The sequence below is a fragment of the Ochlerotatus camptorhynchus genome, unplaced genomic scaffold (assembly GCF_037179485.1).
Source record: "Ochlerotatus camptorhynchus isolate MF236.1 unplaced genomic scaffold, CSIRO-AGI_Acam_v1.1 ptg000363l, whole genome shotgun sequence".
In the NCBI taxonomy this organism is placed as follows: domain Eukaryota; kingdom Metazoa; phylum Arthropoda; class Insecta; order Diptera; family Culicidae; genus Ochlerotatus; species Ochlerotatus camptorhynchus.
Window position 1 is genome coordinate 767127 of NW_027040851.1, and position 69826 is coordinate 836952.

Here is a 69826-nt window from a genome sequence, read left to right on the forward strand (position 1 = left end):
GGTAATGTTTTAGGGACGATGTTTTACAGTGAGAAATATTCAATGAGTTATGTCTGTTTGTCTGTGATATGATTCTTTAAATAAAGTATGCAATTTAAACTTGATTGATTCGTGGTTTTATTTCTAATATTGTTCCGTATAAATAATTTAAAATTCAAAAATAGAGCTTTTTAAAACATGCGTAAATTTTACTCCATTCCGGAGTTTATTTTGACTATAAAAAACACGATTTACTCATTTATTGGGTAGTCCCAGTTTCCCTCGAAAATGCGTACTCTCGTGCGCACTTTTTAGTAATTATTGAGGTTTTTGCGGTTACCGTGTAATGAGCTACTCTCATCGGCCGTGCTTCGCTTTGAATATAACGCGTGTCACAAAATCACTAACGTCCCAAGTCTCTGACCATTAAATTTTATTTGCTTCATCGAATACAAAAATCATACATTTTGCTACTATTTCTAAACAAGGAAAGTTTTTCTTAATTTTACTGTTCAAAAGTATGTTTGACGAAGAAAATATCAGTGTTTTTCGAGATGAAGAAGCAGTTAAAGAAAAACAAAAAGTGAACCGTGCGAAATTACCTCGCAAAGCGAGAAATTTCAGGTATAATAAAGTCCTAATTGCCAGCATTCCCTGGCCAGATCCTAAAAATGTAATCTCCGTTCCTCCTCAGCAAGGAGCAGCTTCAACTGGCCCTACGAAAGAAGAAAGAGTGCAATTCAAAGGCTCAGAAAATTGTCGAAACCTTACTTGAACCCGTTGACGATGTTGATAAATTTCTACTGATGGTAGGCATCGCAATTGTGTTGCAAATATCAATGATTGAATAAATTGTCTATTTTTCAGCTAAAAGACATAAACCAGTGCCACTTTGAAGATGTTGTGCAAGAAAGAGCCATCCAGAAGATATGTGGCTATCCGCTATGCCAAAACGTGCTGAGCAAGTAAGTTGAATTTTGTCGTGGCTTACACTATGAAAATTAACATCTTCGCATTCCATTACAGCGTTCCTCAACAAAAGTATGTCATCTCACTATCGAACAAAAAGGTCTACGACATCACCGAGCGGAAGAACTTTTGCAGTGGTGATTGCTTCAAAGCTTCCAACTTTATCAAAGAACAGATGCTTACGAGTCCACTGTGGCTACGAGCCCAAGAAGATATTCCAGAATTCAAACTACTAAACAGCACCCCGCAGACCGTCCAGGTCCAGAAAGTTACTAAGATTGAAATAACTCAGCATCCAACAGTCGTTGGAATTGACGTTGATAAGCTTCAAATTGTTGAAAGGACATACAGTGAGCATAGCCTGGAATCGTCCAAAGGCAGCCAAAGTAGTGCGAATATATACGAAGGAAGTGAAATCAATCTTAGCATCAAGGAAATGGAAACCGAAGAAACACCTAGTGTGGATAGCGTAAAAGATTCACTGACTGAATGTTTGGGTAAAATGTCCTTAAAGGATAAATAATGAAATGACATTAATGGTCCTACATTAAAACGTACATATTTATAAAGAACTGCTGTTTCCATTCTGAAAAGATATTTTTGCTGAAAAATGATGACTGGGTTAACTAGAGATATTAAATCTAAAGGTAAATTATTCTTATTAGTTCGTCATTATAAATATAGGTTTCATTTATTTTGTCATATAGAAGGTTTCGTGATGTAAGAAATATGGAACACTTCTACGCCTATTCAACTCGTGACAATTCTAAGGTTCATTTCTTCACTTAATATAGTGCACTATAACGCTTACCAGAGTGCGCTGCGCATGTTCGAAAGAAAACCTCATCGGATACGGTGACAAGTCAATCCACGTATGACGTCACTCATCAAAACATTCGGCATTTAGTGAATGTGCAACATACGAAGTCAATGGTTGGATTTATAAAATATCTATTTAAATATCGAGAATTTAATAATATTTCAAGGTATATTTATCTTTTTGTTAGCAGGCCAACTTGATAGCTTGTTAAATAACAATAGTATATTTTGATAATTAAGATATACAAGAGTGGAGTATTCTTTTTGATGTTCTTGCCAACAAAACAAACATAGCATACAAGGTAAGTGCAAACATTTTCTGTTAATAATTATGAACATTATATTATGTGGTTAATGTAATTGAATCAGGTCCTCGATATTTACTCTGATCTGCGACGTTCGTACTAGAATACAATTTAAGACTACTACTAAACTGACTGTTCTTTTGATTACTTCCACAATGACTTGACTAATAAAGAATCAACAGCATATTACCTACACTTATATTCTCGTTTACGTTTGAACCGAAAACGTTCGCAAACGAGAATACCTATGGGTGATATTATATTAACAATATGGACCACTCTCCCTTTTTTGGGAGCGTTTGTCGGCCAATAAATGCGCCTTTGCGTCAGAAAACGCAACTAATGTATTTAATCTGAAAACATTACGAGAGATGCTTCAAAGCTACAACAGAGGTTTAAAACAAAAAAAGTTCAAACAATTCAAGCTGAACATTGCATTAGGTCCTAAGTAACATTGATCGATTCTCTTCGTCGACTTTCTCTTTCGCCTGTTCTCTCTCCAGTGACATTTTCATCCTGCTGGAAATTTCAGCTCATGTTTCCCGTCCACAAAAAAGGAAGGAAACGCGCTGTGCAATGGATAAAGGGCCACACACATTAGATCCGTTTGCGTTACGTTGACGTAAATTTGACAGTCATACAATAGATTTAGCTGTCACTTTGCCGCAACGCGTCCGATCCGGATCTAATGTGCGTGGGCCTTAACTATCGAGGAATTACATCGTTAAGTGCCGTTTCGAAGCTATTCGAGCCAGTGATTATGGAACCGTTGCTGTCCCATTGCAAGCAGTATTTGAGTGCTGATCAACATGGGTTTACTGTCGGCCGCTCTAAAACTTCGTCGGTGCTAAAACCAACAATCTGCTGTGTCTCACATCGTATATAACCGAAAGCATGTCGGATCGGGTTCAAACGGACGTTATTTATTCACACCGCAGCATTCGACAAGTTGAACCATGCTATTGCGGTTGCTAAACTCGGCAGGCTCGGTGTATGCGGTAATCTTCTGTGTTGGTTTCGATCATATCTTACCGGTCGCCAACTAAAAGTTCCCATAGGAGATAGCAAATCAGCTAGCTTTTTCGCCGACTTGCATCTGGTCATCGAAGCTCCTCGGTTATCTTATGCAGATGACCTCAAAATCATCCTACGAATCAGCTGAATGTATTCGCTAGTTGGTGACAAGGGCGTAGCCAAGTTTCGAGCTATGGAGGGACGAAAAAAAATTACTATGGACAATTTGGCCGAATACCATTTCACCGAAAATCTTTGTGCTACTGAGTTTAGGGGGAGGGGGAGTGGATCAAGCCTCCCACCCCGCGCCCGCTATGGCTACGTCTATGATTGGTGCAGTTTAAACATAATGGTATTGAACCCAGCCAAAAGCTACGCTATTACGTTTTCACGAAAACAACAACCGATAATATTTAGCTATGACTTGCTTGGCTCGACAATCGAACGCGTGAATCAGGTGAAAGACTTGGGTGTGATCTTGGATTCACAGCTATCATTCAAGCAACACATTGCATATGTTGTCGATAAGGCGTCAAGTACTTTAGGGTTCATTTTTAGGATAGCTAAAAACTTCACCGATATCTACTGTCTAAAATCTCTCTATTGTTCGCTTGTTCGATCGACGCTTGAGTATTGTTCAGCGGTTTGGAACCCAAACTACAACAACGGTGCCGAGAGAATTGAATCTGTTCAACGTCGCTTTCTTCATTTTGCGTTGCGTAGATTGCCTTGGAATGATCCGTTTCGATTACCCAGTTACAAAAGCCGTTGTCAACTTATCGACCTAGAACTTCTCCGGACTAGAAGTGACACAAGCAGAGTCCTAACCGTGGCTGATATCCTGCAGTGAAGGACAAGGCTATCCTTAGGCAAATTGACCTGAATGTTCAACCCCTTGCTTCATTCTCATTTTAACGTGAACGGTCCGGGCAGAGGAACTGAAATCCATCCAACCTACGGTGTTCAAGCAAATTCAACCCATCCAAAATAAACGTGTGCAAAAACGAAGGTGTAACCTGATTGCTAGTGGACGAAATTTCCTCCAGGTGTGTTAAATGTTCCCCAACATAATCAAAACCAGAACTCTAACGGGCGAGAGTTCAATCTCATCCTACAAACAACATCCTCGAATCAGTTCATCTGATCAACTCAGAAGTACACGGCGAATGAGAACGACCCACATTTGAGTTTAGTTCACTCATAATCGCCAAAAGTGCAGGAACTCAGCGATGAGTAAATTTGCCTCATGTTTTCCCAGGTTTTTCCAGGATTTTCCAGGGAAAAATTCCCGAATTTAAGAAAAGTAAAGATTTGATTCACTCAGTCTTTTGGTACTACTCCGAGACTGAATAATTTTTTTGTCAATTTCCTCATTTTCCGGCAGATTTTTTAGGTTTTCCACAGGAAACCATGGGACAAATTTTACTCATCGCTGAGTTCCTGCACTTTTGGCGATTATGAGTGAACTAAACTCAAATTTGGGTTGTTCTCATTCGCCGTGTACATGACCTCGAAGAAGACATCAGCCAAGCCTATCTTGTCGCAAATTATGATGTATCCTACCACCACGCAATTACACACGTTTAAGCTTACCAAGTTCACGATCACGACCAAATGTAGTTGTGGTACCTTGTGCAATGTACTACTAATGAAAACCAATGGCCAATGTACCACTAATGAAAACCATCAATCAGTGTCAACATTTCAAAGGGGCGTAATTGCTGCTATAAACAATGGCTTTAGTCGTCAATTTTTGGCGAATAAAAGCTCTGCCGCCGTTAATTGCTTCTTTTGGAACCCCTGGTACTTTTTCTCTAACGCTTCGTATTTCATTGCTTGCTTCACTTGAAATGTCCTTCCGTAGATCGTCCTTGGTTGGTTCTGACATGTTTTCGCCTTTTCCGGGTTTTTCTGGTTTTTCGAGGGAGATAAATCCGTACTAATTTCCGGTCCTGGCTTGATGTTCACTCCTTCCTCGCTGGTTGGTGTGGTGCCACTGTCTGCCAAAATATCTAATAGCAATAACCTGTGCTGTGGGGCTGTGGCTGTGATACTTCCTTCAACGAAAACAAATTGTCTTGCATTGCCATGGTCATCAGGGAGGAAGCTCACGTCTAAAGTCGCTGGTTCAACAAGCACTCGGAATGAGCGCTCCGTACAACATTGAATCAATGTAGAGATTAGTATGAGATGGTGTTATATGCAAAATGCGAAAATAGAATGAAAGAAATACGAAAGGGATTAGTTTTAAGAAGTGATAGTTTCATCGGATTTCCCAACTAACCATACTCAAGCAAAGTAAGTATATTCAAAGCTATATTTCGACTATATGGTTACTTAGGTACTCATATGGCCGTCAGTATGGTGAAGTATTTCTGAAAGTGATGCGTTTTAGGTATTTATCAATGTTTTGATTTTATCCTAACGTTACCTCAATATAATATCACAGACAAACAGACACAACACATTGAACACTTCTCATTGAAAACATCGTCGCTAAAACACTACCACCATTTGTCGTATACACTGTGATGGGCAATATACTCAACAGATGGCTGTAGTACAAGCTGTAGTGTATAAACGTCAAACGCAAGGGAATTGATTATGCGCACCATATGTGACGGTACTACCATAGAGGTAACTCTAAGACCAGAAGTTCCCGAAGAAACGTGCTCAACTTTTTGGGTCACCTCTGGTACTATCTTCAGTCCCAAGCTAATCGATGCACCCCTCGAAACATAGGAAAATCCACGAACCCCTCATTTTATCATTTTATGAATTCCTGGGGTACGCTTATAGATGTACTTGGGAGCAATAGGCTAGTCAAGTAGTGAGCCAATTTAAAATTGTTAGTTTCCGCCGGTTGGTACTAAAGGGCGAACACGAAATTATTGCGACACCGAAAATGTCATGCCAATTTTCTTATAATGTTTAGAATCAAACCAAAATTTTAGGGTAGTTTTATACATATATTTACTTCAAAAATCAAAAGAAAAGTTAATCGATGGAGCCTTGAGTGTAAAATTGAACGCATTTTCGCTTGATGCCCTCCATCAAAGCCTTTACAGTGTCATCCGGTACCAGTTTCTCAGTTTTTTTTTCCATTTTCTTAGCATGTCCTTCTCGTCTTTGACTGTCTTCTTGCTTCCCGCTTCATTATTGCCCAGTATTGCTCCACTGGGCGCAGCTCCGGACAGTTTGGCGGATTCATGTCCTTTAGAACAAAAAGGACAGAATTGGCCTCATACCACTCCAGGACACTTAGAATAGTGGCATGATGCCAAATCTGGACAAAATAGCGGAGCTTCGTCGTGCTGCTGCAAGAACGGCAAAAGGCGCTTCTCGAGGCACTCAGATTTGTAGATCTCGCCATTTACTGTGCCCTTTGTCACGAAAGGCTCACTCCTCAGTCCGCAAGAGCAGATGGCCTGCCAAATGAGGCGAACTTCGACATTTTCTTCTTCTTAAATTTGTCGTCCACATCGAACTTACTCTTGCCGGTGAAAAACTCCAACCCCGGAATTTGCTTAAAATCGGCTTTTATATACGTTTCGTCGTCCATCACACAGCAGCCATATTTTGTCAGCATCTTCTCGTAGAGCTTCCGTGCCCGAGTTTTAACCGTCGATTGTTGCCGCTCATCGCGGTTTGGGAAGTTCTGTTTCTTGTATGTATGTAGTCCAGCTCTCTTCTTTACATTCTGGACGTAGCTCTGCGACATGCCGATCTTTTTAGCCAAATCACGGCTTGAGACGTTGGGATTTGCTTTAATCATCCGCTTCACCTTTCCCTCCGTCTTTTTGTTCTCCGCCCGCATAAGCGCGAACCATAAATTGACCTTACCGATAATGGTTATAAATTGTTTATAATCCCTGCTAAACTTCAACTGAAATGGTTATGGAACTTTACATGAACGTTTAATGATAAAGTTTTAACCTTAAGTATTATAGTTTTTTGGAAGTGGACCTTACAAATAATGGGTTGTTAAGAACCATTACCATTCCAAATTCTTGTTTTCTCCATACATTTTCGGAAAGAAAACTTTACTAAAACCTTTTAACTTATGGTTTAAGAACATTAATGGTAATGGTTATGGTAACCAGTAAGGTCCATGAATGGTTTTGTAACATCGATCAACTTTATGTGGAATATATCGCGAATTGGTTGCCTGTAAATTACTGATTACCAATTCATGATATATTTCACGTAAAGTTGAGCGATAATACAAAACCATTAATGGACCTTACTGACTACCATAACCATAACCATTAATGTTCTCAAACCATAAGTAAAAACGTTCTAATATAGTTCTCTTTCCGAAAATGTATGGAGAAAACAAGAATTTGGAATGGTAATGGTTCTTAACAACCCATTATTTGTAAGGTCCGCTTCCAAAAAACCATAACACATAAGGTTAAAACTTTATCACACAAACGTTCATGTAAGGTTCCATAACCATTTCAGTTGAAGTTTAGCAGGGATTATAAACAATTTATAACCATTATCGGTAAGGTCATGTGATGGTTCGCGTTTATGCGGGCGGTCCCGGTTTTCTTCCAGCTCCTTTGCCGTGATCCAACGTCAACCGCTCCTGGAACCGCTTCAACACTCTGGAGACGGTTGAATGGTGAATGTTCAACATTTTTCCCAACTGCCGGTGCGACAGGTCAGGAAATTCCAGGTGTTTGGAAAGAATTTGTTCTCTCAACTCGCGTTGGTTCACCTCCATTTTCGTTGAATCGAAAAACACGACTTCGAGTTTGACAGCATGTACACAATACACATCAATGAGAAAAAGTGTGCAAAATTTGGTTGATTTTTACCCAATGGTAAAAAAGTTATGCCCTGTTGAATGTGTCGCAATAATTTCGTGTTCGCCCTTTACCATCTAAGAAACATTTATATTAACCGTTAAAAGCGATTTCGATGGACATTTTAAGAGTGTTGTATCTGCTTGTCTGTGATAAATCTTCACTATCGCTTCGCTGCTTCGGGTAATCCGCGAAAGTACTTGCCTTTTTCTCAGGCACATTTGATATAACTGCAATCACTCTATCATACTCGAAATGTGCCAGGATCAAATTGAGACAACGACGCCCTATACGCTCTTTGACCAAAGCGCGGGGTGATGTCACCCCCTCCTTCCCAGTGTAGGCAACCGTCCATAAAAAGTTTTGGACATTTGTATGGATCGTAGACACTCGCCATTAAATGTTGATGGACCAATTTATAAAAAAGTGATGAGTAGATACTAAAAATCTTCGATTTTTTGATTGCATGCATCAATAATGCACATCCGCAACTCGACACATTGACATATTTAGGACCGTCACCGTCACCAGCATCAGTAGATTCCATATTTCCATGTGTGAAAACACATAATCTCTAACTATAAGATGCGAACCATAATGTTTATGGCAGCACACATATAAATACAATGTGTCACGCATATACGTGTTCGAACGGCGCTGGGGTGTAGTGGTAAGCGTGATTACCTCTCACCCCAGCAGGCCTGGGTTCAATCCCAGTCGGCGCCGCCGGGATGTTCTGAGGCATAACATCTGTGATCACGCCTTCCTTCGGATGGGAAGTAAAGCCGTTTGTCCCCGGTTCATGAGTTGATGAGTCGATAGGTAGGGTCCAGGTGTGGGAGCTGCCTTCCTTGGCACGTCGGTAGCATTGGTGCTCAGCACGGAAACCAAGATCGACGGAAAAAAACAAACCAAAGGAAAAAAAATATACGTGTTAAGGGCTATATTATAGTAGGTGAGGGGTTTATTATGATGTTTATGTTTACGCATATAAAAATATTGTTTTGAATATCTTATAAACAGTATGTGCACTATCCAAATATAGTTTAAGTTTAAAATGTTATAAGTGTGGGGTGCGACACATTTAAATCTCAATTTAAAATCGTCACAAAATATCACAATAGCGAATCTATCTACGAAAAATCTTTGTCCATTTACACGCATCGCTCTCGACCTTTTTTGCAGAAATCTACAAAATCTTCCTTCTATCAAATAAGTGTGCTCGCATCTCACAACAACAAAGCAAAAAAAAACCTGCATCTTAGATAGAGTCGCTCCCTTCGAGAAATGTTTCTTCTACCAGCTTACGTCGTCAATTTGCAGGAGTGCCCTTATATTTTTATTAATCGGCGGTTGAAGTCTTTGTTTACAAAACAGTTTCGCCCTGATAAAATGATGGCACCACAGACAAACAGACAAACACATTGAATATTTCTCGCTGTAAAACATCGTCACTAAAACATTACCGCCCTCTGTTGAGTACACTATGGTGGGTAGTACGCAAAATAGATGGCGGTAGTGTGTAAACGTCAAACGCAAGGAAATTGACTATGCGCGCCACAAGTGGCGGTACTACCAACTACGATACTTTTAATTCTACCGTTAAATGCGTGTACGATGAACAACTTGCGAGTGTTATGTCTGTTTGTCTGTGATGGCACCGATTTTTTAATCTCGTAGCCAAAGCAAAACTCGATCGCTTACTTCAAACGTAGAAACAAAACTAAGTAGGGGAAATGACGGCTTCGGCTTGACAGACTATTTTCGGCAACCCAAATTGAAACACTATTTTCACTGGATTTTCTTACGAAAACACTTCGCTGAATGCATGCAAACGATTCTTTATGCTTTCAGCTTCAATTTGACTATATTTTTACCACTGAGAAAAAGCAATCTAGCAGGGTTTTCTTGAAATGAAACACACGCACTACAAATTGTAGCTGATTTCGAGTTGCCGATAATAGAACAGCAGATTTACATGCAGTTCAAATGGAACAGTTGCCGAAGAAAAACTGGTTGCCGACAATACTCGCTCTCACTAGAGAAGATTGGAGCTTTGTAAAAGCGTTTTAAAACAGTTTTTGACAATTCTTTCGACTGAAATTGTTAGAGCAGCTGAAAGCAAAAGATTGTAAACAAACCAATACTGCATATGTGTGCGTTCCATAGAGAAAAAGGCTATAGAAAGAAGGTCGCTGCTTAGGTTGCCGAGAATACGTAAATTCCCCTAATTAACTAGATTTTTTCGTCGACATATATTTTTTCCATCGAGATAGGGAGGAATGTCGAGATATAGTACATCGAGAAATAGAGAGTTGACTGTATATGCATTTAGATTCACATCTCTGTTCACATCCGAAGTCCCTCATTTTAAGCATACTAAACACAAAAAATACTTCTAAACCCTACCTTATCCAGAGAAAAGGCGGGAAATCCTGTTGGAGGCGGGGCTTCCGAAGCATTTTTTTTTTTGTCTTTTTTGGTCCAGGTGTGGGAACTGCCTCCCTGGCATCGGTAGCATTGGTGCTCAGCACGGAAAACAAGATCGACGGAAAAAAAATTTAAATCAAAAACAAGTGTACCCTTAAGGGGAAGCTCACCGCTCCGAAAAAAATAATTACGTTTTGATTTTTCTAAAAATATTGGAAAAAGATATCAAAATTTTAAGAAAATCACATATTTTTTTATTTTTTAAAGAAAATTCACGTGCAAAAACATTTTTTATAAGTCTTTATGGCATAAAGTTTGACTCAAAAAACCACAAAACATCGACTTTTCGGTTTTGCTGAGAGTCCAATTTTTTTTTCATGATGAGATGGAAAAAAAAAATTACATGTAATTTTTGACAAAAATCTAAGGAACAAACTGATTTTCTTTGATTTTTGATATTTTTTCCCAATATTTTTAAAGAAATAAAAATGTACCGAAAATATTTTTTTATTTTCGGGCCGGTAAGCTTCCCCTTAATAGCTACGTTACATTTACATATTTTAACCAAATTTATGTTTTGGCCCAATGTAACCCCAAATAAAGTTTTACATTGGTCTATTTTTTATTTAATTTTAGTAAAATGATATATCAATTTCAATCGACCGTTTCCATGGCAGTCGTTTATCATTGATGAATATATTCACATGCTTAAAATTGTTTTCCTACACCCAACCGAGGGATGTAAGATTCGCTTACAATTATGTGGGATTCATCATCAGAGGATGTTAGTGGAGACCGCATGAACAGAGGATGCGATATACCTAGCTGCGGTCCAATGCAAGAAAATTGGAGACCGAAAAATGTAGAGTGTATTAGTGAGGTAAATTAGTTATGTCGAAAAAAAAAGGAATCCGATTGCCGACTGGACTCGAACCAAGAACGCTTCAATTATCAGACCTGTGCTTTCTCCACTGCTCTCTCCATGCTCCTGAATATGGATAGCCTAAAAGCAAACATGAAGCGCTCATTTTCTCGCATACTCGACTTCGTATGCTTTTTCTGCTGGAGAGATTCGAGGCAAGTGTGTGCGTCGTTCTACAATATTCTACAATGTGCGTCGTTCTACAAGCTTACTGGTATAGTCGAAAGCGTAGATAGAACACGAAATGAAAAAGACAAAAAACCATTACATCGCCTGTAAGGTCAACTTCTAACATTCGCTGCGATGTTCATGAACAGAGGATGATAGGAAACGGAACTAACATTCATTGTAATAGATTTTTGGTTTGCGTGTAGCTAAAATGTGAATATTGTAAGGTAGGGAACGAAAAATGTCGGTTTTTTGGCCCAATGTCTCCCCCACTTACGGTATTTTTCAGTGTTGCAACATAATTTTCATTACTTTCATTACAACTTTAAAATTAATTAATTACATTAAATACTTTCGCTTGCACTGTAAATCCAACGCATCGGTCCTGTACTCATCTAACATCACTGGAAGTGCTTAAAAAACACTCAGTGGAAGGCATGCGCAAAATTTGATTTCAGTTGAGACGTAATAGCCAAGAATATAGAAAATTATTGAACCACCTTTGCAATATGATATGAGGGTAGTGAATTTATGAATCACTATCAAACGTATTCTCCGTTACAATTGTCGCAATTCAGCATTTATACAATGCAACAATTTGCAAAGTAGGTCAACCATTTAATGCTGACCAAAGATAGTAATTTTACTTTTGTTATTCATGAATGATATAATCTGAGTCACACCACTATAAGGTGATACGTGTAAAAAGGGAACCGGCCGGTTTCTGCAATCACCGGTTCCTCACGTGTTTTATATTGCATATAGCGCGATTCATTGCGTCACTAGTGCAACCACTATATCTAATACTTTCTATACTACAACTACTCAAGTCATCTGTATTTGCATAGGCACTGGTTCTACACCGGTACCGGCTAGTTAAAATCTCAGACTTGACCTACACAATCTCCATTTTTATTGCGCCGAACGAAAATGCATAAATTGCAGGGATGCAACAATGTAGTGGCTATCCCGATTGCAAGATTCCTGCTATTCAACGTGATCGGACCAGTTAGGCTTATTTACATAAATTTAGCGTCAAACTTTTCCATCACCGGCCGGCCGGCATACGCATCTAAAAAAACAAATAACAAAAATATTGATCACGCCGGTGCCAGCTGATATTTGACTTCTGTAGAGAAAATTATTATCCATTATTGTTCGTTAAGCATCGAGTGTATTACCAGAGGACCGTTTAAATTTAGCCTAACTGCTCCAACACATGAGTTCGTTAAGCGCATGCATGATCTTTGTACCCGTTCCGACATATGATATTTCCATGCGTGTGGGTATGCGAATGGTAGGGTGGTAACTTAAATAAGTTCGTAGTATACTATACATTACGTAATACAGTCACTTTCATTGAAAGTCACTGGAAGAATTGACTCTCTCAATTAAACCTTCGTGAAAAACTCATTCATTGTTTTGTCAATGACCTGGTCACAAAAATTGTAATTTTGTGCAATCTCTTTCAAATTATTGTTATCTACACGGAGACGAAAAACTACCCAAAATTAAGTACTTTTCCCTCAATTCTGGGGTTCAGCCCAATAACCCAAATTTGAGTAAATCGCATATAGTAGTTTCCATTTAAAACCAGCAAAAAAATTACCAACTCTTAAGTATATTCTACCCAAAATTAAGTTTAATTCACGTAAATTTGAGAATATGCAATTTACTCAAAAGTAACTTATTGGGCTGAACTATATCGTTGGGTCGAATCTCTCGTTCCTTTTTTGACAACAATAACGAGTGCAAGTGAGAGGCTGAAGTCAATATTAAGTAAAAAGAACTCATATTTTGGGTAGTATTTTTTCTCCGTGTAGGCAGTTACGAACGTAGATGCCAGTTTATTTTGACAGCTCCATGGATTTATTTTGCGTCAAATATTTGTTGTTCATACTCAACCGGGAAATGTAAATTTATATTAAAGATTTACAAAAAAACCCTGCAGACTTTGTAATGATTCGCCGCAGTAACAGAATCTGTAATGTGGTCGTTGGAATATTTTATACATAATTATGTAATTATTATGTTAGCTTATTCGTCGAACAAAAACTATTTCCCCTTTCTACGTTTTCTACGAAAATATTAATTCTAGAAAAACTTGCTTGTACGCTACAGTCCATTGTAAGAACTGACACTACATGTGTTGTAAGAAAACATGCAGAGGATGTAAAGGCCGGCGCACAATGCATACGTTTTTGGGTTTTTTGACAGATAATGCATGGACTAAGTGTTAAAAAACCTGAAAACGTATCCATTGTGCGCCGGCCTTAAGAAATCCACCCTTCCATTTGATGATCATGCCATTTGTTTTGCGTGCCTGTACCTATCATTAAAGAACCACTCTAGCGAATACGTCCGCTGTTTTAATGATCGTTCGTAGACATTGGTTTGTCTGTGCAGATTACGCAGAAGGAATCGATCTACCTACTGACATGTTCGTTCCCAAACTGTCACTCTTTTGTCCGGTCATACTTTTTGGTGATCATACTGGCCTGTTTTATCTGTGACTTCGACATGGTCACGTACCGTACAGAATGTCTTATTTGATAAGTTCTACGTGTTAAATTCATAATAATGAAACACTGTGTCTTTCAGAAATACAAAATACCTTCTAATTAACGAATAATTACGTCGCATTCATATGATCTAAATATGTTCAACTTTTTTTTCAAGATTATACTGATTCCTATTTCAATTTGCTCAATACTATTCCTTTGTGTCGCAGCACACCTACAACGAGAACGTCGCATACAAAGGCACCTTTAACAACCAACGGATTGCATATTACCATCATCAACGGCAGATAGAGCCAACAGTTTGGATAAATTCCCTGAAACTTGCCTCGTTCCTCAGTCATTGTTTAGCACTCGACAGTTGCGGAAGCCACTCGCAGAAGATAAGCACAAATTGTGAATGAAAATAAACAAACATTAAGTTACATAGCATCAGCGAAAATCCAACTAGGAGTTGTTACAACCGCTACCAAGCAAAACAAAGTGAAGCGAAACAAAGAGTTCACACTTCAACGCCACTAATAGTGAAAGTAAGCTTGAAGAACGGGAATACTGAAAGAGTGTTAAATTATCCTGCGGTTAGCGGAAATGGCGCATCAAGTGCAGCAGGTTTTCAAAACGGCCCTCAAGGTCACGGGCCCCACAAGGTCGATGTCGATGGGATCGATAGATGGTAAGTAAAGAGTTGATTCAATTGAAACACCGTTCCAGCATGAAGTCATGATGTACATAGCTTTCCTGGCACGAAGTTTTTTATTTAATTAAATAGCAATGTTAGGGTGTCTTTCTACGACACTACACGCCTGTCCCGTTGCCGAAAAGCGTGCTTGTTCAGTGCACACCACGCACGGTGCATCCTTGGGGTTCTGTCAGTAAAACGTATATTGCGCCCTAAACTTCGAGAGTATAACAGTTTTCGGTAAAGTTGTAAATCGATCAATTTTGAACAGATTCGCCACAGACTGCAACTGGTTAGAGTGTTTCTTAATCAATGGGTCACAAGCTGCAGCTAGATGGGTCAACAAGTTTTAAGAAATTTGGATTTATTTTGGTGTTAGCAAATGTTTTTTGAAAGTTTGATATTGCGAAATTTTTCTTCATTTAGACTCGAGTGATGTTGCAGATGTAGCAAATGTTTTTTGAAAGTTTAATAAAAATTTCTTTTATTATTTACTTTCCAAATATTTTTTTAATTAATAATACACAAGAAGAATAAAACTTAAACAGTCCGCAGGGGCATGACCATGTTGGATTTAATAATTATGAACAAATGAAATCATAAAGAAACAAATTTATGTACTATTTTTACTTTCTTTAACACCAAAACTTAAAATTTAAATAATTCAACCAACATTTGTAGTGAAACCCCCTATCGTCATTTTCTCACAAATAGTGATTCATCCATGCATGTTTTGAGATTTGCCTTACTTTTTTCTTTAATTTGACTATGTATTGTGATTGTGATTGTGTAGAATGCTTTTTGGCTTCGTACATGCTATACCATCACTACATCACTACATTTACCAACAGGTTAAATAAGTTCTGTGTAATCCGCGAATGTGAAACAGGTTGAGCCAGTATAACCAAGACCCCATCCAACATGAGCGAATTAGCAGCCGTAAGGGAAGATACAAGGGAGGGGGTTTGTGTGGATTAATAGATAGCTGGAACTTAAGGTGGTTAATTCGCATAAGTAAAATTTAGGTAAAATTAGTTAGAAATTACCTGATTGTCTTTACCGTGCTGGTTTTGTTGTTGGTGCTCTTGATGACGCCGCCATGAATAGGTTTGACGAGTCCAAAAAAAATCCCAGTACGATTAGGGAATCCTTCGAATTCCGATAGGTAAAGGTGCTGCTATCGTCTGATACTGTTCCATCTACATTTTGTTGTTTCTTTTGTTGTTCTAAAAATATACAAATAGAATCGCCAATCGGTCCCAAAAATCCCAAAACAAGTTTAGAATCTGTGTGGTCATGCTTTCCAAAAGATTGAAGACCTATAATAATAACGCATATATAATTAAAAAGGATCAAAATAAAGAGACGATTATCCGAGTCCGAGATCTTGAAACAAAAAAACAGCTAGGTAAACGTATTCCAAAACCTAAAAATTTCCCATAAACCTGACTTGAAAAAAAATATCGGAATCTTCAATTTTGTTTTCTATATTAAATGTTTGGTCAGAACCTATGCCCATGTTTTTCTGTTTATTTTTTCAAAGTTCTAGAATTATATAGTTGAAGATGCTAATTTCAAATAACAGATTAAACTAAAGTGGTAATTTTTATACGATAGATGAGGAGATGAAAGTATAGAATTGATAGTTCCGTTTAGAGTACGGCAGTGTGAAAATTGCATATAGAAGTAGAAAGCGAGCTAGACAACTTTTAGGAAGGTACAAATCAGTTTTATCATCTCTCTTTACCAAACTCCCCCTTTGGAGAGGGATGGTGAGGGGTATGCTCCCATCCAGAGTTAGTAGCAGCCCCTACTCTACCCGTGTCCCCTCGAGATCGTCAAGTCGACGATGACAGGAGCACATACCGTGGTAGAGGTAACAATAGCTGCAATTTCAAAACTTACGACTGGATGCCTTCCTTCAGATAACAACTGGAGTGCGGTAAAAATCGGTAGAACTGTTTCAAACACATCGGTGGTACATGAGTGGTTCGGTGATCATCTCTTTTTGCCAGTGGTAGTGGGGGGGGGGGGACACTCCTCACCATCCCTCTCCAAAGGGGGAGTTTGGTAAAGAGAGATGATAAAACTGATTTGTACCTTCCTAAAAGTTGTCTAGCTCGCTTTCTACTTCTATATGCAATTTTCACACTGCCGTACTCTAAACGGAACTATCAATTCTATACTTTCATCTCTTCCTCTATCGTATAAAAATTACCACTTTAGTCTGTTATTTGAAATTAGCATCTTCAACTATGTAAATCGTTGACTTAACGCAGAAGTAATACTAAACATATAGTCAAAGTCTAGAATTATGTTACTAACATGAGATTTACAAAAAATCCAAGTTCAAAAATCTTAAATGTTTCTCGTTCTTGTAGATCTCGAAAAGGTCGAAGTTCCAAAATTCCTAACGTTCATAGTTAATAATGCTTTTGTAAGTCCAAATACACGAAGAAACAAATTATGTACCGGAATTTCTAATATTTATTGAAAAGGGATACGCTAGAATATCGTTATCAGTGATTAAATAAAGCATTTCCGAAAACATGACGCTGCAAAGTCACTAGGCCATTGGGGTGAGATATTTGATTTTTATCTATTTACATTCAATTTTTATTACTGATTTATCAGAGCATTGACGAATAGAGTTTTCATCCTCCCACTAACACAAATCTTTCCTTCCTGTGACATCTATGAAGGTAGTATAGGTTCCCTGCACCTTCTTAATCGGGGAAATACAAGTAACACGTCAAAAACTCGACGATTTTCGGAAACAACGCAAACGTTTGGGGTTTTTTTTTGCATTAAACTGCTTAAATCTTCCTCTACATTTGAGATTTTTTTCATTGGTCTGTGACCTCTGTGGCTCCTTGGGGTCACATCGGAAGGAGGTCACCTCCGGTGGGGATTGGTAATTGGTGGGCGTTCTAGAGACCTGAAAAATTGACAAAACTTACTTTTATCAATTGGACCTTATTCAGAAAAGATTTTTGTTCTATGTGAACCTCTAAAACCCAAAAAAAACGATTTAAACGATTTAAAAATTTAGAAAAAAATATATGAAAAAAAAGTTGATCTATTTTCTTTAAGATGCGCCAGGTCAAGTCATTTGGATGAGAACTTTTTGAGTGATCTTTCCCGCCAATTTAGAAAACACCGTTTCGAGAAAAACGCGTTTAAAGTTTTGGGTTGTGTTAAAACATGATTTCTGGAACTTACGGTTAATCGGCGATACGGGGGCCATAGATCACTCCTTCCTCGTGCTCGTCGCAATTTTTGAATTTTTTTAAAGTAAAATATAAAAAACCGATAAAATTTTTTTTTGCTTGTATTTTCCCCCTTAGATGTTGGATTACCTTTCACTCCCTTTCACTGTGATTGTAAGGATGTGGCCAGGTGTATAATGCGATGCTTGTTATGTAGATTTTATTTTTGTGTGGGGGAAAATCACTAATCACAAGTGTTTTTTTTTTCTGCGTGAACATAAGATATTTTCTACAAAACATATTAGTTGACCGTTAGATAGCCACCCACAATTTGTACTATCGAATATGCAATGCTATTTCTAATGTTTTCCCTAATCCACATAGAATTTTGAAATGGGGATTTTATTTTAATAATCTTACATATTTGGACCATAGGGTCTCAGAATTTCATAAAATGATGCCTACCTTCATGCCCCAGCAGGCCTGGGTTCAATCCCAGTCGGCGCCGCCGGGATGTTCTGAGGCATAACATCTCTGATCACACCTTCCTTTAGAAGGGAAGTAAAGCCGTTGGTTCCCTGGTTCATTAGTTGATGGGTCGATAGGTAGGGTCCAGGTGTTGGAGATGCCTCCCTGTCGTTGGTAGCATTGGTGCTCAGCACGGAAAACAAATCAAGAAAAAAAGTCTTCGTGCCAGGAACCTATTAGTTAACACATGATCATTCTGTAAACCAAATCGTATGAAGTGGTTCGCTAATTTCCACAATCTGTTTTTATTTCCGCAGCTAACCTATCGCCAAAGCGCACCCAAAGCTTCCATGTATCCGCCCAGCGTGACTATCCAGCGGCCGCAGCACTACCCCTGCCGGCAAACATAGATCCAGCGGAAACTACGCGTTTCTCGCCGCAACGTACCCGAGATATCAACTCAACTGCCATTCTGACGCACCAGTCTTCCTACGTGGCAAACCACATCGACGTCACTGTGGACAACTCCTCAAATGCAGATCCACATGTTCAATCGTATGATTGTCGCGGTACGGTCAGTCTAAATTCCGCTATGCAAAGCAACGTACCGAGCCCATTCGGAGGAATGCACAAGTTTACCCATCTGAACATGCCCGGCGGTGGTTGGGCTCAGGAGGGCAAATTCCTAGCACAAGATTTGCATTCGTCTCACTACATCAACCTGCGCAAGGAAGTGCGTTCGGACTGGTCCAACTATGAGGACAGGCCTCAGAAAGGTAGTACATTAGGCTTGCTTGAACGCACTAACTTATTATTGCCCCAGCAAAGTGTAGCATTTAGTAATTACGGTAACATTAGGAAGTTTTCATTGAACCACACTGCATTGGCAAAAGAAATTCCAAAAGATACTAAACAAACGACTGAGGAACTGGCATCAACAGCGACAGGCGAATCACCAGCAACTCCCATGACTCGTAAAGAACAACTCAAAAAGGCAGTTAAGGAGTACGGATCCACCGTGATTGTTTTTCACGTTGGAATCAGTCTCGTTTCCTTAGGTGCTTGCTATCTTTTGGTTTCTAGGTTTGTAACTGACAACGTGTATCTATTATGGGTGTCGTGGTGGTAGCCGTCGTAGTGATCATTGTTTAACGCAAAACATAACTGACAATATTGAAATCATTTTTTGTTTATTTCATCTATTATTTCAGCGGAATAGACATGGTAGCCTTATTGGAGCGCTTCGGATGGGGTGACTCAGCATTAGCTAGCAAGGCAGGCACTGGAGCTAGCACGTTTGTGATCGCATATGCAATCCATAAAGTATTTGCACCGGTTAGAATTAGCATAACTCTAGGCGCCACGCCGTTTATTGTGCGGGTGCTACGGAAGAGATTCGGCAATAAGTAGGCTATTTGTTGCTTATCGACTAGTTTTTAGAACGATTTCACGGCAATATTTTCAATAAGATCATATCCAAAAGCGTGTAAATATGTGAACACCTATATATTTGCACACTTTTAGTTGCTTGTTTTTTTTTATCAATTTCCAATTTTCCGCAAAAATATTCGACATATCCAATTTCCGTAGCACCTTAAGTTCTCCTTAAATATTGTGTTTAGAGTAGAAAAAAACGATTGCATCAAACATAAATTTGTAATGTTTATGTTATCTTTAAAGGCACTTTCACATAAAAAATTAATAATGTAATAATGTTAAGTTAAATCTTTAGAATAATGAGAATATTTTGAATAAAATTAAAAATAATTTTAAAATACAAACATGTTTTATGTACCTACTCCGTTCTAGTTGTTTATTTAATATACTACACGTCAAATTGAACATTCAAGAAATTTCGAGAAAAATACGACGAAAATAGATCCATTATTCGACGTACGAGCACAAAGGACTGTAAATTCTGTTCTCTTACAATTAATTATATGATTTGAGTAGTAGCTATACTGAAGATCCGAGAGATGTCGCCCCTTCAGTGGTAGGAAAATCATTTTTGTAGTATGGATAATATCAGAAAATCCACGATTTGTGACTAAACATGCTTTCACAGAAGGAAACAATTAAACAATTGTTTACCTTATCACCATAGTCGTATACTCGTGCAACTTTTGTGCATCTAAAACTGCCCATAATGACGATAATGAATAAAAACTGAAAATTTTCATACATTTCCAAATGGTTTCCTACCATTCCCATACATTAGAAAGTGACTGGCCCTCTGGATGTGGATGATGTCAAAAACAACAAAACATGATTAATTGGTGAATCAAACCAAAGCCAAAACTGGTCATGCGAAACCTAGTTTTAAGATCCGCAATTACAAAAATTAATGTACTAAAAAATGTCATGCAATTTGACAGATATCAAAACGTCATTGATGAATTTAAGTGACGGTCGACCAGCAGATGTGAAAAATGATAATGAAGTTTTGCCACAGAGAACAGACGTTGAGGCTCGAACAAAATTTCTCTAAAAACTTGTGTAAAGATTCCTATTCGACTTAAGCGCCACTAACGGCGACTTCCCCACTTGAAAACCCTCTTTGACAACATGATGGCGCTGGCGTTGCAAAACTTACACTAGACACTAAGTGCCGGTAGTGCCAAGTGGCAATTTTCAACAGATAATTTATCGATACTAGCGCCAAATTGGTCGAAAGTGATAAATTTATAGAGGACATCAGGAGATGCTAGCGCTGCGTAACGGCGACGTTCCCACTTAACTTTACACAAGTTTCTGACCGAGCTTGGACGTATGTTCTCTATGGTTTTATCTTTGCTTAAATTCGTCAATGACCTTTCACCGACTTATTGCCATCTGTGAGTCAATCGTCACTTTGATTCTTTAATATGCTGTTGCTGATGACAAGGTGCTATTGTTTGAAAATTGAATTTCAGACTCGACATTCTCCAATTTTCAACTTTGCAAAATTATCTGTTATGGTCAATTATTCACATTTTGAGCTAAAATCCGGCCATTCTTGTCAGTCATTTCTCAGTTCTCACCCTGGTAGGCAAATTATTTGCCCATCAGCACTTAAACTGGGTGCCTATCTGTTAACGCATCATGCTCGATCGTACAGCATACCACTAGTAGGCTCAATTTTTAAGACTGTTTCACTAGTTTCAGATGCATAACATAGGGATAGAAGGAGATGGCAAGGGAAAAAGTAGATTTTTGTACTTCCACCGTAGCAGAAAATTTGTAAATATATGAAAAGGATCCTCTTTTTGGATATTATTTTCGCCTATCCCTTGTGTTGTCGCCAGGATAGAAAGACCGATACTCATGAGAACTCCCATCTGAAGTCTCCACTCCTCGTTTTTAAGAGAGGAACCAGCCCAAGGGTGAAAGTCTCTCTAATAAAGCAAAAAACATCATATTGTTCCGATGCGTTCAATCATAAGCTACAGCACAAAGCCTGTTGCGCTGTAAAATTGTAACGGTGCAAAATTCGAAATCCAGGCAGATTTTTTTTTCAGGTGGTAGTGATACCAAAGGCTTGTGAAATGTTCAATAAAAGTAACGCATGTAGTAGGTATCGAAAGTAACCAATCTCATAACAAGTGTTACATATTATCTTCCTCATCATAGTTTTGCTCGTCTTCGAAATCCGCTTCGTCCTCGAGCATCTCCACAACTTCATAGTTCGTCTCGCTCTCCTCCGGTAAGACTTTGATCATGTATTCCGTTTCCTTTATGTGTGTCCCATGCTTCTCGTGGGTTGCCAAATGCTTCTTCAGGTAAGTTGACTGAACGAACGTCCGGTCACAAATGTGACACGTGTAGGGCCGTTCTCCCGTGTGGATGCGTTCGTGCAGCGTAAGTTGTCGCTTCCGGATAAACGTCATATCACAGTGAGGACACTTGTGCGGACGCACCTTGGTATGTGCGGCCATTTCATGTCGGTTCCGGTCAGTCGAGTGGCTATATCGATTAGTACAGTATCGACACTCGAACGGTTTCTCCCCTGTATGACTTCGGATGTGAAGCGTTAGAGACTGTTTCGTTTTATATTTCCCTGAACAATGCGGACAGTCCCATATGCTTTCCGAGTGGCAACGCTTGTGGACCTGTAAACAGAAAGTTCGTAAATAAAGAACTCCATTTTGATTCAGGCAGCATATCACTTACTCTCAAATTACCCTTCCGAAGAAACGATTTTGAACAAACATCGCACACATACGGTCGCTCTTCATTGTGGCACACTTTGTGCACCCGTAAGGCCCGCTCGTCGAAAAACGCCTTGTCGCATATATCACACTGGTATTCTTTTATTCCGGTGTGCATCTTTTCGTGATTGATTAATGCCGACAAATAAAGGAAGCTTGCACCACATGTCGAACATACGTTCTGAGTTTCGGTCTTCTTAGGAAACTGGTGGCTTTGCAATGAACGCTCATTTTTAAAACTTTTGTGACACACATAGCATATAAAGGCATTTGATTCTCGTTCCTGAGCATTCTCACGTCGCTTTGAAGCATGGTGCTCTTCCACGTGATCCAACAGATCATTCGGATCTTCAAACGTGATCGCACACTTTACAAAACAGCAATTGTAGATCTTTGGCTCAGCTTCAGAGATGGGTTCCTTTTGGTCTTCAATTTGATGAGCACTTCCCGCCACATGTTGCAGAATCCGATATTTAATTTCGGACTGCATATCGCAGTATTTACATCTGTAGACTGTTCTTTGCAGAGCAAGATTCCTATGACATGTAAACAGGCCAAGGTTTGAGAAACATTTGAAACAGATATCGCATTCAAAGTCCTTACTGTTGTTCGATTTATCTTTTTCGAACCCATGTCTCTCTTCTGAATGATCCTCTAGTTCTTGTCTGCTGTTGCACACAAACTCACAACCACAGCAACGTATGCCATCTATCTCCAAGACTTCAATATGATTTTCCAACGTTCGAAGTTCGTTAACCGGTTTTTCTTCCTTGGGAAAGATTGATGTTATACCAGCTTTCTCAACAGCAGCTTGATGAGCGACGCTAGTTTTCAAGTGTTGGTCAAATCGGAACTTTATGTCGATCACCACATCACAAAATTTGCAGTAGTAGATCTCTCTCTGTACTCGAGCTGATCTGTGACGATTGTATGATTGTACTTGATCAAACTTTTCGAAGCATAGAATGCACTCATAGGTAGCATCTTCGCCATCTTTTCGCGGATGTATTTCACTGCAATGGTCTATCAAATCCTGGTAGCTATGGAACATCATATCGCATCCACAGCAGCGTTCTCCTCCCAAATGGATTACCTGGTATTCTTGTGTTTCGTCGATGCAAAGAATGAATTCGGCATCGGGATAGGTGAGTTCCTTACCTACGCGTTTCCTCGACTGATTGCGTTTCTTTTCCTTCGGCACTATCTTAGAGCTGCCTTCATCCGGGTGATCAGTGAACGTTCCATCGACCGCGACAACTTGATGTGCTTTGCTTAGGTTCTGATGTTGTAACAGACGGTATTTTATATCGAATAAAATATCACACACGGTGCAATGATAGATTTCATTCGATTCGTAATTCTTTGTGTGGTTCAACAGCTTCATTCTGTTCTGGAACCGTTCAAAGCATGTTGGACATTGAAACACCGCCTAGAAAATACCTTATTGGATCACTCATATAATTCTTATTTATTCCAGATGTAGCGACATACCTGATCCCTACTGTTGGAAGCCGCACGATGTGAGTGTTCCTGATGGCTGTGCTCGACCAAATCATTTTTCGATGACAGAATCTCCTGACAACCGCAGCACCGAACCCCACGTAGTCGAATCACTTTATAAGTTTCAAATGTCTCGACGCTTTCAATCTGATCTGTTGTGGGATATGTTGTACTTTTACCCACACTGGCAGCAGACCCTTTCGCAATCGATTGCTCACTGATGATTTGCACCCTTTCCATTTGCAAAGGATCTTCCGGGATTTCTCCAGCGTTTTCTGCCTTCATTTGAATAGCTAACGATTGCAGAGCACCCTCCGACTCGCGGATCAGTTTTCGTAAAGTAAATGCATCCACCAATCGTTCGAGACAATCTGGACACACATAATCGGGCAGGTTGTCGTCGTGCGAAACCTAGAATGGCACATCCGTGAATAATACTTCAAACCCAAACAATCTCCGCGGACGTACCATCACATCAGCGCAATCTATGATCATATTGGCAACGACTTCACCTTTTCGCTCACAAAATAACGAAACCATCTCATCCTGGTCCAGGTCGTTCCGCATACAAATCCGGCAATATCGTTCCATTTTCAAACCAAATCGGAAGCGCGCTTCAATATCAAAACAGCGAACCGTGTGGAAAAATGTACTCAGCTTGCAATCGTTCACCCAAATAAACAAAACGCGTAACTTAAGATGGTGTCACCCGAGATTTTACAGTAGGGTCGTGCGTCCTCCAGTTGTCCGACCCCTTTGTCAATCGCGTAATTAAATCAACTGTGGTACCTATTATTTTTTATTTACATTAATTTAGAAGTTTTCCATTGTTCGCGCTTATATTTTATTTAAAAATTATCAAAATATCGAGCCTCAATTAATGTGCAAACGATGGAAGGACTTTGCAGAACGTGCCTGGCAACCGTGGGGATTGAATGCTCGTCGGTATCGGTATTCAACGAGACGGAAATGGGAGATACAATCGCGACCCTGTTGACGAAGTACTGTTGTTTAGAGGTAAGTGCACAGATAACGGTACAGACTAGCTTATCGCACTATCGTGGGTGCTGTCGTTCTCATTACAATCGTTACGCCCGAAAATAATAATACAATAATTGTAGGGTCAATGTCCATAATATTGGGCCATGCATAAATTTAATTGAAAAGCCATTTTTCCTAGTAACCAAAAATAGCCATTTGTTTTGTCCAGATGACGGATTGTTTAAAAAAAATCTCTAGATCCATAGGGGCTACATTAGAGTCATTTTCCCTATATTGACAAATCAAAGTTAGCCCTCGCGTAGAATATAAGAACACTATGAAAGAGATGATTTCATTTTTTTTTTTCACGGAGAGGTATATACTTGTTGAAGATATTGATGAAACTTCTGTCGTGTTGGGTGCGCTTCACGGTTTTTGGGGAGGGGAAGGATGACTAATTTGACAATCGTTGTTACTAGATAACAAGTGTATCTCTGCTTCTCCATAATTGCTGCATGAAGGATAGTTGTGTATGGGTTGGGTTATTTTTAGATCAGGAGTCACTGTGGTAAGTGATGCGAAAGCAGCAGATAGTTTTATTTAAATTCAGGGGGATAAAATGAGCCATTGATTTTGCCGTAAAATGCGCGTATGATGAGTGATAGCAAGAAGATTAATAAAAAATTTGTAGATTTTCTGCAAAAAAAAAATAGCGCGGGAGTAGATATATTTAGATGCGTACAATGAAAAAAAGATCAGTTAATTCAGAATTCATTCGCCAGGTGGGGTTAATTTCTAATTCTTCTAGATGCTTTCTTAATTTGACAGCTCGAGTAGGTAGATGGTTGCTTTTTATGGCAAACTTTTTTAGGTGAACAAGAACTATTTTAGGCGGTATGATTATTTGAAAAATCTTTAATAATTATTCTACATGGCTATTTTGTTTCAACTGGGACTTTGCGTAAACGTTCTTGCATTTTTTTTTTCAGATAACATATGACGATCAGCTGCCTAAGGAGATATGTTTGTCATGCTTGAACGAGCTTATTATGACCATTAACTTCCGACGCAAATGCGTCAATTCCGAGCAAAGTTTCCTTCAAATGGTCGAGGACAAGCAAACCGAGACAGTTCCGGTCGATGAGAACGAACAACCTGAACAGAAGCCGATTCTCGTAGAAGTATTGGAACATCAAGACGAAACAAGTAGTCAAGTTCTCGCTGAAAGCCAGGCCGATGATGAACTGGTAGTTGATTATTACAGCACAGTAGAAATGATGAGCTTTCGCTGTTGCTTATGTTCTGCAATCTTATATAGCAAAGAGGACCATCGAGATCACGTCGAACTGGTACATGAAATCACATTTCCTGGTGACACAACCCCATTTGATACACATGAAACGTGCTTCATATGTGCGAGGGCATTTGCAAGCTTGGACGAGTTAGAAGCTCATCAGGGAAAAAGCTTCGAGGAATTATTCCAGTGTAACAACTGTGAAAATATTTATGAAACCGCCGAGCATGTGGTACAGCATTACCAACAGGCACATACAATAAAATTGGAAGAACACCACGAAATGGTTGACTCTACGACAACTCATGTAAAGAAAGTGCCAGAACATAAAGTAAAATTAGATGCCCATCCGAAGGAACGCTACTGCTGTGTTACGCATTGTCATGATGTTTTCCCAGATGAACAACAACTGCTTGCCCACGCTCAAGAGAAACATATACTCAAACTAAAGTACAATCAAGAACGGAACGATGTTACTAATAAACCTTTTGTGTGCAACATATGCTTTCGATCGTTTGGATCAATGAAAAATTTGAAAGTGCATCAATTCGTTCGTGCCAACAATGTCGATGGAAAACATTTTTCATGCATTCATTGCTCGTTTCGAACAGTTAGTCGCAGTCTACTAACCATACACGAGCGCTCAAAACACAGCGGAGAGCGACCTTTCAAATGCAGCCACTGCGACAAACGATTCTACAGTGAAATGCATCTTAAGAATCACTTGGTATGTCATTCCGCTGATCGACCGTTTCCATGTTCTTTTTGCGAGAAAAGCTTCAGCCGGAAACGGAATATGGAGGAACACGTACGCTCCTGTCATTCTGAGGAAAAACCTTTCAGTTGTGAGGTTTGCCCAGCCCGTTTCAAAGTGTCCCAACATTTGCGTATCCACGCTAGGATACATTCCGGAGAAAAACCATACAAGTGTTCTTTCTGTAACAACAGCTATTACCACATATCGGACCGGAAACGACACGAGATGTCTCACACCGGAGAGAAACCACATAAGTGCAATAGCTGTGAAGCAGCATTCACCAGAAAACGAACCCTCACGATACACGAACGAACTCATTCCGGTGAACGACCGTACTGCTGTACGATATGTGACAAAGGATTCTGCCAAAATGCAACCCTCAAGAAGCATATGGAACGGCACGTGGAAGATGAGATTATGTTGACATCGGAAGTTGTGGACGATCCGAGCGAGTTTTACACGGGAGAAGTGTGACCTTGATATTAGAAAGTTGAATAAATCTTTTAAGCAATAATCTTTTTTTATAATGCTTTTATTTTTCCAGGCTCATTTGCTGTAGCTTTCCGGAGCCGTTATTCATTGTTTAGCAGTGGCGTCGCCTTAACCTCAATCTACCTGTGCACCATCTCTCAAAACATACACAATTATCAAAATATTGCTTTCAATAGATAGATTTCGAGTAAACTAGAAGATTAAGAGTATTTTTCAATCGATTCGAGTATGAATATGGCAATAAATCTGATGGGCAGCTAACAACTTGGGAGAACACAAGATGACACTAACTACTAAATCCTCAGATCTATCCGTTTTAAAAACACATAAATTAAATTCAAGTAGTCGAAATCTCGTCTAGTAAAGACATCGCGTTGTTTTCCTCGGGCCCTGAGGGATGTGGATAACTCAGATCTGGCATCACGGTGTAGGGTACATGACCAAACAACATGCTCGATATTATGATAACCACTGCTACACTCACATAAATTGCTACCTGACAGCCCAATTCGTAATAATCTGTTTTTAAATAACCTTGATTAGGGCCCAGCAACAACCAAAGTCTTGAAGTTAGATCACCCAAAGGAAGTCATCCAAATTTAATGCATACAAAACATTTTTCTAGACAACATTTATTCACTCACCTTTTACTTTTCATTGCTCCTGTGACATCTTTTTACATGCAGCACAAGTTCTCGCTTCCGAACGTACGCCGCATTGCATTGACCGCATTTGTGTGGCTTTTCGCTAGTGTGCACTGACCGTTCGTGTCTCACTCGATCTGTCGCGTGGGCAAACCTACGATCGCAGCCATGCCGGCAAGGGAAGGGCCTTTCTCCCGTATGAGTTCGTTCGTGGATATCTATGGCTTCCTTGGTTCGCAGCTTTTTCGGGCAAAATCGACACTGCCAGGGCATTTCCCCGTGCACATTTCGGCAGTGGCGTTTCATTAATGCTGTGTCTCTGAATACTAGCTCACAACCAGGTTCGCTGCAGGGCACGTTCTCAAATGGAACATGAATTTTGCGATGTGTTTTAAGCACTGATTGCTTCCAGAAATATTTCCCACAAATATCGCATCCGTACTTCGGCGATAATGAACTATGATCCTTTTCCTCGTGATCTCGTAGAAGACTTGGTTTGTGAAAACTTTTACCACATTCTAGGCAAATATATTCGTCACGCTTTTGTTTGTAAGAGTGATGGAAAAGCAATTTACTTTCGGATTCAAATGGCCGATGACACACGGAACAAACGTGCTTTGTTGCTGTCGTATTCTGTTTCAAGCAGGCCAGGTCATTCTCCCTGCGTTTACCATCATGAACCTGCTTCACATGGGCTAAAAGTTCGTCTTCAGTATTGAAACCATCCCAACAACGAACAAAACAACAGACATACTTTGGAATTGTTTCACCGGTTCGCATTTGCGGTCGTATTGTACGGTTAGCGTGTTTCGAGCGGCGTTTCACTTTTGATTTTTGATTAGTAGCTACTGCTTGGGATTGAAGCATATGACTAGAGTCCTGATGAGTTTTTAGATGGCTTTTATGCACAAATGATTCGTTACAAATCGTGCACAGAAATACATCACTATAAGAGTAATAATCAATATGATTAGCCAATCTATCTTGGGTTTGAAATTTCTGGTAGCACGTTGGGCAAGTGTACCCACTATCAGCATAATAGTTTTGTGAGTGATTATGTTTTGAATGCTGCATCAATTCGTCTCGATTTGCAGCAATAAAGCTACATCCACAGCAGCGATCACCATCGATTTCTAGATATTCGAAATCTTCGAATGTTAACCGCTGAGCGATTCTTTCCTCGGAAGGCTTTTCAAAGGGAAATTTAACGTCTTCATCCTCTACTATTTTTTCACCTTCCATCTCAGATTCTATGCAAAAGTCAACATTTCTATCTTCATTGTCGGAAGCTTCCAAAACTTTCAATAACTCCTCATTATCCATTTGAGGGACCGGAGGGGCATCGTTGTCTCCGCCGTAGTCGTGATCATTTTTACTAGTTTCATCGGGATATTCATCTAAAAATTCATATTCGTATAATTCCTCTTCATCGGGTAGAGCTTCTAGTTTGATTGTCTTAGCAGTGGTATTCCTATCGAAAGATAAAAACAAAATGTTTATCCATACATACTAAAACTGGCGGTTTATTATCACCGTCACCGTTACAGTGACACAAATTTGTCGCCCATAATCGCTCCGTCACGTTACTTTCCGCACAAAGTGAGGGTGATAATCGCTCCAGTCACATGAAGTGACGGTGATAATAGACCCTCTGCTGATTAAATATTTACTCCGGACACAACTCCAGCCTTCTCTCAGCCTCTTGTACGTGTCTCCGAAACTCCAAGCTTGATTTGAGTTTCTCTTCACAAACGATACAAATACTTGCTGACTTTCCATCATTTTCCTTAATCTGAAAAAAAACATCGTTGGTAAAATCGGGTCATCCCTGTTCGAAATGCGACCTACCAAAACACTGGCAAAGTCCGCCATCAGCTTGGCGAGATTTGATCCGTTGTAAGACGCAAAGAGGAACACTTCCGGCGGGCCATTGCACACCCGACATCGGATACCTAAATCACCGTTGGCCATTGAACGAAATATGTTGTGCTGTAAATATTAGCACAGAATTTCTACTCACCGACTGACGGACGACTGAGCAAAACAAAATTTAATTTCGAGATCTTTGACAGTTTTTACCACAGTTGATATACACAGAGATAAATTCCATGGTAACAGCTAGGTCAATTATTAACATCTATTGAACAGTAACTGTAAGAGATGAACTAGCCTTAGACTAAAAATCTCTCTAATAAAGAAAAAAAAAAAAAAAAAAAAAAAAAAAAACAGTAACTGTGCTAACTACGAAAATTCAGGCATAACATTTGACTACGGCACAAAAGCATTTGTAAACAAACTTGCTAAGGCCCTTTACACGCGAACCAAAGTACGCCCACGCAAACCAACAACATCATCGGATAGGGGCAACTATCACCTTTTCGAACGTGGTATTGGTTTGCGTGGGCGTACTTTGGTTCGCGTGTAAAGGGCCTTAGAAAGTTTGTTACAAATGCATTTGTCCGGTATCAAATGTTATGCCTGAATGGTCTGATTTACCTTTCTCCGCCATGACGTATACAGCTAAAATATTATTATTCGGAATTATGAAACTATGAGATATTATAACGATTTTTTTTATTTCAATACCAACAATTGAAATGGCATTTGTAAACAAACCTTCACTGAAAAAAGTTTTCATACAATTTCCATTGGGAACGGACATGATATTTTTCCAATAACAAAATTAATTATTTTTATCTGAAATTCACATAACATTCACATGATCACATGAATTCTATGTGATAAATCACATAAACTTCATTGGACACATAAGGTTCATGGGATTTCGTGGTGCTATTCCCAATTATGAGATCATATGAAAGTTATGTGAAATTCTAATGGATATTTTCCATCGGAAATGTGATTTCTTTTTTGAGTGTTGTAAGGCCATTTTCTCGCAAAAGGCAAACCAACATAATGAACAGGTAGGGGAAATTCTCCTCTACCCGATTATGGCTTAGGTTTGCGAATGAAGGTTTCGGTTCGCGAAAAAATGGCCTTACAAGGTTTGTTTACAAAATGGAGTTAAGACCATTTCAATTGTTGGTCTTGATTTGTAAGATTTAAGAAGAAGAGGTAAAGTTTGTATGACACATAAAACCTGTCAATTTCCTGATTACGGTGAGCGCTTACTCATCGCGATTGCTCATTACATCAAAAATCGCTAATTGTGACCAAGCTTACCAGTGGTGGCGGGGGGAATACCCCTCACCATCCCTCTCCAACGGGGGAGTTTGGTAAAGAGAGATGTTCAAACCGATTTGTACCTTCCTAAAGTTGTCCTTGCTCACTTTCTACTTTCTATATGCAATTTTCACACTGCCGTACTCTAACGGACCTATCAATTCTATACTTTCATCTCCTCATCTATCGTATAAAAATTACCACTTTAGTCTGTTATTTGAAATTAGCATCTTCAACTATGTAAAATTGACAGGTTTTACAAACTTTACCTGCTCTTCTTGCATCTTACATAAACAAATTATTATTATAATATGTCATAGTTTTGAAAACTAGAATTTTAGCTGTAATGAGAATTTGCAAGCTTAATTTTAAGAACTTGTTCACAATAGTCAAGAGTTGCAGTTCTACACTTACGTGAAAACTTTTTTTTTATACATTTAAAGCCGGTATTTTGAAGATTTAACAGACGGAAATGACTTATTAAGCCTTCTCACACATCTGCATATTTTCAAATCAAATCGAAAAAATAGTGATAAGAAAAGGAATATGGAAAACAATTCAACCAGGGGATATATTTTATTTACTAGTACAAGCGTAACACTCAATTTATTAATGTGCAATTATTCCACCATATCACAAACTTCAATCTCCAGTTTACAATGCGGTTTTCCAGGGAATTCCTGCCTTTGCTCACCACGCACTGCGGCCATTATCGCTGGTCCTAAATCACGAAGGGTTTCCAAACCGTGTTCCTTCAAGCGATGCGACTTGTACTCTGCAAACTTGTTGTATCCTTCTGAGCACATGTCACAGTTGTAAAGCTTTGTCTTTGTGTGCGTCCGCTCATGAAGTCTACGCTCACGATCCCGTATAAATGATGCCGTACAGAAATTGCACTGGAACGGTCTGATTCCCAAATGTACCTGATTCTCGTGCATGGTTCTATCACTGGTCTTGTAGTACCGCTTCTCACAATGTCTACATTGGTATGGTTTCTCCTTGGTGTGAGTCATTTGGTGCGACTGGAAAACGTTCCGGCTGGTGAAGGATTTTGGACAAAGAGAGCACTGAAATAGCCTGACCTTGGAATGGACTGTGTTTATGTGGTCCTTTAGAATTCCTTTCCTCAGAAATCCTCTACCACAGGTATCACAAACGTGCGACCGCTTCTGGCTATGTACTTCTTGGTGATTGCGGAGTCCCCCTAGCGACACAAATGTTTTGTCGCACTGAGTGCATTGGTACTGTGCAACCTTACCACATTTGCTGCGCTCATGTTGCAACAATGTTGATTTCGAAACATATTGTACTCCACACTTCAGGCACACATATTTCTGGTTTCTATCAGTTGACCGATGTTTCTCGCAAGCCTGTTCATTTTCGAATCCCTTCAAGCATATCATGCAAACAGCTTGGGTAGATTCTCGATCCTGTGTGTGTTGAATGCGTAGCATCTCGTGAACTGATTCTGCATGATCTTCAAGCTCTTCGTACGAATCAAAAACTTCATAGCAACGCGCGAAGCAACAACTATAGCGGCAGTATTCGCCACTAAGATCATCTGTTCTATGAGTTTTTGCCGTTTTTCGAGGTAGATTTCGATGAGTGTACTTCGTAGTTATATGTTTCAGTATCTGTCTCTTGTGGATCGTTGTGTAATTGCATCTTTCGGTAAAACAACGATACGATAGCTTCTTTTGCGCATCCGATTCATGACGCGCAAGGTGATTCATTCGATGGAATCCCTTGAAACACCTATTACATTTGAATTCTCGATCGTCTTCCACTGAACCTGGAAGGTGTAGTTCTTCAATGTGCTTCTGCATTTCCTTTTCATTATCACACATGACATCACATCCACAGCATTTTGAGCCCTCAATACGAATTTCCTCATATTTTCCTTCAATTTTCACTGCGTCAATAACTTCTTCGTGATTGTCCGTGAAGATTATGTGCTTTATGAAACTTCGTTCATCTTCTAGCACTGCGTCGCAAAGTTTGCAGTGGTACATAGTTTTGCCTTTGGCAACTTGTTTGTGTTTGCTTAAAAGCAGACTACTTCCGAATCGCTGAAAACACACATCACACTGATACTTTGCCACTTTTATCTTTTGTCGGTTTCCATGTTCGTGATCGCAGTGTATTAGCAACGATTCGATGTCTACAAATAGCCTAAGGCAGCCACAGCAACGTTCTCCACGTAGATGGTATATACTATATTTGGAAAATTCCTCCGTTCTGCTTACAAACTCCGATCCCGGAAGAGTACGTAATAGCTGCTTCTTCGTTTCAGGACTATCTTCATTAGCAGATTCCGTTTTAATCTTCATGGTTAAGTCGACATACTCGTGATAGTCTTCATCTTCGTCAAGATATTCAATCTCCTGTCCTTCCTCCATGAGTTCTTCTTCCAACTTAAGATCACATTGGGAGTCTTCAGAAGGGATGACATTCTTTTCAGATGATTGGGACAACTCCTCGACCTCATGAATATCCTTTAGATGTTGCACCAAATCATCCTCAGTATTCAACATTAGCTCACATTGATTGCAAACATAGTACAGATCCTGCAAGTCCATTTCATGATCGGTCAGTTCCTTTCTACTGCCGAACCCAAATCCACACACAGTACACTCATGCGTGTTCAGGTCACATTTTGCCGAAAGTGTATGGAACATTATGGAATGGTTTTTGAGTTCGTCACTATTCCCAAAAATACGGTTACAGCCACAGCACCGAAGTCCTGTAATCTTGACGAGCCTGTAATCTTTTTGTGTATTCAATAGCTGGAAGTGTTGTTCATTCAAAGATGCAAGAAAGAGTTTTGGCGAAGGATCGTATACCTCCATTTCAGATTTAAAAGATTGCTGGTCAACTCGTAATAACATGGCCCGGAATGCTTCATCTGACCGTTGACATTGCTTACGTAGTTTGTAGGCATGGTTCAGCCGGATCAGACAATCTCTGCAAATATGTTGAGGTAAATTGTCGTCGTCGGAGACCTGAAAACATTTTTTTTTAAATAGTTTTGTCTTAAAATTTACATTAGACGACCACCCTACCATCACCTCCGTACAGTCAATAATCATGTTTGCAATCACATCGTCTTCGCTATCGTGTATTTGGAACAACGATATCAATTCGTCTGGATTTTGGACCATGCAGACGCGGCAATAGCTGTCGATGTTTAGCTGTTCAGTCATAACCAAGAGATTTCAATAAAACTGCAAGATTTTAATCAAATTAAAATTCACACAACATCGACTTGTTTACGGACACAAAATGTAAATTTGACAGGTACATCGTTCAAAGCAGGGTGGCCAGATTATTTTTTTCATTATCGGTAGCTTCTCAAAACTTTTATCGGTAGTTATCGGTAGGCCGTCTGAAGAAGGCTTTCCCGATACTTGAAACCTTTGTGAGCGGGGGCGGGGGGGGGGGGGGGGGACTGTCCTTCAGTTCTACTGCTTTAAATGTGTCGAAATCAATATGTATAATTCTAATGCTTATTATGACTACAAGGAAAACAACACATAGGTATTGATTATTTTTCAAGATTACTAAAAATCTGTGATTCTCGGTAGGAAAAGTGAAAAATCGGTACTTTTTAACCTTTTGCCTGTGAATCGGTAGGCATCCCGAAAATCGGTAGGACTACCGATAAATCGGTAGGTCTGGCCACCCTGGTTCAAAGAGCAATCTGCCCGGTAGTGAAAATTTGATGACACCAACTGTGAGGATCAACTGTGGCATTCTATAAAAAAGAGTACACGGCCGATGAGGCTTCTTTCAACATTCAGTAATAAAGGATTTCCTCATTTTGGCAAAACCTCACATCAGGAAATGTTGTACGATGTATATAGATTTCGTGAAAAATATTACATCCACCGATATTAAACATACATTTTATTGTAAAAAAGGCAACAGCACTTATTGTTATCCCTAAAGCCTTGTACAGTTCAAAACGAAGTGAAATTTGAAAGAAGTGAAAAATCATAAAATTTCGCTATAAAGAAAAAGGTTGCGAAAAAATTGTTGTGGATCATTTTCCTATTTCCTCTTTTCGCAGTTCGATGAAATCGATCAGTTTACACCTCCGGTGAAGTGAAAATCTGACAGATACGCTCTTTCTTGAAACTTCAGCTTTTCGCTTAGCTGCTGTTCTTGTCACGAGAAAGAGATGAATAATAAAGAATTAAAAAAAATCTTTTCACGAGCAGCTGCATGCGTGAAAAAAGAAAACGTAAGCGAAAAAGATGCAATCCAAAAAATCGCATTCCTGATAAAAAAATGTTAAGGTTAATTTGCTTCGGGGTATCGTCCTAACCATTTGCTGAATAGTGCAATCATTTGGGTTATCGTTCATTGATGGTGTTTTTATTGATACTATAGTATCTATTTAAAGTTCCAAGCGAAGTGAAATATTTGCGAGTTCCGTTTTTCGCGCTGGTGAAAAAAGTAGTATTTTGTATGAGATTTTCACTTCGCTTTGATCTCTATGCAGGCCTTAATAGAAAATAAACATTGAAAGTGCGTGTTCGGGGTATCATCCAAACCATTTTTTTCAAAAGTTTCACCATTCGGGTTATCGTTCGTGTATAGTATTTGTTGATTTGGGATGTATACAATAAAATCCAATGTAAATAAGACTTTAATAATAGAATGTAGGTGTTAGTATTTATCGTAACCATAAAACATCTTCTTTTTTTTTCTAGAATTAATTTGATCCCTCAACTTTTTACGAAACTGAGTAAAATTTATATCGGGGAAAAGAGAGTGAATGAACTACTTTCCACGGACGCATGTACGCCATTGTTTTGATATATCTGGAAACACTGCTCAAAAAGGACGCATTAGCCACAGTTGAGTATTTGAAATCGGAATGAATGCATCGCGCGACTGCAAAAGAAGAAGATCAGAAAAAGCGTTGAAAATTCCCGTTGCCTTTTTTACCTCGCGGGAAACTATACGAAAGTAGAGAAAACAAAAAGGCAAGAGAATTTCGGGTGCATAATCTGTTTGTTTGGTAGTGTTATAGGTACATTTTTAACTTTTATTGCTTTCTATTATTTACCTGTTATTTTAATTTATCTATGCTCCACACTAAGCAAAAACATCGGAGCAATGTCGCAATTCAACTACATCAACGAGCTGAACAACTTCATAACAATGGACGGCGAGCTCACAAAAGGACCTGCTCCTCGGTGGCAGAAAAAGCTGGACTTGTCAGCTGCTTCAACAAGTTTCAATGCTAGTTCGATGAACACGTCTCGTCAGAAATTGTCCGCATCGTTCACCAACAGCCAGCAGGCGGTTCCACCTGGAATGCTCAGCGGGAAGACTCCGAATAAGAAACCCGGAGGTTCCGGTAGCAAGACACCCGGCAAAGGAAAAGCACAAACACCAAGTCAGAAACAAGGTGGTGACCGATTCATCCCAAACCGCACGACCACGGATTTCGATTTGGGTCATTACATGGTGAAACAGAATGAGGCGAAGGCGGAAAACGACGGTGAAGGAAGTGGAGAGGAAAGCCAACCGAGCGGTGGCCAGACAAGCCCTACTAAGAATGCAGAGCGGATCAAGATTCTATCGGAGGCTGTGAAAGGATGTGATATCAGTAACAAGCGCATTTTATCGTACCAGACGAAGGCCCCGGCAGCTCCAGAGGGACACATGAACCCTCTGAAGGTCGTTTACTCGGTAAAGACACCCATGTCCACCAAGAGTGGATCCCGTTTTATACCGAACGCCCCGGAGCGCATTCTGGACGCTCCGGATATTATCAATGACTATTATTTGAATTTGATGGATTGGAGTGGTGATAACGTGGTTGCAGTTGCACTTGGATCGTCGGTGTATCTATGGAACGCAGCCAGTGGCAACATTGAGGTTCTATATGAGAACGAAGGCGGGGATCATGCTTGTTCGTTAAGCTGGATTCAGGTAATTACTGACAAAATTAGCTAGTTTCAATCTAAAATCCTTCGTTTTTAGGAGGGACACATTCTTGCCGTTGGAACAACGACGGGTACGGTAGAATTATGGGATTGTGAGCAGATGAAGCGGCTTCGTATCATGGATGGCCACTCCGGTCGTGTAGGAGTACTGGCATGGAATTCATTTGTCGTATGCTCGGGAAGCAGAGATGGAGCCATCGTAAACCATGATGTGCGTACTAGAAATCACAACGTTGCCATGCTTCGTGGACACAGTCAAGAGGTTTGTGGTCTGAAATGGTCCACTGATGGTAAATATCTTGCCAGCGGAGGAAACGATAACTTGGTCAACGTGTGGAGTTCAGCTAACGGAGCTCCACATACAACCACAGATCCATTGCATTCTTTCAACCAACATCAAGCAGCGGTTCGTGCATTGGCCTGGTGTCCTTGGCAGACAAACACTTTAGCCACAGGAGGTGGAACCGCAGACAGGTGTATCAAGTTCTGGAACGTCAATAATGGTCAAATGCTCAACTCTGTCGACACCAAGTCTCAAGTATGCGGACTATTGTTCTCCAAGAATTATAAAGAACTGATTTCGGCACATGGCTACATCCACAATCAGCTAACAGTATGGAAGTATCCGTCAATGAACAAGCAAATCGATCTGATGGGTCATACTGGACGAGTGCTGCAGATCGCAATGTCTCCCGACGGTAGCACCGTGATGAGTGCGGGTGCCGATGAAACGTTAAGACTGTGGAACTGTTTCCAGCCAGATCCTTTGCTTAGTAAAAAGGAGAAATCCGTCACCCGAGAAAAACCGAGTTTGCTCAAGCAGAGCATTCGGTGAGTGGTAGGTCCTAGATTAATTCCAATTCATAGGTTTTTTTTTATGCAATGTGTTCTTGTATTAATTGACATTTTTAGCACATTTTATTTTGCTGCCATTCTTTTGTTGTTGTAACGTAGGCATGACTTCATTGTTTCTTATCGAAATAATAGCATTCAAGACTGCTAATCATATACCTTAATGCTTATTGACTATTATTTGTTAGATGACCGTCCGAAATAACAGCATGTTCTATTTGCAGCTGCCATACACCAATCCATTTCGTTTTGATAGAGGCGTTGGAATGTGTAGGACATCCCGCATAAAAAAATAACCATAAGAAGAAGTGCCTAACCACTTATTCGGGATATCACCCCAACTCTATGCGGTATTGTTCGTGTATGGTACCCTTTTTGTATGTATGTATGTATGTAAGGTAGCCACCATCCTTTCAAGACTTGTCTTGGATGCAGCTCCACTTAATAGCAAGATCAATTTGAGCTACCGATCTGAATTCACTATATCGCTGTATGAAGGGCCAAAAACGGAAGGGTGGACCCGTAAGCAGAGACACTTACGCGAAATCCACGGGAATTTAAGAATCTCCTTCCAACGATACGCTCCAACAAATCGAATAACACAATTCGCAATACTTATTAAGCTTCCTACTGGATGGTTTGTTAAGAAGGGCGCGTCAATCGCCCTGAAACTGTTGGAGTAGAATTCACATCACCACAATCGAATCGGTAGGATAAAGAAAATGATAGTGTTTATTCTCTCCTAGACTCCAGCTGTCAATCATACCATCGTCCAGTTTCAGTTTGAATGATACCCTGATGCTCCCTCCCAACCCAGTATTTATTTATATAATGAAAATATATGCAATGGAGAAATGAAATATATCAGAACATTAAAATATGACATAATGAAATACATTTATATGGATAATATAGTTGCTACTGCAATGAAGAAGTATTTTACATATAATAAGATGCAGCTCTATACCTTTTCAGCTTACAATGGCAGGTGGATGCAGCACTGAAATGTATAGGGTATATAAGGCAATTAAATATATTTTGCTCGAATGGTACTAACAATAATGCTAAAAATTGTGATTAATAACTAACAGACGAAAAATATAATCTTATTTAATGTTGTTATTTCCTCTGCTTCATCAGCTTCATATTAATTTCGATGACTTGCTTGGGTAACTGGAATATTAAGCTAATAGTAATAGTACATCATGCAATGTATAATTTATATAATATATGTAGTGAAATGCAACATATAAAAAAAATAAACAAGTTTTGTTATTTATAATCATTGGCCGTGGTATGATTGAACTCAACTTTACCTATTTAATTAATCCACAATTTAAATAAAGACTCAATTTGCTACATAGTCAAGGATATTTGAGCATACAAGATTTATAAAAAAAGTATCAATGAATAATTCTTGAAAGAGCAAAATTCTGCAGAAGTAAAACAAATTAAAAACATTGGCCTAATGTATGATGATATTCAATTTATTCTCTGGGTAGTCCAAATTCTGAAAACCATAGATCATATTATATAATAATAAAATAAAATGTAAATAACAATGATTTGCTATTTGATACACCATCAGTATTTGTAGGACAACTATTTTCTGTAAATGAAAATTATAGTTATAATGATATAATGAGATTTTAAATATGTGAAATAAAAATAATTTACTAGTCATGTAATATATAAAATATAATGAATGTAAAATAAACAAGTATTACAAAATACACATAAGTTCAATTTAAGTTAACCGCGGTACATTTTTTTATTATTATTTTTGATATTTTATTGGAATTGAACAACTCTTTATTATGCACCATGGAATGGTTTAACGCAATATGGAATGCTTTTTTTTTTAAATATTGGTAAGCTTTAATAAAGAATCAATAGTCACAAAAATCAAGATTATTTGGACAGTTTACAGTTATCATGCAATTGTAATCATGCATTACAATGTTTCTGTATTTTCCTGAACGAAGGCTGATAAAAGTGAATCATTATAATATTAATTTAAAAATGTTCCATCATCGAAGAGTTGAAAATAAACTTAAGGATTTAAATCAATAAATCCAGCCTAAACGGAGGGTTCGCGAACACAATAAGTTTCCTCATCACTCATATTCCGAATCTGATTAAGAAGTTAAATTTTGACAACCGTGGCTCGAAAACCGGTCGATCGACAGCACAGGGATTTTCGAACATAGAAAATAACTTTCGAAATGTCACTTTTAACCACGAGTTAATTTTAACTCGGCAAATGGTTCACAGCCTTAGGCTCTGAACCATTTTGGCGTATTTTTTTTAACTTTTGGTTAAAATTTGACAGATGGAAAGTTCTCAATGAACCCTGCTATCCGAGCAAGGTTATTTCTGACAGACAAGAAGTTAAATTTTGACAACCGTGGGTCGAAAATCGGTCGATCGACAGCACAGGGATTTTCGAACATAGAAAATAACTTTCGAAATGTCACTTTTAACCACGAGTTAATTTTAACTCAGCAAATGGTTCACAGCCTTAATGGTAGATGGTCACTCTGCCACCTTGCTTAACACACCAAAAAAAAGAAAAAAAAAAAAAAAAAAAAAAAAAAAAAAAAAAAAAAAAAAAAAAAAAAAAAAGTGTTCGTGTATGGTACCCTTTTTTAGTTCTTTATTAGGGAGATTTTCGGCCTTTACCCTTTAGTCGGGTCTGTCGATTTGCTTGATTTCTTTGTTGAATTCATGGGCCTACTTCTGTTCCGATGTCCTGTTGAATTCCAATATACCGCTTGCTTCCAGATTTAGTTTCCGCCCATTGGTAGTGTGAGGTGAATTTAGATCCTCCGAGTTAGATGAGGGACGGCATCTGCATACGAAGATTCCGTTGATTTTGGCGATCCCGAAACCTTCGTATGACTCATACGATATGAGCTCGCAACCACTTCTTGTAAGGGATATCTGCTCATAACTTGTATTGTAGCGATCCCTGCTCTATCCATTACCCAGCTACCGGCTCTGCAATGATTGCAACGTTGCACTTTGTTTCCGTTGTCGACTGCCACAACATTTGCTGTGATGTGTCGCAATGATTTGAGGTTTATTTGGGTTACCTACCTCCGTTACTGTTGGCCCGCCATTTCCTTTTTGTATGCTGAGCATTTGAAGCATCCCGTCATATGGTAGGTGCTGACCTCCTTTTTTGCAGAGCATGCACCTCCGCTGCTTCGTACAGTCTCTTGCGAAGTGACCCCTTCTCCCCACTGCACAGATGACTGTGGTCCAATAGAACGTTATTAAGTATTTTGTTTTAATCGGTCAACTGGTTACGGCTCACCCCACTGCGACTTAGCAAGAAGTACAGTCGACTTGTTTCGCGCTCCGGTATTTCGGAAGTTTTCTCGGTATTCGGTTGGTTTAAATTATCAGTTTTTTCTCGCTTAGTGATTACTGGCATAGTACCCGGCTAAACAATTATCTGAAAGTGAGTTTTTTCTGAGAAGAAAGTGTGTTTTCGGCATCATCGGAAGGAAAATTGTTTTTGCGATTGCCAATTCGCCAACCATTTTGCGCACCATCGGTGTGTGATCACGCATACCGGCACACAGATCATCGTCATCGAGTGTCAGCATCTGCCTCCGCATTTATACCGGTCATCCATCATCGTGTGTCCAGCTGAGTGCCGAGCCTAATACAAGCACACCACTACAAAGATCGCCCGCACACGCGCATCGAAGGTCACCCACGCTGCGCGTCGCTCCGCTGCTGCTGTGTAATCACTCGGTGGTAGTAGTATAGCAGATAAGTTTTTTTTTCCTGTTTCTTTCTCTCGCCCATCAGTTAAATTTAATTTTGTGTTTCTGTGTTTGTAGTTTTTTTCTGTTTATTGTGTCTGTGTGGTTTTAAGCATCGTTTCAGTGGTAGAGCGTTTACCGCTCCCACTAGTACGGCAAAATGGACGTCTCGTCAGAAGACGATATGGACATTTTGTCGGAAGATGACACCAGTTTGCCACTCGATGGCAAGAAAAGACGAAAACGTCCTGTCATTCATGGTTCGTCTCAGAAAAGCCCCCGATCGCGAGCCTATCCAGATGACTCGACTGGGCCATGGGTTGTCTCCTTTCAGCCCAAAAACAAACCTTTGAACTTGATGCAAATTTCCACTGATCTGACGAAGCGATACTCGGCCGTGACCGAAATCACGAAGGTTAGGCATAATAAACTTCGTGTTGTCGTTTCTAACCTGAAGCAGGCTAACGAGATTGCTGCCTCCCAGCTCTTTACGATTGAGTACAGGGTTTACATACCAGCTCGTGATGTGGAGATCGAAGGTGTGGTCACCGAAGCGAGTCTGACCCCCGAGATCTTGGAGAAGCAGGCGGTTGGCCGTTTCAAGAACCCCTTGCTCCCCCCGGTGAAGATACTGGATGTTCAAAAACTGGGCTCAGTATCTGTCAGCGAGGGTAAAAAGAGTTTTACCCCCACAGACTCGTTTCGCGTGACCTTTTCTGGTTCAGCCCTTCCTCAGTATATCGAGCTGGGAAAACTTCGACTACCTGTGCGCTTGTTCGTTCCCCGGGTCATGAACTGCCAAAACTGTAAGCAGTTGGGACATACGGCGTCCCACTGTGGCAGCAAGGCACGCTGTTCCAAATGCGGGGAGAAGCACGAGGATGGCGCCTGCACAGTCACGGCACCAAAATGCGTGTACTGCAAAGGATCTCCTCCTCATGGTCTCTCGTCGTGTCCGGTGTACAAACAACGCGGGGAAAAACTAGAGCGCTCTCTTAAAGAACGTTCCAGGCGGTCTTTTGCAGAAATGCTTAAGACAGCCAAGCCATCGACCAACGAAACAAATCCCTTCGCTCTTTTGTCAGATGACGAGTCTGGCTCTGACTTGGCTGAGGAGGGAGTTTCTTTCAGTTTTCCGGAAGGTTCTGCCCGGAAACGAAAACGCATCCGTTCGCGGAAAGTTGCAGATCAAGAACCCCAAATCAGCTTGCCCAAATCAAGGAGTGGTGGAAAAAAGGAGACTTCTACTCCTCCTGGATTCCGCAGAACTGATTATACCCAGGATTTTCCACCTCTCCCGGGGACATCCAAAACCCCCGATGCCCCAATTTTCAGAACACAAGCCCCTTCTTCATCTGGGTTGTTCTCATTTGATAACATTGTGGACAGTATCCTCAATTACCTCGATATTTCTGATCCTCTGAAAAGCATTGTTCTGGCAATGCTTCCTACTGTGAAAACGCTCTTGAAGCAGTTGACATTAAAGTGGCCCCTCCTTGCAGCAATCATCTCCTTCGATGGATAATTTTCCAAACGAGGTCGGGGATTTGATCACTGTTCTACAGTGGAATTGTCGAAGTCTTATTCCTAAGATAGAATCGTTTAAGTTTTTGGCTCACAATAACGATTGTGATGCATTTGCTCTGTGTGAAACTTGGCTCTCTTCAGATATCGATCTTCCTTTTCACGATTTTAACATTATTCGACTGGATCGTGAGGATTCGCGTGGAGGAGGAGTACTTTTGGGGATCAAAAAGTGCCATTCCTTCTATAGAGTGAATCTTCCACAATTTCCAGGTATTGAAGTTGTCGCATGTCAGGCTTTTGTTAAAGGCAAGAGCCTTTGTATTGCTTCTGTGTATATTCCTCCCCGAGTTTCGATTAGTCAAAAACAACTTTCAGATATCTGTTCAGTTCTTCCTACTCCACGGTTGATTATGGGAGATTTTAATTCCCACGGTACAGGCTGGGGGGAACTGTATGATGACAACCGTTCTACTTTGATATATGACCTCTGTGATAACTTCAATATGACAATTCTTAACAATGGAGAAGTAACACGTCTGGCTGGTCCATCCTCAAATGGAAGTAGATTAGACCTCACACTTTGCTCTAATTCATTATCGTTGGATTGCACGTGGAATGTGATCCAGGATCCCCACGGTAGTGATCACTTGCCGATCAAAATTTCGATTGCCAGTGGGTTCAATTCGTCGGAATCCGTTAACGTCGCGTACGACCTCACCCGTAATATCGATTGGACAACGTTCAAGACCGCGATAGATGAAGCCGTGTCGTCGGTAGAAGAGCTTCCACCGTTGGAGGAATATAACTTCCTCTCCAATCTGATCTTGGACAGCGCGCTTCGAGCTCAAACTCGGCCGGTTCCAGGAACGTCTTTTCGTAGGAAACCTCCTACCCCTTGGTGGGACCAGCAATGCACTGAGGTTTATCGTAAAAAATCCGACGTGTTTAAGCTTTTCCGGAAACGCGGAACACCCGAGTATTTCGAAGCGTACTCAACTCTTGAACGCGAACTCAAGAGCCTCATCAAAGCCAAGAAACGCGGATACTGGCGGCAATTCGTGGTCGGTTTATCGCGCGAAACGTCGATGAATACGCTTTGGAACACGGCGCGAAGGATGCGTAACCGGTCTTCAAACAACGAGAGCGAGGAGTACTCGGATCGGTGGATTCTCAAGTTCGCGCGAAAAGTATGTCCTGATTCCATGCCGGCACAGATGATTCCTCGCGAAACGACGAATTCGGTAGACGAGATCAGTCAGCCTTTTTCAATGCTGGAGCTCTCACTCGCGCTCCTTTCGTGTCGCAATTCGGCTCCGGGGGCTGATAGGATCAAGTTCGACTTGTTGAAGAACCTCCCAGACGTCGCTAAGAGGCGCATGTTGAACTTGTTTTGTCAGTTCCTGGACTTCAATATTGTTCCAGATGATTGGAGGCGAGTGAGAGTTATAGCCATTAAAAAGCCTGGAAAACCCGCGTCAGATCATAACTCGTATCGTCCCATCGCGATGTTATCGTGCATTCGAAAATTGTGGGAGAAATGATCTTTTTTCGCCTCGACAAATGGGTTGAGACGAACCACCTACTCTCAGATACTCAATTTGGTTTCCGTAGGGGTAAGGGAACGAACGACTGTCTCGCGTTGCTTTCCACAGAAATCCAGTTGGCTTTTGCTAAAAAAGAGCAAATGGCTTCTGTGTTCTTGGATATTAAGGGGGCTTTTGATTCAGTATCGGTTGAAGTCCTTTCAGACAAACTCCACGCTTGTGGCCTTTCCCCATTAATTAATAACTTTTTGTACAATTTGCTGTCAGAGAAACATATGAGCTTTTCTCATGGAAACTCTACAGCTTCTCGATTTAGTTACATGGGTCTCCCCCAGGGCTCATGTTTAAGCCCCCTTTTGTACAATTTCTATGTCAGAAAAATTGACAATTGTCTAAGTGACAACTGCACGTTGAGACAACTTGCAGATGATGGCGTAGTTTCTATGACAGGGCCCACAGGGGTCAACCTGCAAGGACTCTTACAGGATACCTTAGACAATTTGTCTACTTGGGCTATCCAGCTAGGTATCGAATTCTCCACGGAGAAAACTGAGTTGGTCGTTTTTTCTAGGAAGCATAGCCCAGCACAACCGAAGCTTCAACTTTTGGGTAAGCCGATCACTCATTCCATGTCTTTCAAATATCTTGGGGTCTGGTTCGATTCCAAATGCACCTGGAGATCCCACATTGAGTATCTGAGACGAAAATGCCAACAAAGGATCAATTTTCTCCGAACAATTACCGGAACGTGGTGGGGAGCTCATCCGCAAGATCTTCTAACGTTGTACCGGACAACGATTTTATCGGTTTTGGAGTACGGTAGTTTTTGCTTCCAGTCGGCGGCTAAAACTCACATCATCAAACTGGAACGTATCGTTGTCTTCGTATCGCGTTAGGATGCATGCACTCGACTCATACGATGAGTCTCGAAGTGTTGGCGGGCATGTTGCCACTATCGGATCGGTTTTCGGAATTGTCCCTCAGGCTCCTCACCCGTTGTGAAGTTATGAACCCACTGGTAATCGAAAACTTTGAGAAGCTTCTTGAGCTAAACCCTCAAACTCGTTTTATGTCATTGTACTACGTGTACATAACTCAGGATGTCAGCCCTTCACAGCATAATCCCCATCGTGTATGCTTCTCCGACTTCGGCAATTCAGTTAGTTTTGATTTATCTATGACGCGGGAGATTCGTGGAATCCCAGAACATCATCGTTCCATGATTGTTCCGTCAATTTACGCTGCAAAGTTTGGCCAAGTTGATTCTGCAAGATCGTTCTTCACAGATGGATCACTAATAGAGTCGTCCGCTGGTTTTGGTATTTTTAACGAATTTCATAGCGCCTCTCGAATGCTTCAAGCTCCTTGTTTCGTATATGTTGCTGAACTGGCGGCAATATACTATACGCTAGAAACGATCGCCTCACTTGCACCAGATCATTATTTTATTTTTACGGATAGTCTCAGTTCTGTCGAGGCTATTCGATCCATGAGGCCGGTAAAGCACTCCTCGTATTTTCTCATGAAAATACGAGAGCTTCTGAATGCTTTATCTTTAAGATCTTTTGTCATCACCTTTGCATGGGTCCCATCTCATTGCTCGATTCCGGGCAATGAGAAGGCGGACTCACTTGCTAAGGTGGGCGCTATGCAAGGCGATATTTACGATCGACAAATCGCCTACAATGAATTTTTCTTCATTTATCGTCAACAGTCGCTTGCCAGCTGGCAAAATAAATGGAGTGAAGGGAGTTTGGGACGATGGCTATTCTCGATCATCCCTAAGGTGTCGAAGAATCCTTGGTTCAAGGGGTTGGATGTGGGTCGAGACTTCATTCGTCTGATGTCTCGCCTCATGTCCAATCACTATTCGTTAAACGCTCACTTGTTCCGTGTTGGGCTGGGAGACAGCAATCTCTGTGAATGTGGACAAGGTTACCAAGACGCCGATCACATCCTTTGGTCTTGTGCTGAGCATCGTGGAGTCAGATCTGAGCTGTGCGATTCCCTTCGGGCTCGAGGTAAACAACCTAATGTTCCAGTTCGGGATATTTTGGCTAGACGTGATCTGGAGTTTATGAAACTCATATATGTTTACTTTAAGAATACTAACCTTAGATTGTAAGTTTGATTAACCTTGTGTTTAGTTTGTGTATTGTGCGTGTAGTTTTTTTTTTTATGTTTGTTTTCAAGATGAATAGAAATAAGTTCATGTTTCAGGATTAATTAAATATTTATATAATAAATCATATTTCAAACCTCCTTCTCCCTTTCCCCATCCAAAAAATTGTAAATCTCCACTAACCTCGAGACGACCGCGAGTAATCGGTTCAATTCCTTTAACTCTAGATTTAAGACATCATTCATGTAAAATGCAAATGATAACTCGGCTCTGTAAAGTTTATTCGATTGAGCCTGTACAAATAAATTAATATAAAAAAAAAAAAACTGGTTACTGGTTATATGACCAAAAACGTACCAAACGCATCTCATGAAAATTCGAAAACAATATCAATGATAGTCATACTGATTGCCTAGGACCACAATGGCCACTAATGACATGAGCATTCGATAACTAAATCAATATTAGTCATAGTGAATGCCCAGGACCACATGAGGACATGTGTTGTATGCCTTTATGGAAGTGTTCAACTGACATCCCAAATAACCAAAAGTTCTGATAAAAAGCTATTTTAGGCTTAAGCAGCTTGGTTGAAGGTGGTTTAGAGAATTTTAAGCAGCCTCATTTTAAATCGTTATAAGAACTTCAAAGTTCCGGTACTATAATTGTAGAGCATTCTAAGCAGCTTCTGGTGGAACTTGAACGGCACTTTTAGAAAATAAGTAAAAAAAAATTTGTCCTCTACACCAATTTCATATTTAGTTCTCACATTTATGAAAGTTAATTCTTAACTCAGGTCTTTATTATTTCTAAAGGCAGGTATGAACGTGTATTGATTTATCAGCATTAATAGTAGTATTAAAGCTGTTTGAAGAATTAAACCCAGTCCTTCTGTGTGAGAGCTCCAGCACGATCCACTACGCCATCTGAGATATATTAAAGTGAGCTGTTGACCCGCCTACTGTTGGAGTTTTCAGTGCCAGCTGACTGACTTGAATACGAAACACAACACCTTGATGAATTTTAAATTGGTGTTTGTCTGCATGGTATTCCAACACACTTGTGACGCAGTGGTTATCGTTCGTAGATCAAATATTGATGCTTTGCATAAATATAAGAATTATGATTTATTTGAGCCACTGATCATTTCATATTTATGTACATGAAATTTTGTTACTAATAAAGACTTGTGCGAATTGTTTCATGTGGACTTTGACGGACCTTTTAAGAAACTTTCAAGTTGCTAAGAAGTTCCGCTTTGAACTTATTCGGAACTTTGTGTGTCCTTGCTTTTAAAGTAGCCAGAAAGTTCTGTTGGAACTTTATATGCACTTTATGGCACTTGAAAGTGGGTTTTATCGTGGAATGCGGAACTTTTGGTTGCTTGGGAAGAAAGCTTTGTCGGAACTTTATTTGAACTTGTGTTCGTCCATTGATGAAGCCGTTAACTATTTCGACGAAGTTGTTAGCCGATTAATAATGGATTTTGTGCCTCTGAGGAGACCTGCTCCAAAACCTGCATGGTCCAATGCTCGATTACAACACTTGAAGCGTGTGAGCTCGAAGGCTCTTCGAAAATACAGCCAGTCCCGTAATCCATTCACCAAGCGATTATTTTCGTTAGCAAGTAATTGCTACCGAACGTACAACCGTTTTCTATACAAGAAGTACTCAAGACGTATGCAGACCAATCTCCGGCGTAATCCTAAGCTATCCTGGACGTTTGTGAAGACAAAAAGGAAAGAGGATGGGCTACCGGTTGAGATTCATCTAAGCGATAAAAGAGCCAACACTTCTTTAGAGAAATGTAACCTCCTGGCTGAGCATTTCTAGAGTGTTTTCAACGATTCAACGGCATCGTTAAGCCAAGTTGCTGAAGGGATCAGAGATACTCCCAGTGACGCGTTCAGCTTTGATATTTTCACAGACATAACACTCGCAAGTTGTTCATCGAACAAGCATTTAGCGATCAATTTAAAAGTATCGTAGTTGGTAGTACCGCCACCTGTGGCGCGCATAGTCAATTCCCTTGTGTTTGACGTTTACACACTACTGCCATCTGTTCAGTGTACTACCCACCACAGTGTACTCAACAGATGGCGGTAATGTTTTAGCGACGATGTTTTACAGTGATGAATATTCAATATGTTATGTCTGTTTGTCTGTGTTTTCACGGTCACATTGGACCGAGGGGGGCTACACATCTAAATCTCAATTCTAGATGCTCAAAAAATCTCACACTAGCGAATAAATCTTCGAAAAATCTTCATACATTTCTCGCATCTACTTGCATCGCGCATCATCTTGCATCGCGCATCATCTTTTTGCAGGAAATCTTCAAAATCGTGATAAATCTTCTTTCTATCTACTCAGCGTATGCGCAGCTAGCCACATCAAAACACAATATTTCCTGCATCGTAGATAGAGTCGTCCCCCTCGCATTGGACCTCGTCGACTCTGCCATCCAGAAGATGAAATTCTCGAACGCTGTTGGGCCTGACGGCATTTCATCGTCCATACTCAAAAGATGCTCAACAAAGTTTTCCTCTCCGCTTTCAAGGCTGTTCAATATTTCGTTACAACAAGGTGTATTTCCCTCTCGTTGGAAATCTTCGTTCATGTTCCCGATTTTCAAGAAAGGAGACAAACAAAATGTGGAGAATTACCGAGGAATTACTTCACTTTGTGCCTGCTCGAAAGTATTCGAGATAATCATCAACGACGCTTTATTTGCCAGCTGTAGAAACTACATTTCTCCTTACCAACATGGTTTCCACCCCAAACGTTCGGTCTCAACAAACCTCGCTCCTTTCATTTCCCTATGCTTACGGAATATGGAGGCAGGGGCACAGGTGGACGTCGTATACACGGATCTCAAGGCTGCCGGGTTGATCATGCCATTCTAATTGCCAAACTCGAGAAGCTTGGTGTTTCTCATGGACTCACTCGTTGGTTTGAATCGTATCTTACCAATCGAGAGCTTTGTGTGAAAATCGGTTCTGATCAATCGGAATATTTTTCAAACAACTCAGGCGTTCCTCAAGGCAGCAATTTGGGACCGCTGCTATTCTCCATATTCATTAACGAAATCGGTTTGATACTTCCAACTGGCTGCCGGTCATTCTATGCAGACGATGTCGAGATGTACGTGGTTGTGCGATGCTTCACTGACTGCCTGCGGTTGCAGCACCTGATCGATAGTTTCGAAGAGTGGTGCTCTAGGAATTTTCTCACGTTGAGTGTTCAAAAATGTAATATCATCACTTTCCATCGCAAGCTAAAACCTATTGCATTCAATTATACCAACAATCAATACGAAACTAACGATTTTAAATTGGCTCACCACTTTAGTAGCCTATTGGTCCCAAGCAAACGATTAACGTACCCTATTCTAGTCGAAATTCTAGTACTACGCACTGTTTGTTTTGATTCGCTATGAAAGTTTGACAGATAAAATGAGGGGTTATTGATTTTTCTTATGTTTCGAGGGGTGAATCGATTAGCTTGGGACCGAAGAGAGTACCAGAGCTGAGCCAAAAAGTTGAGCACGTTATTTCGGAACCTTCTAGTCTTAGAGTTACCTCTATGATTATACGATCGATAACCAACCTCTGCAGCGTGTGGACAACGTTCGTGATCTAGGAATTACACTTAATTCTGCTTTGACATTTAAGCTACATTACACGGATATCATAGCCAAAGCTAACAGGCAACTCGGATTCATCTTTAAGATCTCTGATGAGTTTCGGGATCCTACCTGCCTGACAGCTCTATATTGTTCTCTAGTGCGATCGATCTTGGAATTTGGTGTAGTAGCAACAATCAATACGAAACTAACGATTTTAAATTGGTTCACCACTTTAGTAGCAAGCAAACGATTAACGTACCCTATTCTAGTTGAAATTCTATTACTACACTATGTTTGTTTTGATTCGCTATGAAAGTTTGACAGATAACATCAGGGGTGTGTGGATCCATGCAGAACATGCAGGGGTGAGTGAAATAGCTTGGGACTGCTTGGGACCGTTGTTCTGGTACTGAGTGAGCCAAAAATAATAATGATTTTCTTCGGGACCTACTAGTCTTAGAGTTACCTCTATGGTAGTAGTATCAACAATCAATTCGCAACTAACGATTTTATATTGGCTCACTACTTGACTAGCTTATTGGTCCCAAGCATATCGATTAACGTATCCCATTCTAGTATAAATTCCAGTACTACACTATGTTTATTTTGATTCGCTATGAAAGTTTGACAGATAAAATGAGGGGTTCGTGGATTTTCCAATGTTTCGAGGGGTGCATCGATTAGCTTGGGACCGAAGATAGTACCAGAGCTGAGCCAAAAAGTTGAGCACGTTTCTTCGGGACCTTCTGGTCTTAGAGTTACCTCTATGGTAGTATGGTGTCCGTTATGAAACAGTTTGGATAGCGATGATCGAGTCTGTTCAGAGGAAATTCGTTCGTTACGCTCTTCGCCACTTTCTTTGGTACGATCCTACGAACCTTCCACCCTACGAAGATCGTTGCCAACTACTGGATATTGAAACTTTTTTTTTTTTTTTATTATAGTCACTTTAACACTCTTGGGTCATTCGTGACTTGTCCGGGGGTGAGATTTGAACTCGTGACTTTGGCGTGAGAGGTATAGATGTTAACCACTACGCCGGGGTCGCCCCCGATATTGAAACTCTTGAACTTAGGCGGAAGATTAACCAGGCAGTTTTTGTAGCAAAAGTGCTGATAAGCGAAATCGACTCTCCCAGGATTTTGGCTGAATTCGAAATCTATGCACCTGAACGAGTTCTACGATCGAGAAGTTTCCTGCATCTCGAACCCCGTGCAGCTAATTACGGATTACATGATCCAATACGGTTCATGTCTGCCCGTTTCAATAAATTCTATGTTTTTTCGATTTCAACTGCACAGCAAATTGTTGTAAGACGGTGAGTAGCTGTCAATTAATGTACATCTGATGATTATTGCTACCTGTTTCCTTTTTTGTTCCCGATCAACTCTGCGATGACGGCCTCGACTGATCCAAGGACAACTCCATGCCATAGGACGAGGTTATTTTTTTATGATGAAGACCATAGTATTATTATTATTATTCGGTGTTTATTTATATTATTGATGTGTTTTTCTGTCCTTATTATATTGTTCCTTGTATTTTGAAAAGATATGGGGTTTTTACGCCTATTTGCCAAATAGGCTTTTCCCCATCAATCTTCATTTAGACAACAAAAGTCCGATGAAGAGGAGGAACTTTATTTGGAACTTGAAAGTTCTTTCCAAACTTTATGTTAGAACTTTATTCGAAGTTTATGGAACTTGAAGGTTCTCTCGGAACTTTATGGAACTTGAAAGTGAGTTTTATCGTTGAATACGGAACTTTTGGTTGCTTGGGATGAGCCAACACTCATTAGGTGACACATCAAATCACATGAGAGTTCAATAACAAGCTGATTGGCGATCATATTCAGTGCTCAGGATCACATTAGTCACATCCGGAAATGTTCCTTTACTAAATGTTGTAGAGCTATGGGACACTAGTTTGTCCAAAAGCTCTGAAAATTACATAAAAATGTATTGGTAGGTTCTTGAAGCAACCGATACAAAAGAGTTTGAGGTTCATGGAGGTGCGTAAAACACAGTAGATTTGTGTTTGGACGAAATCCTGTTTACATTTTCGCTTTGTAAAAACCGAAAAGAGAAACAAACGCTGCTCTTTTCGGACTTTGAATGAAAAAACTCATTGGAGTGAATTCAAATAATGTTGAAATTTAATCACTCTGTGCGTTTCTAAAGTGAACTCTGATGCTGATCATACTCTATCCATTTGCTAAAGCAAAACCAAGTTTAATGAACTGAGTGAAAAGGTATTAACAAAACAGCAATTTGTGTGAAAGAATGTGCAAGCCAACCCAGCTGATTCGTAAACAAAAGAGATACAACGGTTTTAGTGACGGTATGATTTTAACTGGTTCTATGTATTGTTCTGACACGAACTGTACTGCCTACACTGAAACAAAGACCATAATTAGAAATACTATTTTGCAGAAAACACTTATTTTCAGTATAACCATAGAGGTAACTCTAAGACCAGAAGGTCCCAAAGATACGTGCTCAACTTTTTGGTTCAGCTCTGGTACTATCTTCGGTCCCAAGCTAATCGATGCACCCCTCGAAACATAAGAAAATCCATGAACCCCTAATTTTATCTGTCAAACTTTCATAGCAAATCAAAACAAACATAGTTTAGTACTAGAATTTCGACTAGAATGGGATACGTTAATCGTTTACTTGGGACCAATAGGCTAGTCAAGCAGTGAGCCATTTTAAAATCGTTAGTTTCGAATTGATTGTTGGTACAACCACTGACGAACCGAAATGCCACAGGAGCATTTCGTTTGTCCACAATTCGAATTGTCAAATGAGCGATTCGATCTTTCAAACGGGCGATCAGATCTGTCAAACGAGGTGAGACGCGAACCAAGGCAATAATATATAAATTATACGTGGGTTCGTGTCCTTGCTCATGGTACGACGCGATCGGAAGAGTAGATGTCGGTAGTGTTCAACATATTTTAAATATGGCGTCTTGGGCACGAATTTGAAAGTAGCTTGTATGAGCTGTCACGTCGGTTCGTCGGTGGTATAAATACGCTTAATGCCGTTAAATTCACCATGATTTCAGTATAATTGACTACCATTCTGTCAAAACTACTATGCTTACTCAAACGGTATAGTAGTTTTGATAGAAAAATCTTGATAGTTAGAAAGAACCGGAACAGCAAAGTTTAAAAGTAGAATGGATTTTATTTAACGACTAGCTTGAGTGGAGTCTTGAACAGGAATGAATTGTTTTTCACCGTTGTTTATTTAAGAAAACTTAGGTTGCTAGGGGTGACGTTCGGTCTCCAAGGAGGTGATCAGCACACTGCGTTACCGATTTACTCCAACACCCCCCCTGAATCGGTCAGTCCTAGGAGGGTCCTCAGTTCGCGGAAACGTCCAGGTTCCAAGGGCTTGGTGAACATGTCCGCTATTTGTTTTGCTGTATCAATTGCTTCGATTTGAAGTCTTCCTTGTGCCACATGGTCGCGCAAAAAATGGTGCTTTACATCGATGTGCTTGACACGCTTGCTTTCGGTGTTTGTGGCCATTGCAATGCACCCACGGTTGTCTTCGTACACCTTGAATGCCGTGTCCGGTCGAACTTGCTTCAGGTCTTCAAGGATTCCGTGCAGCCACAGCCCTTCGGAGGCCGCGGCACTTAAAGCTGCATACTCGGCTTCACACGACGACAGTGCAACGGTTTGTTGCTTGCGGCTTGCCCAAGACACGGTGTTCCCAAAGACCTTAAAGACGAAGCCACTAACGGATTTCCTATCCTCAGCATCCGATGCCCAGTCAGCGTCTGCGTACCCGACAAGTGCCTCGGCGTCGTCGTTTTGCTTGTACTGGAGCTTCAAGTTCTTCGTTCCCTTCACGTAACGGACCACTCTCTTCAGGGCTTGCCAGTGGGCCTCATCAGGTTGAACTTGGAAGCGCCCTAGGTATCCAACAGCGTAGCATATGTCCGGTCGAACACACAGCATCGTATACATCAGGCTGCCCAGCAATTGACGGTATGGATGCGACATAGGATTCGCAGCTTGTGGTGGCAGGAAACAGCCTTTCTCCATTGGGGTTTTGACATGGTTACAGTCTTGCATGCCGAACTTCGTCAGCACACGGTCCACAGCAGCTTCTTGCGCCAGGTACATGCATCCGGTGGCGCGGTCGTATCGGATCTTCATTCCAAGGAAATGATTAACCACGCCGCAATCCGTCATCTGGAGCTTCTTGGAAAGAGCACGCTTGATCTCCTTCACCAGGTCCAGTCGATCGCCAGCAATGAGCAAATCGTCCACGTAGATGATTATGTATACCCCCCCTCGATCGTCGATCCTGGTATATAGACAGTAATCATGCCGGGAACGGGTAAAGCCGAAATCCAGTAGAAGGTCGTTTAGCTTGTTGTTCCAACAGCGGGGGCTTTGCTTGAGTCCGTACAGCGATCGATCCAGCTTGCAAACGAAGTTCGGCGGTGCTGCAACTCCTTCGGGTATGGCCATGTAGACGTCTTCTTCAAGCTCACCGTAGAGGAATGCGGTCTTCACATCGAGTTGGTGAACGTGCATCCTTCGGTGGGTTGCTACAGCAAGAACGGTTCGTATCGTGGCTAACTTTGCTACGGGGGAATATGTTTCGTTGTAGTCGACTCCGGGCTTCTGTTGGAATCCCTTTGCCACCAAGCGCGCCTTGTAACGGATCGGTTCGCCATGCTCGTCCGGCTTGATTCGGAAGACCCATTTCGATTTGAGCGGAACCACACCAGCAGGGCATCTCACCAATCGCCAAGCATGGTTGTCCGCTAGCGACTGCAGTTCCTCACGGACCGCTTGCTGCCAAAGAGCTTCGTCGGCTCGTCCAGCGATCTCCTTGTACGCCTCCGGGACATCGAAGATCGAACGCTCGGCCTCATCTCGTCCAACGGAACCGTCAAATAGTACATCGGAAACGTTATGGGGAACATCTGCAGAATGGGATTGCGCGGCAGTGAAAATTTTTCCAACCAGAAATTCTTTCAACTTACCGGGGAGTCTGCGCTCCCGTTCGCTGCGCCTCGGGGTTTCCATTTCGAGGTTTGAACCACGGTCTAGTTGCGAAGGGAGCGCTCCGGTTTCTTCAACACCGTCGTCTTCAACCTCGCCTTCTTCATCATCAGTCAGGATGTCGTCATGTTGAGCCACCAGCGGCTCATCGGGTTGAACGGACTGTTCAGGGGTTTGCACGTCTTCCTCATCTTGATCCTCGAACTCGTACGGAGCAACAACCAAAGGAGTTTCGTCACGGATCTGGGTGGCAAACGGAAAACTGTTTTCATCGAACTTGACATCTCTGGCTAGGAATAACTGCTTCTTCTCTTTGTTCCACAGGCGGTAGGCGTTCGGCGCATAGCCGATCATCACAGCAGGCTTGCTTTTCGGATCCAGTTTCTTCCTCTGTGCCGTGGACACCCAAGCAAATGCTTTACAGCCGAACACACGTAGTTTACTAACGTCCGGCTTGTGACCAGTCCACATTTCCGCAGGAGTCTTCCAATCAGATACCGTGGTGGTTGGACTTCTGTTCGTCAGGTATACCGCCGCTAGAACCGCTTCATTCCACAGATTCTTCGGAGTTTGGGCTTCAATCAGCATCGCACGCACCTTTTCGACGATTGTCCGATTGAACCGTTCGGACACTCCATTCTGCTGTGGTGTGTACGCTGCGGTTGGCTCGACTTGGATCCCCTTGGAAACGTACCAATCACGCTGGTCATTGGAGCAATACTCGCGCCCTTGGTCGACAGTCAGCTTCGAAATCGAATGTCCCAGAGCGGCACTCGCCATGGCCTCGTACTCTCGAAACTTCTGGAACACCTCGGACTTCTTCTTGATGGGATATACTACTGCAAAGTGCGTGTAATCATCAATAAAGGTGACGAAGTACCGAGAATGATCCCAAGCCGCTGGTGTAATTGGACCGCACACATCGGAGTGCACTCGTTCTAGAGGTCTTGTAGCACGGACTCTAGTACCCGTGAATGGTTCTCGGCACTGCTTTCCGAGAACACAAACATCACAAAAATCCAATTTATCTGGTTTCTCGGGAATACCTGTTACCATGCCATGATTCGCGAGTGTCTGCAAACTCTTGCTCCCCAAATGAGCCAGTCGACGATGCCACAGGTTACCAGTCACAGCTCCACACATGTTGGCCGCCACCGTATCGACACGGAGATCGAGCTCGTAAAAATCGCCCCGCATGGGACATCTCGCAATCAGGTCACGACCTTGCTTCATTATCGCTTCCTTTTTCGTGAATGTGACATCAAGATCCGCTTTTGCCATCTTCTTCACAGATAGCAAGTTCGCTCGAAGATCTGGTACGAAGAGGACGTTCTTCAAGCTGATATAGTTACCTTCCTTGTTGACGCCGTTGATCGTGCCACTGTGCCGGGAAATCAGGGATTGATCATCCTTCGCCACGTTTATGACGACAGGGTGCTTCAGCTTCGTGAGGTCGGCGAAACAGTGCTTCACATTCACAAGGTGGTCCGAGGCTCCGGAATCCAGCTTAAAGGAAACTGCTCCCTCGTCCTTTGTTTGGGAGCATCTCCCGGTCATAAAAGCCACCGCCTTACCTCCAGCAGCAGCGTTAGCTTCAGCGCGCCCATCTGTCTTCAACTTCACACGACAGTCCTTGGCCTTGTGCCCCTTCTTCTGGCAACGGTTACACTTTCCGTTGAACTTACCAGGCTTCTGCTTCGATCCTTGGAATGCTGCAGGTTTCTCTTGGCAGGAATCCGCTGCCCGGTCGGTTTTCTTGAGCTCCTCGGCAAGAAGGCGCTCGCGAACAACATCCAGTTTTAGGTTTTCCTCACCTAGATTTTCCAGTGCCGTAACCAACGGATCGAACGACTCGGGAAGGGTAGCAAACAGCTGGGACACAATATCGTTAGCTTCAAGCTTCGCTCCGGCCAGCTTCAGTTGTCGGATCAGCTCTTCGAAGGTTTTCAGGTGATCTTTCACAGACGAACCTTCCATCATTCGTAGCTTCGCAAGTTGCTTCCTGACGAATGTCTGCGACGAGACGGACTTCTTGGCGTAGGCGGATTCAAGGCTCATCCACATCTCCTTGGACGTCTCCTTGTCCCGCACCAAATGCAGCAAATCGTCATGAACAAATGACGTCAGCAGGAACGCCGCCTTACCGTCATCTTCCTGGAACTTCGTGAGCTCGGCCGCTTCCATCGGAGGATCCTTCTTGATGATATCCAACAGCTTCACGGACTTCAGATACTTTTCCACTCGAAATTGCCAATTGTCGAAACCGGTGCCCGAGAACTGCGGGATCCCGTGGACCAAATCCTTGCGTGAGTCGCCCATAACCTCTTGATAGTTAGAAAGAACCGGAACAGCAAAGTTTAAAAGTAGAATGGATTTTATTTAACGACTAGCTTGAGTGGAGTCTTGAACAGGAATGAATTGTTTTTCACCGTTGTTTATTTAAGAAAACTTAGGTTGCTAGGGGTGACGTTCGGTCTCCAAGGAGGTGATCAGCACACTGCGTTACCGATTTACTCCAACAAAAAAATAGTAAAATTAAATGAATTTCGTTTCTGCACAAATCTATTGGTGGGAGTATTTAATTTAAACCATCAATATAGTAATTTTGCCTAAGGGCACAGAACAGAAGGGGAAGTGCAAACAAATCGGTTAATCAAAAATGGTTCGTTTTTCTGCTCAACAAGCGATGTGTTGTGGTAGCGTTCCACACGGGCTTTCTATGTGCACTCACACTATCATAGCATGCTGCCTATCTTAACTGCAGGCAGAAGATGCCTTCTACCGCTAGGTGCGCTAGTGTTCGCAAATGACAAGTGGAGCCACTTTCTGATCCGAAGTTCCACTCCTGTGCTAAGGGTTTTGTTTCTGTGTATAATCGCATATCAGTCCCATTGGAAAAAATACACTAATAAAAATTCAATACTAATTTTTGTGTCCCACACATGAATTTTTGCAATGTGATCAACAAATGATATATATGTGTCGGACACATAGTTCTTATGTGTACACATCAAATTCATGTGGTTACTATTCATGACTCCTAAATTTCATGTGTACTTCTGAGTGGATTCTGTTTATGTGTGGACACATGAAAATCATGGAAATTCGCCAATAAAAATGTGTCGAATTTTATGAGTGTAGACATTGTGAAAATGGCAGTCGAAGCTACGAAGTGCAATTCCCATATAAATAGTTGGAAAATAATGGCAAATCTATTGATATTTTTTCACGTTATAATCAGTGCAATGACACATACTCATGTTTTGTTGTATCAGCAAAAAATATAACAATTCAAAAAGCAAAACTGTCACGACGATTGAATTTCAGGATGGGACTGATATACGATTACTTTGCTTTGCTTGATGGGACAAACTGACTTTGTTGTTTTCACATTTCTCATAATCAAAGTGCATAGTTTTATCACATAATGGACCTTATTACGGGTGTCACTACGCGGTGATAAGGAAGTGATACTCAGAATAAGAACCGTGATTGACGTACAAATCAAATAGGAATCACTTCACCGTGATGACAAGTTTTCACCGTGAAGTGACATCCCCAATATGAAAGTAGATGCCAATGGATAGCGTTGTTGTCTCAAAATTGACGAAAATCCATATGAGACTGATATGCGCTTATAGGCAGTGTATGGCATATTGGACATTTGGATTTTTCATTCCGCTGCCCACAAAATTCAATTTTTCTATGATCTTTTACCACAGGGCCATATCTACCAGGTTCAGCAGTTTTTGAAGATTTGACATGGGTGGCAAATTAGCCGTTCCTTCATTTATGGGCAGTATTATAATAAAAGACGTCAACTTTCATTTGGATTGAGAATAGCTTTACATAAACATTTGAGTCGAATGAAATAAACGAATTTAAAAAGCGAACCAATCGACATTGAATTTGAGACTTTCACATCGTTTCTTATATTAGGGAAAATACTTGATATGAACTAACTGTGGTTAGTAAATTATTCGCTGTTTGTGTTTGTAATATTTTTTGCCATTTTTTATTAGTGAAAATTTCTAACAATTATCTTCTCTTTCCCTTCTTACGTTCGACTTTGATTTTCCTCACGCGCCTATAATCAGTATTACACAGAGTCATTTGGAATCATTTCATTTCTTTTCTCTCTCACAGTTAGAAATAATATATAACGAGATATAATTTACTGTAGTAGACGAAAACGTTCCATCCCGTTGTGATCCACCTCGGAAACGGTATCTCTTGGTCCCCGGGTGATACCGCAACGAATGAATCCAACGAACCGAAATTGCTTTGTTGCAATGCGAAATTATTACCGGCAGTACCAGCTATAGTCGCTATATTCACAGTCTTGCGGATAGAATTTCGATCTATCATAAAGCGGATCCAATTCAATATATTTTAGACCAACAATTGAAAAGGTACTATGAAGTTTTATAAACAAAACGTAGATGATTCTTTCCTCGCCAATCGAACGCAAATTACCGGCATCATCGGATAGGGGAAACTTTCGCCAAAGCAAAGATGGTGTTAGTTTGCGTAGGCGAGCCTTGAGTCACGAGAAAAGGGTTGCCGAAGTTTTGTTCGCAATAGCTGATGTGCCCTTTTCTGTTGTTGGTCGTGATTTGCTCGATTGGTTCCGCTATTTGACAGCTCAATTGGTTCCCGAGATTCTATCCGCCAGACTATTAATATAGCGACTATAGTACCAGCCTGTCAACGGCTCTACCCCGCTGTTGGCATAAACTCTAAAAAGGAACAGCCCATGTTCAAAAGAATTAAATGATTATTTTCCCTTCTTTTTATCATGAGCTGTTCTTCCTTATTCTGTCGTAGTACAACCAGGAGGTACAATATAACTATTTAACGGTATAAGTAGCGGTTTTCCACATTTTTGTCAAACGGGGTAGGGCTCTGTCAACAATGGACTTCTTCTTGATTCTATACTGTATTGAATTTGAGAATTTTCGTTTTTGTGTTTTCTTCTTCTTTTGTTTGTGTACCCGAAACCCGCTAAGGACGGGATCCTCTAGCATGCATTTTTGTGTTCTTGTTTTGTCCTATATTTTCTAGAAATTGCTCTTTTCAATCTATTTCGTTAAACAGAAAAACAGTACAGGTAGAGTGTTTCGTCTTAAAAGAGTAGAGTATAAGTAGGAGTGGTAATAATTAATAGTAGATTAGTGTTCGTTTCATCGTCATTATTAAAAAGAACCTATATGCTACAACATAGTCTTGTCATTAAACTATATATATATATATAAAGGAAACGGAAGAAAAGATGTCCGACTTTATTTTGTCCCAGCAAACCTAATCGAAGAATAGAGTTTTTGATGCTACCCTTATACGTATTTAGTGTTTGTATGTTTGCGTACCTCCGTGCAGCAGTGTGTAAGCATCAAATAGGTAGACCAATTAGATCAGTATAGTTCCTATCTTCTTATCATACTGCACATTTCTCGGATATATATATATATATATATCATAGGCTACGCGCGTGTGCTTAGCGTGTTTGTTTTTAAATATAGTTTCTAAATTGATCATACTCTTGTTTTCTTTATTTTTACCTACATTAGTAATCTTTTCTTCAGTGTTAAAAACATATATACGCAACGCTCTCAAAGAATTCTTCGTCTGCAAACTTTCTGTTTGCTCTCATGATTAAAAAAGGTACTTGCTAAAACAGAAAAAATGTAAAGATGTAGCAAAAGTCGGAACGGTCTTAGGTTTTCTGCTGGACCACCGGTGATCTAGTGCTGTTGTTGCTATTGTACGATCTACCTACAATCGAATCCTTGTCCTTGTCCATTGAGCTCGTCGAACCAGCGAGAGCCAGCTCGCCACCGGAAGCAACTGTGCCATCATCATCATCCGTGAGAGCAAACTGCGGATAGACAGGATGTTGCCGAGCAAGATCTTCCACCTGCCTCCAAAGCTCTTCCCGTCGATTCAGTTTTTCCATCTCGTTCTGCTCGTCGGCCTTGAATTTCCGGTGACATTCGTCAAACAGCTTCTGATTCATTTCCATGAAAAGTTTGATTGCATTGTAAATCAGCCCGTGGATGGTCTTGTTCCAATGTGTTTTTGAATTGCTGTTCAGAGCCGGAAACATGATCGGGAGTATTACCTTGGAGTTTTCCGAAATCAGCGACATAATATACTCATTGTTCCAGTAGTACAAAGCCCTTTCAGCAACTTGAAAATGTGGACTCGAAACACACTTGGCTATCTGACGGAACAGAGGCTCCATCACTTTCTGGAACTCTGCCGGCTCGATAACATCCAAAATCTCTTCCAGCTCGTTCAAAAACATCACCTCCTTTGGACTATGCGTCTTGGGCCAGAATTTCAGCAAACATTTAATGACCGGTTGAGTCAAACTAGGATCCTTCTCCAGAAACTGGACCACACAGTACGCCAGCTGGGGATGGTACACCGACAAGCTCTTAACCTTATGTAACGGCAGCAGTACTTTGAGCAAACAATGCTTGTGCTCCTCCTTCAGTGGCAAAGCGAAACCGTTTATAATACTGCCCAAAATTTCCAACAGCTCAGCAATTCCGTTGTGGTGTTCCGTTTCGTAGATAAACTTGTAAAATATGTTGTTAATTTGTTTCCTAATGAAAGCTCGCAGACCGAGAAATTTTGCGTACACCCGGTGCAAGACAGTTTTTAGAAAATCGCGTTCCCGTGGATCCTCGGAATCGAACAAATCCAGTAGATTCAGAGTAAAACTATGATCAATGAACCGTTTGGCCACGCTCGCCTGGCAGTCTGTCGATTCAAGAAACCTGCAAAGAGATGAGATCAATCGGTTAGTGCTTTATTACGTGGATCATACCGATTTTATTATATATGTATTGTTTTAATAGAAATCGACCGAAATCTCATTTCATTCTACCTCAGTTAACCCTTCGTCTGTTAAAAAAAAACTTACGTTGTATGTAAAATTGTCCAGATGAAAAGGACCTATCCTAAGGTGAAGAATTTAGTTCAGAATTGACTCACCAGGTAGCGCTAGTGTGGCATTAATTTTTCATTGTTTGCCCTAACATATAATCTTGAGTAGATAGACTTACAGGCGGCACTATTGTCACATTCATTTTGAATTGTCTAGTCTAGTCTAGTCTACACATACACAGCCGTATCACATTCATTTTGAATTGTTCGCCCTAACTTAACATATGGACTAGATATAAGGTTTCCGACTTCGGTAAGGTTAATCAAAATAGACAAGACCTATCGTAGACTATTGGTGATCAAAAGTGACTGATATGCACGGTAGCTTATTTTTAAGAAAACATTTTTAAATAAACAAAAGCTTAAATCGAATTGCGTATTTTTTTTCTAAATGCGAATGACAGAAATCTTCTGAACAGAGTTGGCAACTAATAGCAGAGGTGGCAACACAGTACAATTATTGCAAAACCATCGTCCTGAGCAAAACAAAACAGCTAGCACACGGGCAGTCGGAGGACCATGTTTTGCAATACCTGTAATTCTTGTTTTATGTGTTATTGATTAGTTTATTATTAGCTAGGGGTATCCCACTCTAAACTTTAGTACTAGTATACATTAAATACGTTTAAATCTCTCATAGGTATTCTTAAGTATTTTTAAGTACTTTAAACTTGCATAATTTCCATCGTAGTTACCGGTTGAAAGTGTCGTTGGTTGTTGTTGCAAGCCCCGTCAACTTTATAGTTTTCGTCACTTATTAAATGAAATTAATTCCTGTTTTAATCTATTTTAATTGCAATTAAATCATGATAATTGGTCAATTATGCTTATCTAATAGCGTAAAAAAATCGTGTTATTCAAATTACTGATGCTTTAGAGTAGAGAGGTTCTAGAACCTCTCTAGTTTCGAGCAGACTTTCCAGTGTGCTATCATGAATTTGGACTCCTTTACAGAGCTGTTCCATATTCCTAAGAAAATAAGGAACAAGGAATAAGGTATGGAGAAGAAAGAAATTCTTGGCTATTCCTATACAAGTCAAAGAATATTAGGGTTACGCTGCGCATTTCCTGTCGAACTACGACGATGAAACGAACCTTTTACAGTAGGAAATTGTGCTGATTGCATTACGCTTTTCGGGTTGGAAAACAGTGTTACTTTAGACTGGTGAAGTAGTTTTATTGACATTTTGCAGTCGATGTTTTCATTTGAACATAAATTTCCCAGTTTAAGTAATTGGAACCACCAACGACAAGGTGCTGGTGATTGAGGATTTCAAAAACACTAGCATCGCTATCATTCTGATCCATAGTGGCAAATAGATTATCCCGGTCGAATCGAAGCGGTAGTTAAAAATGAAAGGTACATTGGGGTAAATGAAAAGTGGTGGGACAAGTGGGTAAATGCCCAACCCATTACCGAACAAAGGATATTAAAAAAATGAATCCAGTTTAATAAATTTTAGTGGGTAGACAACAATTACCCACTTGCGCCACCAATTTATAACTTATACTGTTCGATCTTTCCAGAACGTGACATGTTAAATAAGTTGATTGGTTTGTTGTTTTTATTCAAAAGTTTGAATAATCGATGCTTATTTATTCACATGTCATGTGTTCAAATAAATTGATTAAATTTAAGTTTTACAATCGTTGCTGTTAGTTAATAGAGTCAATGAAAAAATGAATTCTACTTCAACACATAGCAGATATGGCTTATCAATCATGTCCAGCTCTAATAATGGTTTAACAGATGAGAATTGACGGTTCCAAATCCGAGGAAATGTAGTTCATATTTACAACATGTTTACTATGTGCGCCATAATTCTGCACATTTCGTCAAAATGTTGCAGTGTTTTACTGTTTTATCTTAATTTATATTTTTACCATGCACAAGCGGCATCGTGTTCAATCCAATTCAAATTATATACAATTTCAAATTATTTTTGAAATTTTCAAAACAGGCTCTTTACGGCAGAATAAACACGTTCGGTGGGAAGCTACAAGATGAAACAGATGCCACAAGCTCGGTAACAAGTACAATGCGAATGGTTTGGAAAACCTTCACAGCTTCTTGTTCAGATTCGATAGCCCTAAGAGTCTTAAGTTAGTGTTACATGGCCTAATCATAACGGTCGAAAAGTACTTAATCTTATAACGCAACGATCGATAAAACCAAACAAACAACGAAGGGAAAGGTTTCATGATTGTCAATCTGACTTCTTCCTGTAACATGTCGAACGAATCATCCTAAATGCGCATCAAAGTTTGACATAATTAATAGTGCAGGTATAATGCGAAAATGATGGAATCGGTTTCTACATTGGAGAAATAATCAGCGGCTGTTTTTTCCATCGTGGACGGCATTAATTTATAGGTGAATCATTTTTGCAATGATCTTCTCTTATTCCAAGACCATATATTGATGCCTACAAAACAAAAGAAACATTTAAAATAGCTGTTAAAGCTTAAAATATTAATACTGCAGTTTTCAAATATTCACACAAAATCCTTGACGACATCCGAAAAATAAACAACTAAAATGTGTTTAGCAACGGTGGTAACAACCTAATGCAAAATATAGGTTAAGTATTTTAAAGTATTTCCAGGTATCTTAGGTATTTGTAAAAACTTTCTGAGTATAACGCGAGAAATATAAAGTTTAGAGTGGGATTATTAGTGTTATTGATCACTAAACAGTGATTAACACGCTCTTCTTACCAATCTGGAAAATCTATCAAATCACCGAAGGTAATTATATTAAACTGAGGGAGAGTTATGTTAGTTTGGATCCGTATTTAGCCCTGCTGACCATTCTAGCACTATTTGCAGGCAATTGTTGTTAGATCGTATGACAATGCTACAACTACTATGTTAGATGTATGACATGTCAAGTATCATAAGAGCAGAATACTGTTTTTAAACGCAGCGCAATGTTTCAATTAAGGTGTACTACTTGTCTTTCAATAAATTATTCAGAAAGATTCTGCTTTCTTGTAAATTTCATGAATTGATTTTCGAAAATCTACTCAAAAAGGTTTAGTTTACATATCCTACCTTACCGAAAATATACTAAAGCACAACAATCCTAATTCTCACCTCAAATATATCAATATATTTAACACATCCTTCCCAAAACCTCACTTATTCGTAAGCGCGTGATCGAATATGACTTTCACTATTGACATTGCCGATATTTTTGTTATATACCTTTATATACACAATTAACAAATATACTAAATAGCCAGATTTATTCTACAACTTAACAGGCTAGTTGACCCTAGGATATATGCTCCAACTACGCTCACACGTTTCCACTATGTCGCACCACAAAAATACGTATGGGTATGTCACAATAGAAGCACGCCACAGTGGAAATCCTGAGCCATAGTTCAAACACTTATCCCAAATAAAAAAGCATATATAAGATTAGTTACAGTACCTTGTACGAAACATTGTTCCCTGAGTAATACAACAATGAAAACAACAATGAAAGCTTGTCACGCAAATAGAAGGAGCACTGTTGGGCACTTTCTGAAATATTCCAATAGTATAATTCCCTTGCAAACCCAAATAAATCTATCTGTGTAAAAATAAATAAAATAAGAGTGATTTGCGGCAAAACCCGCCGGTATCACACCCAACGTCCGTGCCTATACGTAAGCGTACTACAACGCGGCTTTTAAACAAAGGAGTAACAAGTGTGATACTATCACTGCCAGACTAGATCTTTGGTTCTCTCATGCAGTGGTTCATCAGAGAGGGGAAGTTTAGTAATCCCCATCGCCTTCCCATGACGCCATTCTATCGCGGAATGAGACAGCAACGCCGGCCATAAACCTACCGTCTCCAACACTCCACTATAAAGCATGAAATTGAGCCCACCCACCAGCAGCAAGGTGCAAAAACTAGCCAAGGGGAGGGTAATTCCTACCTGCATGTACAATTGAATTCAAAGTATAGGTGTTAGGTATACACTTTATAATTATTTAAGAAATTTTCAAAACTGCAAACATGTGCCAGTATCCAGACAGGTGAGTAATACTCTGAACCTTGACAGGTCTACCAAAGACCTTATAAGACTCCGCAACACCATCCAAAGGCAGTACCAACGCTCTGGTCTGCCTGTCCTTTAGACCCACTGTAATCGTCTAACAAAACCCATCCAAGCCAGGATGGTGGACCCCAGAAATCAGGACTTTGCTAACAGGATCCGCTCTTTTGGAAACTAACCAAAATTCTTAAAAATAAGCCAAGACCCATTCCACCACTGATCTCACTGGATCGTTACGGCGACCCAGTGGTTCATCTGTTAACTCCTGAAGAGAAGGCAGCCGCGATAGGTCAACACTTCGTCAGCTCCCATTATCTCGGACAAAACATCGTCAGCCCTCACGAGGCTGAGGTTGCTGAAAACGCAACCAACCTCCATCAGATTCCCAATATTTTTTCCGAGGAATCCGAGATTACGGCTGACGAACTGTTGGCCTATATCAAATCATCTAAAAACATGAAGGTCCCAGGTTTCGACAACACTTGAGTTCCAGATTCTACAAGCATGATTTTTAATCTGTGTTTCCGACTTGGCTACTTCCCCTAGTGCTGGAAGTCAGCTAAAGTCATACCCATCCGGAAACCTGGGAAGGATCCGTCCTCTCCTTCAAGTTATCGACCAATCAGCCTTCTCTCAGGATTATCAAAATTGTTCGAAAGAGCAGTCTACCACCGGCTCCTAAAATCTGCCGAAGAAAACAACTAGTTACTCGAGGAACAGTTTGATTTTCGGAAAGGTCGTTCGACCGTCCACCAGCTGACTCGAGTAACAAACATTCTCAGACGGAACAAGTCTGTTTCGAAAACATCTGCCATTGCATTTTTGGACGTCGAAAAAGCGTTCGACAATGTTGTAGTAGATAGAGTTAGTGTTGAATAAATAATAAGTAGAATCGAGTGGGCGTGAAGCGTGATAGTCCGTATGTGTACACGGAATCTCATTGGTTAGAGAATGTTGATAGGTTGCAGGTATAAATATGAAGTACCTAAGCTCGTTGAAGTGATTCTTGTAACGAATTTTGGAGGTGACGGACCTCCAGCAGCAGCAGAAACATTAGCAACAGAAACAGCAGCAGCAGCAATTGAAGCAGCCGCACCTGTGGGAGCTGCATCGCTAATTCGTGTAGCCGTGGCCGAGACTGGAAACCTCGGTCCGGTCACGACAAATATCTGGCATGATGGCCTGATGCTCAAATTGCAGCAGTACGGTCTTCCAATCTTCCTAGTGAAGATAATTAACAACTATCTATCGAATAGGACGTTAGATGCTTTCAACATCGGTGCTGGGGTTCCACAAGGAAGCATCCTTGGCCCCAATCAACCTGTTCACTGATGGTGGATCGTTGTCTCTGTTCGCAGATGACACATCCATCGTCTACAAGGGTAGGGTCATCGGAGCTCTAACTACCAAACTTCAGAGAGGCCTGGACGTCCTGTCTGAATATTTTAACAGCTGGAAGATCCGTATCAACGCGGCAAAGACCCAGGTCATCATCTTTCCAAACTCTAAATCTTATAAACTTGTTCCGTCGGTGAATAATAAGATCCGTCGGTGAATAATAAGATCTGCCTGGTGGAATGGTCGAAAGTGGTAGTCTACCTCGGCTTAACACTAGACAACAAGCTGATTTTCAGGGAGTTTGACAAAACCAAAATCAAGATCACTGTATCCACTAATACCATAGAGGTAACTCTAAGACTAGAAGGTCCCGAAATAACGTGCTCAACTTTTTGGCTCAGCTCTGGTACTCTCTTCGGTCCCAAGCTAATCGATTCACCCCTCGAAACATAGGAAAAACCAATAACCCCTCATTTTATCTGTCAAACTTTCATAGTGAATCAAAACAAACATTGCGTAGTACTAGAATTTCGACTAGAATAGGGTACGTTAATTGTTCGCTTGGGACCAATAGGCTAGTCAAGTAGTGAGCCAATTTAAAATCATTAGTTTCGTATTGATTGTTGCTAATACCCAGTCTACTCTATCCCTGAAAAATAAGCTTGCAGTCTACAAACAAATCATCCTTCCCGTAATAGAATACGGGATGCCAATCTAGGAGAGTTGCGCAAATGCCATCACCTTAAACTCCAAAGGATTCAGAACAAGATGCTTAGGATGCTCCTGAACAGTCCCCCGTGGACTAGAAATTCTGAGATCCACCTCCTGGCTGGAATTAAGACTTTAGAAGAACGAGTATTCATCCTGGAAAGGTTCAGAGACAACTCAAATCATCAGATCATACGTGATGTAGCACGTTGGGTTAAGTTATACTTAGAGGTAACTCTAAGACTAGTAGGTCCCGAAGAAACGAGCTCTACTTTTTGGCTCAGCTCTGGTACTCTCTTCGGTCCCAAGCTAATCGATTCACCCCTCGAAACATACGAAAAACCAATAACCCCTCATTTTATCTGTCAAACTTTCATAGCGAATCAAAACAAACAGTGCGTAGTACTAGAATTTCGACTAGAATGGGATACGTTAATCGTTTGCTTGGGACCAATAGGCTAGTCAACTAGTGAGCCAATTTAAAATCGTTAGTTTCGTATTGATTGTTGTTTATACTCGTAGTTAGGTAGGTTTTCACTTTTTTCAATTCAAACAAAACACACCCCCATAGGGGTATTCTGTGAACTAGTTGAAAAACGCAAATATTAAATTAGAATATCAAATTAAACAAAGATGAAGATACAGGTAGGCTAATCAATTAAAGTGTTAAATCAATGTACTATCATAATCAACAGAAATAAACATAATTTAACTGCTTCAAAACTGCGTGGAATTAGGTCACCCGTCTGGGTCTGGGATACAGAACAGCTACCGGAGGAGTGGAAAGAGGGAGTAGTAAGCCTAATATATTGTACCGTTCAAGGGATTTTGATGAAGAAGTAACCGATGAATTAGCTATAAGCTGTAGCATGCCATGATAATATGTAGTAACGAATAAATTTAGTTTCAATTCATCAATCACACCAAGCAGACCTATTCACTTAATTGTCCCATTAGATTTGATACACCTTTCGGTTTTTTCAGGGGTTTTACGCACAAAGTTTCAC

The 69826-nt window shown here is 40.4% G+C and overlaps 8 protein-coding genes across 9 annotated transcripts in view; 4 read left to right on the plus strand and 4 right to left on the minus strand.

Moving 5' to 3' along the window:
• The first annotated feature begins 444 nt into the window (after positions 1 to 444).
• LOC135709756 (putative RNA polymerase II subunit B1 CTD phosphatase RPAP2 homolog) lies at positions 445 to 1489 on the plus strand. Its single transcript, XM_065232141.1, has 4 exons — positions 445 to 603; positions 674 to 788; positions 847 to 944; positions 1006 to 1489. Exons 1-4 carry the CDS (start codon positions 500 to 502, stop codon positions 1469 to 1471), a joined length of 783 nt encoding a protein of 260 aa, XP_065088213.1. The 5' UTR covers positions 445 to 499; the 3' UTR covers positions 1472 to 1489.
• A 12924-nt stretch (positions 1490 to 14413) lies between these two features.
• On the plus strand, positions 14414 to 19970 carry LOC135709755 (uncharacterized). 2 transcript variants are annotated; one of them, XM_065232139.1, is made up of 3 exons: positions 14414 to 14609; positions 18610 to 19375; positions 19504 to 19970. In XM_065232139.1, the coding sequence occupies exons 1-3, from the start codon at positions 14525 to 14527 to the stop codon at positions 19700 to 19702; spliced, it is 1050 nt and encodes a 349-aa protein (XP_065088211.1). In that variant the 5' UTR covers positions 14414 to 14524; the 3' UTR covers positions 19703 to 19970. The 2 variants fall into 2 exon arrangements, with proteins under 2 accessions (XP_065088211.1, XP_065088212.1); XM_065232140.1 differs by having other exon boundaries at positions 18610 to 19068; positions 19504 to 19668.
• A 1868-nt stretch (positions 19971 to 21838) lies between these two features.
• Positions 21839 to 24609, minus strand: LOC135709739 (zinc finger protein 84-like). The gene is made up of 4 exons (XM_065232118.1): positions 24448 to 24609; positions 23971 to 24390; positions 22442 to 23908; positions 21839 to 22380 (listed from the first exon to the last, which is right to left on the minus strand). Exons 1-4 carry the CDS (start codon positions 24568 to 24570, stop codon positions 21877 to 21879), a joined length of 2514 nt encoding a protein of 837 aa, XP_065088190.1. The 5' UTR covers positions 24571 to 24609; the 3' UTR covers positions 21839 to 21876.
• Positions 24610 to 24814: 205 nt separating this feature from the next.
• On the plus strand, positions 24815 to 27500 carry LOC135709748 (zinc finger protein 260-like). Its single transcript, XM_065232130.1, has 2 exons — positions 24815 to 24996; positions 25950 to 27500. The coding sequence occupies exons 1-2, from the start codon at positions 24871 to 24873 to the stop codon at positions 27483 to 27485; spliced, it is 1662 nt and encodes a 553-aa protein (XP_065088202.1). The 5' UTR covers positions 24815 to 24870; the 3' UTR covers positions 27486 to 27500.
• Positions 27501 to 28147: 647 nt separating this feature from the next.
• LOC135709746 (zinc finger protein 420-like) lies at positions 28148 to 30133 on the minus strand. The gene is made up of 3 exons (XM_065232128.1): positions 29996 to 30133; positions 29818 to 29939; positions 28148 to 29618 (listed from the first exon to the last, which is right to left on the minus strand). Exons 1-3 carry the CDS (start codon positions 30116 to 30118, stop codon positions 28151 to 28153), a joined length of 1713 nt encoding a protein of 570 aa, XP_065088200.1. The 5' UTR covers positions 30119 to 30133; the 3' UTR covers positions 28148 to 28150.
• A 1781-nt stretch (positions 30134 to 31914) lies between these two features.
• Positions 31915 to 34597, minus strand: LOC135709738 (zinc finger protein 14-like). The gene is made up of 2 exons (XM_065232116.1): positions 34393 to 34597; positions 31915 to 34332 (listed from the first exon to the last, which is right to left on the minus strand). Exons 1-2 carry the CDS (start codon positions 34531 to 34533, stop codon positions 31951 to 31953), a joined length of 2523 nt encoding a protein of 840 aa, XP_065088188.1. The 5' UTR covers positions 34534 to 34597; the 3' UTR covers positions 31915 to 31950.
• A 1667-nt stretch (positions 34598 to 36264) lies between these two features.
• Positions 36265 to 38249, plus strand: fzy (cell division cycle 20 protein fzy). Its single transcript, XM_065232146.1, has 3 exons — positions 36265 to 36368; positions 36439 to 37276; positions 37328 to 38249. The coding sequence occupies exons 2-3, from the start codon at positions 36455 to 36457 to the stop codon at positions 38123 to 38125; spliced, it is 1620 nt and encodes a 539-aa protein (XP_065088218.1). The 5' UTR covers positions 36265 to 36368; positions 36439 to 36454; the 3' UTR covers positions 38126 to 38249.
• Positions 38250 to 59902: 21653 nt separating this feature from the next.
• The window catches only part of LOC135709745 (serine/threonine-protein phosphatase 2A 56 kDa regulatory subunit gamma isoform-like), a 13209-nt gene continuing 3285 nt past the window's right edge, over positions 59903 to 69826 (minus strand). The window contains exon 2 of the mRNA XM_065232127.1: positions 59903 to 62553. Coding sequence (XP_065088199.1) covers positions 61485 to 62553 — 1069 coding nt within the window. The 3' untranslated portion in view covers positions 59903 to 61484. The remainder of the gene's footprint in view (positions 62554 to 69826) is intronic.

Excerpts from the sequence above, each read along its gene's own strand:
- LOC135709739 (XM_065232118.1), bottom strand. The coding sequence starts at position 24,570 with ATGGAACGATATTGCCGGATTTGTATGCGGAACGACCTGGACCAGGAT. Across the intron at positions 24,391-24,447 it reads TAGATTGCGCTGATGTGATG|GTTTCGCACGACGACAACCT; the intron begins GTACGTCCGCGG and ends GTGCCATTCTAG. Across the intron at positions 23,909-23,970 it reads CTTCCAACAGTAGGGATCAG|GCGGTGTTTCAATGTCCAAC; the intron begins GTATGTCGCTAC and ends GGTATTTTCTAG.
- LOC135709738 (XM_065232116.1), bottom strand. The coding sequence starts at position 34,533 with ATGACTGAACAGCTAAACATCGACAGCTATTGCCGCGTCTGCATGGTC. Across the intron at positions 34,333-34,392 it reads TTGACTGTACGGAGGTGATG|GTCTCCGACGACGACAATTT; the intron begins GTAGGGTGGTCG and ends AAATGTTTTCAG.
- LOC135709755 (XM_065232139.1), top strand. The coding sequence starts at position 14,525 with ATGGCGCATCAAGTGCAGCAGGTTTTCAAAACGGCCCTCAAGGTCACG. Across the intron at positions 14,610-18,609 it reads GTCGATGGGATCGATAGATG|CTAACCTATCGCCAAAGCGC; the intron begins GTAAGTAAAGAG and ends TTATTTCCGCAG. Across the intron at positions 19,376-19,503 it reads TGCTATCTTTTGGTTTCTAG|CGGAATAGACATGGTAGCCT; the intron begins GTTTGTAACTGA and ends CTATTATTTCAG.
- LOC135709756 (XM_065232141.1), top strand. The coding sequence starts at position 500 with ATGTTTGACGAAGAAAATATCAGTGTTTTTCGAGATGAAGAAGCAGTT. Across the intron at positions 789-846 it reads TTGATAAATTTCTACTGATG|CTAAAAGACATAAACCAGTG; the intron begins GTAGGCATCGCA and ends TCTATTTTTCAG. Across the intron at positions 945-1,005 it reads TGCCAAAACGTGCTGAGCAA|CGTTCCTCAACAAAAGTATG; the intron begins GTAAGTTGAATT and ends ATTCCATTACAG.
- LOC135709748 (XM_065232130.1), top strand. The coding sequence starts at position 24,871 with ATGGAAGGACTTTGCAGAACGTGCCTGGCAACCGTGGGGATTGAATGC. Across the intron at positions 24,997-25,949 it reads CGAAGTACTGTTGTTTAGAG|ATAACATATGACGATCAGCT; the intron begins GTAAGTGCACAG and ends TTTTTTTTTCAG.
- LOC135709746 (XM_065232128.1), bottom strand. The coding sequence starts at position 30,118 with ATGGCCAACGGTGATTTAGGTATCCGATGTCGGGTGTGCAATGGCCCG. Across the intron at positions 29,940-29,995 it reads CGGACTTTGCCAGTGTTTTG|ATTAAGGAAAATGATGGAAA; the intron begins GTAGGTCGCATT and ends GTTTTTTTTCAG. Across the intron at positions 29,619-29,817 it reads AGGCTGGAGTTGTGTCCGGA|GAATACCACTGCTAAGACAA; the intron begins GTAAATATTTAA and ends ATCTTTCGATAG.
- fzy (XM_065232146.1), top strand. The coding sequence starts at position 36,455 with ATGTCGCAATTCAACTACATCAACGAGCTGAACAACTTCATAACAATG. Across the intron at positions 37,277-37,327 it reads GTTCGTTAAGCTGGATTCAG|GAGGGACACATTCTTGCCGT; the intron begins GTAATTACTGAC and ends CTTCGTTTTTAG.